The sequence below is a fragment of the Gigantopelta aegis genome, chromosome 4 (genome assembly GCF_016097555.1).
Source record: "Gigantopelta aegis isolate Gae_Host chromosome 4, Gae_host_genome, whole genome shotgun sequence".
Taxonomy (NCBI): Eukaryota; Metazoa; Mollusca; class Gastropoda; order Neomphalida; family Peltospiridae; genus Gigantopelta; species Gigantopelta aegis.
In genome coordinates, this window is record NC_054702.1 from 16,720,942 (window position 1) to 16,793,030 (window position 72,089).

General features: G+C 36.7%; 2 protein-coding genes across 3 annotated transcripts; one reads left to right on the forward strand and one right to left on the reverse strand.

Annotated features, from left to right (window-relative positions):
* The first annotated feature begins 322 nt into the window (after positions 1 to 322).
* On the forward strand, positions 323 to 7,221 carry LOC121371982 (cell division control protein 42 homolog). The gene is made up of 3 exons (XM_041498216.1): positions 323 to 690; positions 4,750 to 4,808; positions 5,618 to 7,221. The coding sequence occupies exons 1-3, from the start codon at positions 552 to 554 to the stop codon at positions 6,011 to 6,013; spliced, it is 594 nt and encodes a 197-aa protein (XP_041354150.1). The 5' UTR covers positions 323 to 551; the 3' UTR covers positions 6,014 to 7,221.
* Positions 7,222 to 13,276: 6,055 nt separating this feature from the next.
* On the reverse strand, positions 13,277 to 29,130 carry LOC121372735 (RNA-binding region-containing protein 3-like). Of its 2 annotated transcripts, none has more exons than XM_041499216.1 (2): positions 28,999 to 29,130; positions 13,277 to 15,474 (listed from the first exon to the last, which is right to left on the reverse strand). In XM_041499216.1, exon 2 carries the CDS (start codon positions 15,456 to 15,458, stop codon positions 14,022 to 14,024), a length of 1,437 nt encoding a protein of 478 aa, XP_041355150.1. In that variant the 5' UTR covers positions 15,459 to 15,474; positions 28,999 to 29,130; the 3' UTR covers positions 13,277 to 14,021. The 2 variants fall into 2 exon arrangements, with proteins under 2 accessions (XP_041355150.1, XP_041355151.1); XM_041499217.1 differs by having other exon boundaries at positions 13,277 to 15,404; positions 28,999 to 29,082.
* Positions 29,131 to 72,089: the final 42,959 nt, after the last annotated feature.

Sequence of the window (72,089 nt, forward strand, 5' to 3'; positions counted from 1 at the left end):
GAAGAAGAAGAAGAAGGAAGAAAGAAATCTGTTTTTATCTCATAGTTAGGCCTAAGCTGTGTAACAAATGTGTGTCGTCAGACGATCAATTTCTGCGTGGGCGAATAAAACACACCAAGCGGCCTAAGCACTTTTAAGTGTCATCTCTGTAAAATTTAATGCAGTTACTAGACCATAGTCAAGGAAGTTTATTGGGGCGACCCTGGACACCTTATTTTTACGGCAAACTGCACACTCCCAATATTTTTTCTTCTAATTTTCCGGTCAGACAATTCGCCCCCTTCCTTTTTTTGTTCCGGCCCTTCCTATGACAAAACCTGTATCCGCTCCTAATAGAAAACAGAAATTGTCACTAGCTGAACCAAGATGTTGAAATGTCAGTCTTAAGTCGCGTCAGACAGTAAAGGAATTCCCCCTGTTGAGATGTTCTCGTGATGACGTCACATGGATAACCCTATAAATACACCACGGTATATCGACACACGAATCTGCTTATTTGAAGCACGTCGTTAGTTGTCTAAAAGTTATGTTAGAATTACGGTGGATTAAAAATGGTGACGGAGAAACGAAGGAACATTAAATGTGTGGTTGTTGGGGATGATTCAGTGGGGAAAACTAGTATGTTGATGGGGTACGCCACGTGCAGGTACCCCACCCAACACGTCCCTTCGGTGTTCGATAACCATGCAGGTAAGACCACTCGTCATTATATGTAGGAAGGAAGTAATGTTTTATTTAACGACACTCTCCATACATTTTAAAAACTGTTATATGGCGTCGAACATATAGATAATGATCCCACATATACTGAGAGAGGAAACCCGATGCCGTCACTCAATGGGCTACTTTTTTTTCTATTAGCAGCAAGGGATCTTTTATGATGCAGCATCCCACAGACAGGATATTACATACCACGGCCTTTGTTACACTACTGGCTGGAACAAGAAATAGGCCAATGGGCCCACCGACGGGGATCGATCCTAAACCAACCACGCATCTAACGAGCGCTTAACCACTGGGCTACGCCCCGCTTCTAATAATTATATAATGTCATATATATACGCAATTATCTTAAAATACTAGTAGTTCCCACGGTAACCTCAGTGTTGTTTGTTGTTGTTGATGTTGTTGATACTTTATAATTATTAGATATGGATATTTTTTTTCTTTTATTGTGATAGAAAAAACCGCCCACGTCCCCCCCCCCCCCACCCGTTTGAGTAAGAACTAAAACAGAAAGAAAAAAGGAACAACAACCGACAACAAACAAAACACAAGACAACCCCCCCCCCCCCCCCCCCCCCCCCCCCCCCCCGACTGTTATCGTCTGTGGAATCAATCAGTCATGCTAGCACTGTAGTGTTGGTTGAAAACCTAAAACATTGAACAATATAGCGAAATAAAAACAATATTTATTACTATTGAACACTAAATAATAAATTTAATGACATTGATTGAATCCAAGAAATACACTTCTAGGTTTTCTTCTTATATATTCATTTCTTCTTTTTCCCCCCGTATCTTTCTTTCCTTTATTATTAATTTTTATTATTTAAAACTGACTTAATTTAATTACCCCTTTTCATAATCAAAATGTCAGCTTCAGATTTGAAAATTAGTTCTTATTTCACTCATTTATACAACAGTTTGATATAGGCCTACGATCTTGTTCCTGTGCTAAAATGTATGTTGACAAATAATTTACCATCGCCTAGTCTTGCATTTGTGTACGCAGAATGTAAGCATGTGTTTTTTTTTATTGTTGTTGTTATCTTGTTTGTGATTGGATATAGCTTCACATACTAGTACAGCGTAGATTTATTTAGGGAGTTGTTTTTATCTCCAGAGATGCTCGATAAACATAACATCTTACTCACAAACACGCTTCAGGTGTAATCTGAACTGGGCCAAGAAAAGTTATTTTTTATAAATACGCTACCGGCGCACATGTAAGCAGTGAGTTCTATGAATAGAAAGGAATCTTTTCCTGTTTATGTTTATTTATAGCGCTGAAGGTTATTTAATAATTTACAAATAGACCGTTAGCTGATAGCAGAAACACAAAAAAATGGCATTCGATTAAAGACGAATATTTTGAATATCTACTTATCTTTTCCTCATTTGTGCACTTTGTTTTGGGGAAGGTTTTCTTAATTCAACAAAAGTATTTTGATATCATGGTTCAGTTGTATGCAGATTTCTTAAAAACAAGTCAAACTTAAATAGACCGGTTTAATATAGGGTAGCCCGGTATGATTGGTATATCTAACGGTTAAGCCAATCTCTCTCTCTCTCTCTCTCTCTCTCTCTCTCTCTCTCTCTCTCTCTCTCTCTCTCTCTCTCTCTCTCTCTCTCCCTCTCTCTCTCTCTCTGTATGTGTGTGTGTGTGTTTTTTTCCCCTAATCTCTCTCAAATCTCTTTCCCAATCTTCTCCATAATCGTACGAGACAGGGGACAGGGGGGCAACTTCCCCCGAGTGCTGCCAGATTCGGGCAAAAACCAGCCTGCGCCCCTACAAAAAAGAGCCCGTACACCTATGGTCTTCTCCCTCCCTCCCTCCTGCCCCCCATCTCTATCTTTTAGTCTCTCTTCCCTCTTCCCTACCCCCCCCCCCTCTCTTTTTTAGTGTCGCTCGAATAGCTTTCCCAGTCTACTCTCTCCCTCATCTTTATTTCTTTCTCTCTTTCTCTTTCCTGGTTTCTCTCGAATCTCTCTCCCATTCTTTCTGTGTGTATGTGTGTCAGTCTGTCCGTCAGTCGCTCTGGATTGGCGGATTTATAGATATAAAATTATGTCTGTATTTAAATTAGATTTCATTCCACCTTTTTAGAACAAATATGTTTATTCTAGGTTCGTAGCATTAAAACACACAAGATTCTAGGCCACTAGACCTTTTAACTCGCCTGGTTTACCGAGTGTCAAGTATTCTTGTGTGCAGACGTCGTGTGTGAATAATCTCACATAAAACCGATATCAACTCGAATCAGGAGTCACCGCACGCTCTCGATAGACAAACCACACTGTTATGTTTGATTTTGTTACGACGCGAAGGTCTACTTCTAAATATCATGTCAACAGCGGACCGAGTAACCAGTTAAGTGAGGAATGCAATTAGCCAGCCACTCCCACAGTGACACACGTGTCCATGGGTGTGACACAAGTCATCGTTTGAACCATGTCTGCCCGTGTCAGCTAGCACGCATACATGGATCTTAAAGCAAAGATGAACATAATCATTTTAGCTGTACTAAATGCCGGTTTGTTTCAAAGTGTTGAAGAGTTCATGTTTGAAATGAGCTATCGTAATTGATTTTAATATTTAAAAAGATAAAATGAGATAAGATAAAAAACAATTTGATTAAAATTAGGTCTACTGGTCTCACCAGTAGATCTAACAGCATTGCGTATACTCCCATGTCCAGGTGACTTTTTATCTATAAATAACAATTTAAATATCGACCAATTACACTTCGCCTTTTATCGCGTTATTCGGGAGCATACAAATTCTAAAAATATAGGGCGAGACTATTTATGCAATAAGCGAACTTGTTGGTCCATTTCAACATTGAAAACAAAAACATGGGGGAAAATGCAGTAATAAACTCTGGATTTTATACTAGTATAAACAGATTGTATGGCTATACCATCACGGGTTTTTTTTTCGTCTTGAAACGAATTTTATATAAAATTTTATATTGAAATTAGTTTCCGGCATGCTTCGTAATTCACCCGAATCATTTCGTATACCCTCGGCATAATCCCGAATGTTTTCAAATTATTTTCCAATCACTTGTATGATTTTGCAAGTAAGGTTTTGATTGGTCGAATGAAAGGTCAACTGGACATAAGCTCCAACGGGCTGCTGTTAGATCCACATGTAATGGTGGAGCTAATTTCAATTAGATTGGATAAAACAGAAAATTAGAATGTAAAACCTCCAAGTTTTCACATCCGTTTATTTTTCAACACCGATTTCGTTTTATTTTAATTAATTAATTAATGTTTGACAAAGCAACCGAAAGTACAGAGCAGAATCTGATTTAAATTACTCTTCTGGTCCACACCACAGCAGGTAATAGTTATAACTAACTAACTACCAGTGTATAACATAGAGGAGATGATTTCAATGACATTGCTATATATAAAACTCTAGAAATGTATGTTATAATAAACTATGAAAAAAGCAACTCTCTCTCTCTCTCTCTCTCTCTCTCTCTCTCTCTCTCTCTCTCTCTCTCTCTCTCTCTCACACACACACACACACACACGCGCGCGCGCGCACACACACAAGCAAGCACACACACCAAACCCACACCACCACCAAACATTTCCTTTTCAAGATTACGTGATACAGTACACGTTAGGTTACTGTGTAATGTTTGCTGTATGTCAGGGTGTGGTACGGTGTGGATTCCATTGTGAAGTCGACACTCTATTGTGTACTCCACACCTGGATACCAATGTATTGTCTGTGCTGGGGTATCGTTAAATAATAATTAATAATGAATCAGTTAATCAATCAATTAAACAATCAAATTTATGCGTTTATTCAATCTTACACAGGATTAATTGAAAACATATTTTATTATGCAAAGAACAAAAAGAATCGGGCACAAGTTTAACAACTTGCGAGGCCCTCTTCGATATATTAGTACATACAACATACATAACGACTATATTACATATTATATTATATTTAAACTACATTTAAACAGTCAAAATTATTCCTTCACTTTTCGCATATTACAGGTACACTTATCGTGCGTGGGCGGAAATTACACCTGGAACTGATTGATACCGATGAACAGGTGAGCAATTGCTTGTACATAAAAGGGTTACACGCTCATTAATGTCGCAATTAAAAATCTTGAACTCCGAAAAAACTCCGGGAACGTTTGTTTATAGGTTATCAGACCACATCAATTCCCATTGCTGACATTTTTAACATTTTCGAATAAAACAGTTTAACTGATATAAAACAGCGTTTGGACACATGCAGATAGTACATACAAAGTGTGTGGCACACCTTAGCTACAAGAAAATGGTGTGCCACTTAATTTAGATTTAAAGAATGTTTCGGTTAGTAGTTTTCATTTTTCTAGAAAATCGCGATTCCATTTTAATTGTACTTTGTGCACATTTCAACCTGTAATGTTTACTGCATAATATCTGTAAAGTAAATAAAAGTGTATTAATTTACCAGAAATAGATAATAGTATTTACGCAAATAATGAGTGTGACAAGTGCTGTTATTGTATCTTCGTAAATATTTCAACATCGAAATTTGACATGGACTTCTCTTATTTGGTACAAAGTAATCTTGAAACGATTGAAGAAGTCCAGAATTTTATACATATATACATAAATCTACACACACACACACACACACACACATTATATATTATATATATATATATATATATATATATATATATATAGATATAGAGAGAGAGAGAGAGAGAGAGAGAGAGAGAGAGAGAGAGAGATGAGGGAGGGAGAGAGAAACATACGCGCGCGCACACACACACACACACACACACATACACACACACACACACACACCGAATAGTTATCGGCCATATTAACAAACCAGGTTTGATTGTTTTTCCTTTTGCAGGATAAATATGAAGAAAAGAGACAGTTTGTGTACACAGGGACCGACGTGTTCGTCGTTTGTTTTTCAGTGGTACAACCAGATTCTCTCAAACATGTGGAAGACGTATGGCTGCCGGAAATACGTCACATGGCGCCAAAGACTCCGTTCATTTTGGTCGGAACTCAAGCCGATCTTCGTGAAGCGGATGTGGTTTTGAACATGCTTCAATCAAACGGACAAATACCCGTTAGTCCCTCGGCAGGTTCCGAGTTTGCCCGGAAGGTTGGAGCGGCTTGTTACATTGAATGTTCGCCAGGGGTGGAGAAGAAGTTACGGAGAACTGTCAACAATGCGTTGGCCTCGGTGATTAAACTTCGAGAAGGCGGGGTGTATACCTCACCATGCACCATTCTGTGATACTGGAGATCTTTCTGTGGGTGAAACATTACAGCACAGGCTCCTGCAACCCCATGTTGAGCCAACAAACGTTTCGCTAAATATTTGACTGGTTCCCAACGTGGCCATTTGGTTTACCGTGAAGCGCATAAACCAGTCTAGCGGACGTTTTCCCGCTCGGTCTGGCTGAACGCAGCCCTGGTTTATGCGGCGGTAAAGTTCGCGAAACGATTGACTGGTTCCCCATTGTGATCATTCAGTTTGACATGAAGCACACAAAAAAAAAACCATTCTAGCGAGCGATGTTTTTTTCCCCAGCTCTGTCTTACTGAGCTTTGCAATATATTTAATAACTAGTCCATACTGTATATATTGACCTTCTGTCCCTGATCTGAAGCCTGGCGCCATCAGAGTTTTGACATAGGAGAGGTTTGCATGGACCATACAGCGTATCATTTTGCTACATGGAGTAAAATCGCGTTTTTTACCACGAATATAGTAAATTAATTAAAGACCAGTCTGGATAGCGTTTATCCAGCTCTGTTTTGCTGAACTTTACAATATATTTAATCACCAGACCGTGACGTCCCGTCCCTGGGCTGAAGCCCGGCGACATCGAACTTTTGGCATAGGAGAGGCTTTCTTGGACCATACTGGATATGGACATTTTCCATACTGTAGTATCCCTTCCCTATAGAAATTGGTGTGTGTTACTAACTATAGTAAATTAGTTTTGATCTTCAGCATTGCCGTCGTAACGGAAGACCACGTCAATCACCACTCGCTGCAATATGTTTTGTTATTTATTGATTAATATATATAAGCCATGGCCAGTTTTATTTCTTGAAGAATAGAATAGAATTTATGTTTTGTTTTTTATTTTTGTTGTTTTATTATTATTGTAGTCAACCCAAACTGACATGCTAGTAACATGCAAAACAAGAGTAAAATATCAGATTTTATATTTAAATGAAGCCACTGGCGGGGTCTAGATGGCGAATGCTCGCTAACAATTTGTTTTGTTTCAGTCTTTGGAAAAGTGCATATAAAAGATCCCTTGCTGCTAATGGAAAATTGTAAAGGGTTTTCTTTGAACAAAACGGGAATTACTATTATCCTGTTCAATTATTTAGACCCAAAGTTTTTTGCAAATGTTACGTTTATTTCCTATTCGATATTTGTTTTCTTTGCATTTACATAAAAACAAACCCAAACCCCGACAGGTTTTATATACAAATCATCATATGAAATGCACGAAGTTGACTTAATTCCACTTTTTAAAAATCTCTGTGTCTTTTGAATGCACGTTATTTCTCCTATAAATAACTAAGGTCATTTGCATATCAAAACATTGGGATCTGAGGCTACGTGAAGGCCATTATAGCTTGTTTCACTAAATCAAGGTTATTATTGTTTTGCAGTGTGTAACAGAATTGTCTAATCTTTCCGTTAAACATAGATGTAAACAAACAGAACATGTAACCCTTTCTTGTAGGTGCATTATATTTAATAAATTTAGCTAATGTATTATGTATTTTTATTTTATTATATCAATTATATATTAGCATACCATACTTAACCTAACACAACTGAGGTGTAGCACAGTAATAAACACAAATCACCTCACACACCGCAGGAATGTGCTTTCCAAATTTATAAATAAATTTAATGCAGGGCCGGACCCAGAAGACCAGGGGGGGGGGGGGGGGGATAAAATGTCAAAGGCCACCAACATCAAATAATAATTAAAATGTTATTTAAATTGCCTCTAAATTGGAACTCATACGTGTATATATTATAGAGAGGGCGAATTACCTACATTACATAAGATTAACGTGGCTTTAAGGGAGGAATGTGGAATCAACATATCCATATCAACTTTACGAAGAACACTCCATGACCTCGATTTTAAATACCAACATATGTCTACAATCGGGAAAAGTGATTTTTGAGGACGCCAATATATCAAACAGGAGACTGTCCTATCTCCATGAAATATCCAGTTTACGAGAACAGGGGTATTTAATAGTGTATCAAGATGAGACCTGGGTGAATGTCAACCACACAACATCCCACCACTGGACAGATATCCACCCGGGCACAAGTACCGCCAATCACCTGCCGAAATCAGACGCTGCTGATTGAGTTCCTAAACTCTGTTCGGTGACTGGGAAGGGAAAAAGACTTATTATTTGTCATGCTGGCTGTGATAAATATGGATTGATAGATGGCTGTGAATTGATCTTTGAGGCTAAAAAAACAGACGGAGACTATCATGGTGAGATGAATCATGAAAATTTCATCAAATGGTTTGAAGAACAACTTATGCCTTCTCTACAAGAACCTTCTGTTATCGTCATGGATAACGCAAGCTACCACAACAAATTAACTGAGATTACACGATGTCCTGCACTAAACACTGAAAAGGAAGAAATTCAGTCGTGGCTACGAAACAAAAATATACCTTTTGAGAGTAACATGACAAAGCCAGTTCTTTATGAACTTGTGAAAAGTAACAAATGTGCAAAGCAATTTGTTACTGATGATATTGCTGAACGCCATGGGCACTTGTGTCTAAGGCTGCCACCAAGACATTCTGAACTCAATCCGATAGAACTGATCTGGAGTCAAGTCAAAGGGCACATAGCTCGTCATAATGATGGTAAAATGACCACGGTGCGGAGAGAACTTGCACATGCATTGAACTCTGTCACACCTACACACTTCTCTGACGCAGTTAAACATGTAATAAAGATCGAAGAAGATTTTAGAAAACAAAATAGTTTTATAAGAAATAAAATACCCCCTGTGATAGTCCCCCTTAACGAAGATAGTGATGAAGAAATGAGTTCGTCGACTGATTAAGTTATTTCTCCATACCCATCAGGAGTATTACTTTAATGTATGCATGAACTCTTTAACACCAAAAACAATTTATTTCCATATCATTCACTATCAAACAACCTAACAACCTATAAACTAATCGACTAGAAATGCATATAGACTACACATACATACGAGAGAAATTTTTATTTAACGACACGCTCAACGCATTTGATATACGTTTATGTGGCGTCAGACAAAACGGTTAAGGAGCATTATGACAGTGAGAAAGAAACTCGCTACCGCCACATGGGCCACTGTTTCCGATAAGCAATTTTGATAAGCAATAAGGGACGTTTTATATGCACCATCCCATAGACAGGATAGCACATACCACAGCCTTTATACATCAGTTGTGGTGCACAGGCTGGATCTAGACACAACCCAATGGGTCCACCATGTGGGATCGATCAGTCGACCTACCATGAGCGAACGCTTTACCTCTGAGCTACGTCCCGCTCCATATACAAAAGAAGCCTTAAGTGGGGTTGGGGTTGTGCATAGGGTTACACCTCCACCAATCGCATGCATACCATATTCTTCTCTCTCTCTCTATAACCATAGATTAAAATATGTTGAGTGCGTCGTTACATAAATGACCTCTCTCTCTCTCTCTCTCTTCAGCGCGCGCGCTTGTGTATTCCACAATATAATTATAATATTTGATACATTTTTTTTTCTTCAAATTGAGGTTTTGTCACTTGAACTCCCCACCTGAATCCGCGCCTGCTTCATGTTTACAGATATTTTCTTAAATATAGGTCATACTACGATTTGTGCGGACAGGACGATAAAACCGAACATTAGTTTGAAACGCACTATAGAATGATGCTTTTGATATGCAAGTGGCCTTAGTTATTTATAGGAGAAATAACATGGATTCAAAAGACACAGAGATTTTAAAAAAGTGGAATTAAGTCAACTTCGTGCATTTTATATGATGATTTGTATATAAAACCTGTCGGGGTTTGGGTTTGTTTTCATGTAAATGCAAAGAAAACAAATATCGAATAGGAAATAAACGTAACATTTGCAAAAAACTTTGGGTCTAAATAATTGAACAGGATAATAGTACCAAATCGTTAAACAAAACAAACTTTAACGTATCATATCATATTCATTTTTTAAAAAACCCCAACCAAAACCAAAAACCACACACACGCCAAAACTAAAAAATCCCACCACCCAACAGTCAAAGCCTTCTGAAAATGTCTCATTGTACACATTGCATAAAGTGGAACATCATTCATGTTTTTCACAGTATCTCTGTGTTGTAATCCGCTAAAACTCGCGTCGGGTCATGCCAGTCAAGCAGATATCAAAGCAGTGAAAACACATTTTCATAAGCATGTCCACTTATAGGACATTTTTCATTACAACTTATTTTCGTGCTTATATCCCATTAAGGTTCAAGCACGCTGTTCTGGGCATACACCTAAGCTATCTGGGCTGTCTGTCCAGGATATGTTGTTAGTGGCTAATGAGATAGAAGTCGGTGTAATGGCCTTACACCTACCCATCGAGTCGTTCAAACATGCTCTGGGTGGGAGCCGGTACTGAGCTGCGAACCCAGTACATATCAGCCTTATTTCCGATGGCTTCACCACGACACCACAGAGGACAAGCACGCTGCTGTATATCTATGAGTTTTGTCACACACACACACACACACACACATTTTCACTGTCACTTAATTTGACAAACATTTTTGTTTTTCGGTTTGTATTTTTGTCTCGTCTTTACGATATAGTTTTTTTTTTTCCCTACAGCGTCAAAGTTTAGCGTTTTAATCCGTTTCTCACAAACTACAAGTCCTAGATCAATGAAACTTGGTTTATAGTTGCACCTATGGATGATCACCAGTGCATCGAAAAAGTACATGGTAGGCGAGACTGTCACGGGACGTTTCGTACCCGATTTGTTTCGTCGAACCGATGTTTCAGGATAACTAGCTGTTCCTTCTGTTCTAATTTTACCATTAAAACAGATTAGGCTTGTACCTGTACATGTCGTTACAGGTGTTGCAACTTTCATGTGAAAATAAATGGGCCAGTACTTTGTTTTAAGAAGTCCGTTTGTAGAACAACTTGAAAAGAAAACAGCACACTGTACCCTACATGTGAGACAAATTGTAGAGTGGACTTCAGTAAGATGATTCATACACTTTATTATCAACTTTTCATGATTTTTAAAAAGAAACTGTCCGCGACCTTTTACACGAATTTTTCTGAGATTATTATAATCTGAGAACACAATGTTCCGAGGCAAACTGCCGATGTGTTGTATTGTTTTAAATAGGGAAACAATTTAAAATGACAGACCCTAGTTTTTAAATATTACGGCGTATGTGTTCTAGTCTACTTTTTAAGGGTACATGTATTTCCCCGTTTTAACATCATAGATTCGTTTCACTTTGTTGTAACTTGATCCATATGTGTTATAAGTTTGAGAGAGAGAGAGAGAGAGAGAGAGAGAGAGAGAGAGAGAGAGAGCTCTAAAAAATTTCCCGGTAGAGGCTTAAACTGTGCTCAATGATCTCTGGTCGATCCCCGTCAGTTGACCCATTGGGCTATATCTCGTTCCAGCCAGTGCACCATATCAAAAGCCGTGCTATGTGCTATCTTTGAGATGGTGCATATAAAAGATCCCTTGCTAATATGGAAAAATGTAGCGAGTTTCCTCTCCGAGTCAGAATTATCAAATGTTAACCACAAAGATAACAAGGTTCACAAGAAGGGAATATTCAAACATAACACAAGATACGTATTAACATTTGAATTCATTTACTTAATCACCGTAATCCTATTGATTCTAAACACGATTATTTATTTACATGTAAACGGACTTTGAACAGTAGGACACCACTAGAACCCACTGATTTATTTATCATCAGTTATTCACATTTGACTTCATTAACTTGTAGCAACGTAGCTTTACTTATTCTAACCACTATATCACGGGCGTAGGAAGGTACCAAAACGTGTGTGTGGAGGGTTGGGGGTGTCACAAATGAGCATTTTCATAGAATTTAGAACTCCCCACCTCCAACGCAAAACCCTGTGATGTATATTATTTACTTTTTTGTCAAGTATAGTATCAAATGTGCAAATAAACCAAATGTTTAATTTTTAAAATTTTATTATAGTTTTGTTATTTGTGTGGTCTCAAAAATGTATTTAGGATCATGTTTAAATGTTCGCTTCAATAAATGACAATTAGTATTCCACGCTAGTGAATTTTAGTTCAAAAGTACCGATAATCAAGAGCGGATGCAGGATTTAAAAACAAAACAAATTGGGTGGGGGAATGGGGGTGGTACAACTTATAAATGGACACCTGCAGTATCATGTATTATACATGTATATCAAATAAGCAGACCTCTCGAAAAAACGTCAACCATTATTTGTATCCGGAAAACAATGGACTTTCGGGGTACATAAGTTGCAATCTAATTAAAATTAGCTCCACAATTACACGTGGATCTAACACCAGCCATTTGGAGCTCATGTCCACCAATCAAAACCTTACTTGCAGAATCCTGCCAGTGATTTAAAAATAATTTGAAAACATTCCGAATTATCCTGAGGGTATACGACATGTTTCGTGTGAATTACGAATGCCTTAAAACATGTTTTATTTTATAAAATAAATAATTTGTAATGTAAAACTGAAGACTGATTTAGTTTTTTTTTAAATATAAATAAATAAATAAATAATTTTTAATGTAAAATCGAAGACTGATAACCCACCCCGTACGTATTGGTATGGTTCGCTGTACTGCGGCCACTAAAATAGACTCGCCCGATATTTTTAGAATTTGTATGCTCCCAAATAACGTTATAAAAGGCGAAGTGTGATTGGTTAATATTTAAATTATTATTTACAGAGGAAATGTTACCTGGAGATTGGAGACTATGCAGTGTTGTTAGTTTTAAATCACTGGCAGGATTCTGCAAGTAAGGTTTTGATTGGTGGACATGAGCTCCAACTGGCTGGTGTTAGATCCACATGTAATTGTGGAGCTAATTTTAATTAGATTGCATAAGTTGGAGAGGGAGTGTGCACCCCTAGCTCCAACCAACTCAGTTGATCCATTCAGCTGATTGGGGTTTTCTCGTTCCAACCAGTGCACCACAACTGGAAAAAGGCCGTGGTATGTGCTTTCCTGTCTGTGGGAAAGTGCGTATAAAATATCCCTTGCCGCATTACGGAATATATATATATATATATATATATATATATATATATATATATATATATATATATATATATATATATACATACATACATACATACATACATACATACATATATACACATACACATACATACATATATACACATATATATGAGAGAGAGAGAGAGAGAGAGAGAGTAAATGATATTTGACCCAGTTACAAACGTAGTTACATTTTTTATTATTCAGTCTGTTCACACACCGGTTTAATCTGGTAAACAGACACTTGAGGTTAAAAAAAAAGACTGGATCTTTAATCTTCCATGGTATTCGGGTAAGTTTGTTACATGTCAACAAAAACAAAAACAAAAAACAAAAACAAAAAAGGAGAAAGAAAAAATAGAAACCAATACCCAATTAGTCATCAGCAGTAATCAAGACGTAGCCACCTTTTCAGTAACTTGTCAATCTTGTTTTAAGCAGTCACCCAGTAAAGTAGACGAAAGTCTTCACCGATCAGACGATGCCATTTTTCACCGAACATCTATTTTAAAATGCATTTTGTATTTTTACTGTCTGTACTGCTAATTAATAATGAATGTGTATTCTGCATCACAGCAAAACATTCAATTAACGTTCCCCACAGTTTGCATCACTCATGAATATAAAACAACTGGATACATACTTTTGATTGGTGGGAATTTATTTATGCACAGATTTGTTCATAGTGCAATACGATATATGTCGCATTAAATGAGGTACAAATGCCAAGCTTAATTTTTGTCTCATTTAATTAGATGCATCACCTAGTTGCAACCAAAAATGTAAACACGTTCAATAACGATCTCCCTCCCCCAAATCCATTATTTATAAGTAAGATGTTTATATTTTCACTTTGTAATTTAACTGTAACAAAACATCACTACATTATAAGTCTATTTACTTCTTCAATTTGGCAAGTCTAAGGATCTACTTTCCTGAACTTTCCTTCTCTTTAACTTTAGCAGATCGCGCAAATTGACAAACTATCGGCTTGCCCAACAATACAAATCCATTTGTGTCCTCAACAGCTTCTGTAGCTGCTTGCTCTGAAGGCAAAGTCACGAACGCTTGACCTTTCATTCTGCCTTCCTTCATCAGTCTCACATCGAAAATATTTCTGTGTTCTTCCAGCTCCAGATTAACATATCGCCCATAAATATACTTCAAGTCTTTCTCTCCGACATGTTTTGCCAAATTCTTAATGTACAGTCTGCAGCTTGCCTCCCCACGATTATAATTTCTAAAGACTGGCATTTCCTTCCGTTGCCTTTCCGACAGCCTTCCTTTCTTGAGCTCTCTCGACGAGACGTGTCCATCAGGATCCTCATCACTGTCCCCTTGATCCATCTCGTGTTCCTCCTGAGGTTTATCAACTGGTTCAAGTTTACCAAAGCCAGGTTTGTTTTCATCCATGCTAACACTGTCCTTTTCCAGTGAAGCTGCAGAATCTTCCATAGTAGTTTCCTTCAGCTCTATGTTTGATGGAAGCTTCATATGAATTTTTTTCGCCAAGGATCCTTGAGCATCAGTTTGTTCAAACACTTCATTCGGTTTCCATGTTGCCTGTTCCAAAGGAACTGTTAAACCTGCCTCAAAGGTATCGGGCATCAGCTTAATTTTCTTGTGAACCTTTTTATGTTTGTGGTTAACTGGTCTTTTGACACCAAGAGGTTCACTTGAAGCAGCTTTATGTTCTGTATCACTTGCACTCTCAATCTCAGACTCTGTAGAAGATGACCTGTTCATTTCTTCATTTCGTATTTCTGGTTCAGGTGGCCTTTCTGGGGGTAAATCCGATGGGATGGGTGGTGTTGGAGTTAAAGACCCAAACGGGGCAGGTATATTTAATTTGTTCATCAAATGTAGTACCTGAACATAAAACTTTGGGTGCGATGCCAAAGCATTTGTTATGTTTCCTAATATTGATACATTGGGAGGGGGATAAATGTAATGCAACTGCGGATTTCGTGGATAATTTATACCCCATTTTTCAAAAACATCATCCTTAAAAGAATTTAGAAATTCTTCCCGTTTCGTTTTCTTCGTTTCTGATACTACTGGCAAATCACTTCCTAAGATCTTATCTTTAGGTTTTATTTCTAATTCAGGCACAGATGAAAACGTAGCAGTATTTGCAAACTCTACAACAAGCCGACTGCCAGCAACTTCCAACTGATGAAGTCTGGACAGCGCATTAGATGCAGCTTCGTTGTCTTCGAACTCGGCAAATGCTGCATGTTTCAATGAACCCTTTACACCCATCACACGGACATCATTAGCTCCAAAATGGCACAGAAGATCTTTCTTATCCTGGAAAGACAATTCGGAGGGCAAATGCCGAATTAGTAACACGTTTTTGGTCATTGTCCTTCACAGGAATCTGCAAAAGAAACCATGAAACAAAATATATTAGGATAGACAGCAATTAATTCCATAAATCACAGATCATAAAATAATCTAACTAAATTGGTAAAAAAAAGAAGCAAATTTGATTTCTCTACAAAATTATGATTATGAAAAAGAATTTCCTTACACTGCATTTTGAAAAATTATAAAATTAAATATCAGAACTGGATTTAAACAAAAAACACCATCGGTATCATATAGAACAAAAACATGTCTATATACATGATAATATGTATGTTCACAATGGTTTTGAATGATTACCATTATGATTAAACTATGAGGAAATTACATTAATATAATAAGCTGTAACCAGATTAAAACAAAACCCAGACATTGACAAAAGCATGTATTATCTAGTTTGTGGTTATAAAGTACATGGGTTATTTATGTAACATTATGTAATAACAGGCCTTTGTGAATTGAAACTTTGAATAACACATTTATGGGTTACACCCCCCAAAAAACCCACACAACAACAACAAAAAAACCACATTTTCTTTTTGTATAGCACATTATGTCCACGTAAATTCTGTTCTAAGCAATGTGTGAACGATAAATAGGTTGTGCAAAATTATATTTGCGCGAGTGATGTACAAAATGATCACTCTTGCAATTTCCAAAGGCATATAATAGCAAAGTAAACGAAATTTACGGTACATCTCTTAAACAAAAGATAAAAAAGTACCCAAATAAAACATACTTAACTCATAGTTATGTTTTATTTGTAACACCACAAAATGCTCAAGTCAAATGAACATGGGCCAATTGCCTAATTAAAAAACACACTTTGTGCCAATCCGACATGTAAACTGCGTTGTCTGCCCAATATAGAAATCGGTATTATTTTGACAGGGGTAAAGGTAAGTAGACTGCTTTATATATGTTTAAGCATTGTACTAATATAGTTAATTCTGAATTTGAATGTCACTTTGCATCTCCTTACAAATTAGTGTTCGGTCCGAATATTCGCTCGCTAATTTGCTATTCGAAATATTCAAATAGTATTTATAAGTATTCGAATGTCTGGAGTTTTAGGTCGTATATAGGGAAAAATGACTTTAAGAGAGTATATAATGTGGTTTCTTTAAAGGGACATTTCTGAGTTTGCTGCATTGTACGATGTTTCCGACTAATAAAATATTTCAACGATTAAACTTACATATTAAATACATTTTCTTGTTTAGAATATCAGTGTCTGTACATTCAATGTGTTTCTGGTCATCTTAATATCAGAAAAAAACGTTTAATATACAGCCACTAATATTTCATGCAGAAAAATATATTTGATATGTAATTACAATCTGGATTTTGTTTTGAAATAATTTCGTACGTACGAAAAAATAATATTTTAGGAAATAAAATGAAATTTAACCTAGAAAAATATTAAAACGACCAGAAACACGTTTAATATACAGCCACTAATATTTTATGCAGCGAAATATATTTGATATGTAATTACAATCGTTAAAAAGTCTCTGTTAGTCGATAACATCTTTAAAATTGCAGCAAACTCGGTAATGTCGCTTTAATTATAAGATGTGTCCTGCATGCCGCTTGCCTCGAGCATTCAGTCGGAACAATAAAGCATGTCTCGAGGTTTAGAATACAGTATTCGTAGTGACGTCATGCGGGTGGCTGAAATTCCATAAAAAGTAGTTTGGATAACACGGGAATGGGGTTCATCTACACCAACCAATATGTCGATTTCAAATCCTATAAACACGAATTAAAACAAATCTCTACAATCAACAGTACAGCAATAGGTTTTTTTTTTTTTTTTTTTTTTAATATTATACTTTTTAGAGGCCAATTTTATACATTCAAAACGACATTTTACTTCGAAACCTATTTGATGAGATTATCGCAATCTAATTAAAATTAGCTCCACTATTACATGTGGATCTAACAGCAGCCAGTTGGAGCTCATGTCCACCAATCAAAACCTTACTTGCAGAATCATGCCAGTGATTTGAAAATATTCCGAATTATCCTGAGGGTATACGATACGTTTCATGTGAATTACGAATGCCTTATTTAGACCAGTAGAACTAATTTTAATCAGATTGCTAACAACACTGCGTAGTCTCCAATGTCCAGGTAGCATTTTGTCTGTAAATAATAATTTAAATATTGACCAATCACACTTCGCCTTTTATAACGTTATTTGGGAGCATACAAATTCTAAAAATATCGGGCGAGTCTATTTTAGTGGCCGCAGTACAGCGAACCATACCAATACGTACGGGATGGGTTATCAGTCTTCAATTTTACATTAAAAATTATTTATTTATTTATTAAAAAAAAGAAAGAAGCAAATCAGTCTTCAGGTTTACATTACAAATTATTTATTTTATAAAATAAAACATGTTTTAAGGCATTCGTAATTCTGAAGGATAATTCGGAATGTTTTCAAATTATTTTTAATTCACTTGCATGATTCTGCAAGTAAGGTTTTGATTGGTGGACATGAGCTCCAGCTGGCTGCTGTTAGAGCCACATGTAATAGTGGAGCTAATTTTAATTAGATTGAGATTATCGTACCAAGATATATACTGTATAACTAAATTGCCTACGTCAGATTTAACATTACCACTAGAAACAGGTAGACGGTTTAACATTACCACTAGAAACAGGTAGACGGTTTAACATTCTTAAGAAAACTTGCTATGTAAACGTAATCATGATACTGGAGATGAACACCGTTATTTATTCAATTGTAAAAATCCGAGTATTGACAACAGTGGAAGAAATATATATATATAAATATTATAGGACTGAAAGGTATGCTGTTTTTGCGCAGTGAACTATTATTGAAACACCTTTCTATAATTAAAAAAATAATAATAAACCTAGTTTTGTGAACTTGTGAAATGATTTCTCCTTCGTTCATTTTAGCTATTTTGATTACATGCCTAAAAGAGTACTGGTTACGAAATATGGATTTGAAGAGAAATTATGGTTAGATCATATATGTAATATTTATACACCGTAAGAAGCCAGAACAAGGGTGCAAATGGATCTTACTTGAATTTTTTTTAAAAACATAATATGGAAATAGGTAACCAGTGTTTCTGCCAAAAAATGTGTTTTGGGTATGGCGCTATGGAATTAAATATTTACAATGTGTGTGCTGCATGCACCTATTGTCCCCCAGAAAGGAAATGGGTTAGGTTTAGGGTTTAGGTTAAGAAAATCATACAGTAATGATAAGAGTCATTAATTTTGTCAAAAATTAATAATCTGCTAAAATATTTGGGTATGGTGCCATACTCGTTTTACTCTGGCAGAAACCCTGGTAACTAGTCGTTTCGCCCTTATCAGTTTGATCCAGTTGTTTCACCCCGAGTTGATTCGCACAGTAAACCGGGTCGTTTTGCAGTATGTAGGGTAATTTCGTCCTAATTTTAATTTTGTTAATAAACAATATTTATTAACATGTCATATATCCATTAATATTGACATTTCTGACAAGCCTTTCAATTTGCGTCACAGAGGTTGGTCTAATACACGGATTAAGCTTTTTTTTTAAATTGGCTCTCTTAGAAAGACTTCTGGTTACTACAGTAGTAATCATAATTCCAAATGTACATTTATGTCTCAAATTAATGTAGGTTTACAAATAAATAACATAAATACATCCACATAAATTACTTATACGAGACAGAAGTCCATACGGGGAAATAAAGAGGGGCGCACAAAATATAACGGTAAAACAGGAAAGCGCTTAAAGTCGCAAACCCTAGTTTCAGTCCGTAAAAATGGACACTACGTTTGGTTAATCTACAAACCTGCAACACATTTGATTAACAGTGAGGAGCTAAAATATGTGATATTTAAACGGGTAAATACAATAACCGAGAACTCGTTTCAATAACCATTACTTCTCAGACAAACCAATCTGATTAAACTTAGCTTTACTGGGTCTACCAGTAGATCTAATAGCATTGCGTGGACTCCCAAATCCAGGTGACATTTCATCTATAAATAACAATTTAAATATCGACCAATTACACTTCGCCGTATATAGCGTTATTTGGGAGCATACAAATTCAAAAAATATCGGGCGAGACTATTTATGCAATAGGCATATTTCTTGTTGGTCTATTTCAACATTGAAGAAACAGTGAGAAAAGTGCAGTAATAAACTCTGGATTGTATACTAGTATAAACAGATTTTAGGGCTATACCATCACGTTTTTTGTTTTGTTTTTTTTAAACGAATTTTATATTGCAATTAGTTTCCGGCATACTTCGTGATTCACCCGAATCATTTCGTATACCCTCGGCATAATCCCGAATATTTTCAAATTCTTTTCAAATCACTGGCATGATTTTGCAAGTAAGGTTTTGATTGGTCGAATGAAAGGTTAACTGGACATGAGTTCCACGGGCTGCTGTTAGATCCAAATGTAATAGTGGAGCTAATTTGAATTAGATTGCAGACGAACGTGCGTTTTTAGAATTATGATAAATGCATTTTGGTGTATGACTAGAACCACTTCAGTTGTACGAAAATATAAATAGTTCTAATTTAAATTATTAACAAGAGTACTAGTGAGGTACATGGTACACCCATCAGGAGTTTGATGGAAAACCATATCTATATTAATGAATATGTCACAGGTATGATTCAATTCTAATCATGTGAAATGTTTGCAATGGGATGGATGAAGTTTGTTTTGGACCAACCACCATCCCAAGTTGTTCATACATGTGAGGTTTGATGGTCCTATATGCATCTGTATGCAAGATATGGTCTGGACAAGGATTTACTGTTGTGTAGAAGACTGTGAAAAGTAGGTCACAGTGACCTAGTAATAGTACGTGACACACCACCATCCCAAGTTGTTCCTACATGTGAGGTTTGATGGTCCTGTATGCATCTGTAGGCAAGATATGGTCCGGACAAAGATTTACTGTTATGTGCAGTATACCGTGAAAAGTAGGTCATAGTGACCTACTAATAGTATTCGACAAATCACCATCCCAAGTTGTTCCTACATGTGAGGTTTGGTGGTCCTGTATGCATCTGTATGCAAGATATGGTCCAGACAAGATAAAGTTAACAGACGGAGGTACGGACGGACAATACAATACCAAAATACGACCTATACATTGGTATAAAAACGGTTTTACAAATGAAAAAACTTTGTAGAATTTAAAAACTAGGGTCTGTCACTTTAAATGGAACAGTGAGAACACAAAATGAGATTTAAGGCAACATGCATTACCAAAATTATGATAAAAGAACAAAGTCAGTGTAGCGTGCACTAATTGTCATTTAGACTGGTGACGGCTGCATGATGCTAATGTTGTATTACATGAGAGTAACAATAAATATACATATATATATAATGAATCAGGGTGCGAACTGGATTTATGGTGCAACAACACTTTACCTTGTTCAAGCCACATTAGTTTATTGTAAAAAACATTAATAATCTATGAAAGCCTAGTTTTCCTCGAAGTCGTACAAGTGTTTCAGCTATATTTTGACAAACGTCGTATGTTTTCGATAGTTTTATTGACTAAATTTTTGTCCTTGTTATGGTAGTGTAAGGTCTACACCCCGTGCACTAATTTACATCATATTCTTCTTTTGAAAATAAAATCATAAAACATTTGTCACTTGTACAAAATAGTGAATATTTTTCATAACAATAAACAGTTTCAAGTGAAAACATATTTACATTATGTCCTTGTCAACGTCATAGATTAACATCTATTCCACCTGTTCTATATGACAAGGGCATTACAATTAGATTGCCACCTTAAGTACTCTGACAGAGGAACAGATTTTTCTTTTAAATGTACATCAAATCACCCAATGGGCTAAACGTTGTTGTTGTTTTTTTGTTACTAAAAATGCTGATATTTCAAGTTTTAGCTTGAGCAGATAAAACGTTCCTGAGATATGACCCATTCATTTTTGACGATTATGGCCAAAATGGACTTCACCACCAATACTCAAATGATCATAGCTCAGCAACCATGTTGTCGACCTCAAAATTACGGTCTCTGGTTGCCATATTATAACATCGTTTACCAATGCGAAATACAAACACAAATACACTTTAAAAAAAAAACACGTTTGTGTTCACTATCAAAGGAGATCATCCAGACTCAAAAGATCAATTATTCGCCGCCTGTGCCGCCATTGCTCAGCAAAGCACTAACGACAGCCTGTTTGCGGATTTGAAATTGTAGGGTTCGTTCAGGGCTCTAGTTGCAGTCAGAACTGAATATAGGTATCCAAAAACAGCAATGAGGGATGCGGAAGTTAATATATTATTTTTTAGGGGGGGAAGGGGGATGTACCATCTTCAGACTTGGAGGCCAGTGAGCCCTGCAACCACCGAACCCCACTTCTATGGCATATGACATTAAATCAACAAATACAGGGCTACCTCTGGCACTCGCCAATTGCGAATTTTGAAAGTAGTTGGCGAATTTTATTTTAATTTGGCGAAATAATTTCATGTAATAACTGACATTTTTTAAAGAAAATAACTGTCGATTTCTGCAATTTTTAAAGTTTAATAAACAATTTGGCGAAATGTTTTGCTCATTCAGAGCTAGCTCTGAAATATAGAGAAATATGGGAGTGGTTGTATGTTTCTAGTGGTTGTATGTTTCTAGTGGTTGTATGTTTCTGGAAGGTGTTGTTTTCTTTCCTTTTTCCAAATAAAAATTTGAGAGTGGATACTTTTTTTCAAATAGAGCTCATTATAGAAATGGCTTAGCCAAAATCTTAGCCATTTGCACAGGCGAATGAAAATTGCGAGAACGATCGTTTCATTCGTACAAACTCTAATTTTGCATAACCTATTTTTTGTTCGCGCAAAATTTGGAACACCATTTACTTTGATATAACGAGTTATGCACACAAAAAATGGGTTACTTGGATTTATTTCTGCTTAACCGATAAATGGGTCACGCAAATATTCAATTCTCAGAGGCCTATTGCACATTTTATTAGCAGCCTTTTCTTTTGTAACAATTAACCAATGACTGTATGACGAATGTTCAGTTGAGGGTAGGGTACTAAGGTGTTTCATTAAAAACGCTTTCATCTTGAAAATGCATTGTAGACAAGTGTTAGTAGTCACAAAGTTTAGTTTGTATAAAATACTGATCACATATACATTTATAAAATATACTAAAATAGACATATTGCACATTTTCACGTAATAATTTTTTCGAGCGTTAAAATCAACAATTCAAATAAAATAGTTTGTTTAGTTTGACACCACTAGAGTTTAAGATCACATAGATTTGTTGGATGTCAACAATTTGGTAATTTTCAACATATAGTCTTAGTGAGAAAACGGGCACATAGGCTGGGGGACACAGTGTTTCTTTGGAGGGCGAAACCCTTCCCTGCCCAGGCAATTTTTTTGTAATATATTTTTTGCGGGAAGTATGAATGGACACCCTATAAACTTTGTTCTCCAGTTTCGAACCCATGCCAACATTCCTGCACATACGCATGGAAATCCCTCTACATTTTTTAATAAGGGATCCAGACAAGATAGCACATACCATAGCCTTTTATATACCAACCATGGTGCACTGGCTGGAATGGGTCCACCAATAAGGATTGATCCTAGACTGACTGTGCATCAAACGAGAGCTTTACCACTAGGATACATCCCGCCCTTGTAAAGGGGGGTGGTAGAGGTTGCATTCTCCTCATCTAACAATAAGAGGGGCAGATGTTGCTTAGTGAAAGGTAATAGCAGTTACGAATCTATGTAGTTAGGTACAGTACATAAATAAAGACTCAATCTTCACCTTGCTGAAAAGCACTAGATAAATTCTTTATATATATATATATATATATATATATATATATATATATATATATATATATATATATATATGTATGTATGTTACAGTCAATGTGTAAAACCAGGCAATCTGTAGAATGCCTGAACATTTCAGGCAATCTGTAAAGTAACTGATTCACTCAGGCAATCTGTATATTGCCTAAATATTTCAGGCAATATACACATTGCCTGACTTTTCAAGGTAATTTCTAGACACATTGCCTGAAATGAAAGATCCATCATTCACCGACAGCAATTGTTGTAAAGGTAAATAAAAATCTCCACAAACACATTCTCCAAAAACAAAACACTGACAAAAAGCTTGACATATATTGCTTTTAATCTCACACTGTCTTAATCTGTTAATTCTATACTTTGAAAGAATAATCGTAACGGTTAATTACCTTAAAATAATATTGTTTTTTTCAATGGATTAGAAGCCTGTTGAACATGCATGATGTCTGAAGAGGATCTCATTGCAGCATATGCTACAACAGACAGTTCATCAAACATGGATGCTGCAGAATCTGATGGATCTGAGCAGGACACAGTCAGCGTTACCAATGATGTTCCCGAATCCTTGTTAGGTATGTTCACACTGTTCGTCACTATATGGCACACTATGTATGTTATCACCGTATAGTATTACTTTTAAATGAACCACTTTAAAATTAATTTTACTCTGTACTTTGTGCATATTATTACTTTGTCATACACAACAAAAATAGTTCACCACTATGCCACAATGAGTACTATTAATAATATGTTAATATAACAGGTTTTTTGGTTAATGGATGACAAGATTTTTCTATCGGTGGTTTTTCATGTAATAAAAAGTAGTAAACTAATATATGTATTATCAATACTTAAAAAAATATTTAACGTTTTATTTTACATCTAGAACAACCAGCTCAACTCTCAGTGTAGCAAGAGAACATCTATATTCAAAGAAAGCTAGCAGCTTATGGTAACCCAGGAGACAACGTGATCATTCCTATCCCTTCGGTAGACCATGGTAAAGGGGATCCTCGTAACATCATGGGTGTGCTTGTTGATCGAGATCAAAATTGTACTGCATTGCAGTTCACGCAGGACTACTTAAAGGACGATACAGCAGGAACCAGTTTAATTTATGTAACCAAAAGTTATATACTTTAAGTGACATGTGTACCGACATTGAGGTGGGACTTAATTAAATAACGAATTAAATAATACTGCATTTTATCACTAGTTGTGTTTACCTTTATAACAATTGCTGTCAATGGATGATGGATCTTTCATTTCAGGCAATGTGTCTAGAAATTACCTTGAAAGGTCAGGCAATGTGTATATTGCCTGAAATATTTAGGCAATATACAGATTGCCTGAGTGAATCAGTTACTTTACAGATTGCCTGAAATGTTCAGGCATTCTACAGATTGCCTGGTTTTACACATTGACTGTAACACACACATATATACTGTTCGAGGCCAGTCCCTGCATATTATTGTACGCCCTCAGTAGACACCAGGTTTTTCATGTCCCATCTTCTGATATATAATATATATATAAAAAAATATATACAATGTATAAATGGGGAATGTACTGCTCTGAAAAGAGATGTGGTTTTAAACTGCATTGCTGCTTATGTTGAGCAGACAGTTTTTTTGTTTTGTAGACCAAGGAAAGGGATGGGTTTTGGTGTCTAACTTGAGAGAGAGAGAGAGAGAGAGAGAGAGAGAGAGAGAGAGAGAGAGAGAGAGAGAGAGAGAGAGAGAGAGAGAGACACTGGCTTAACCTTTAGATATACCAATCATAGAGGTAAGGCATTTGTTTTGATGAAAAAATAACTGATCATTCAGGACTAAAGAAAGAAAGAAAGAAATGTTTTATTTAACGATGCACTGAACACATTTTATTTACGGTTATATGGCGTCAGACATATGGTTAAGGACCACACAGATCTTGAGAGGAAACCCACTGTCGCCACTAGATGGGCTACTCTTCCGATTAGCAGCAACGGATCTTTTATTTGCGCTTCCCACAGGCAGGATAGCACAAACCATGGCCTTTGTTGAACCAGTTATGGATCACTGGTCGGTGCAAGTGGTTTACACCTACCCATTGAGCCTTGTGGAGCACTCACTCAGGGTTTGGAGTCGGTATCTGGATTAGAAATCACATGCCTCGACTGGGATCCGAACCCAGTACCTATCAGCCTGTAGACCGATGGCCTACCACAATGCCACCGAGGCCGGTCATTCAGGACTATGGCAGTCAATAGCTCAACGATTGAGATAAATTCCACCCCATATACATAGTGATTTACAGCAGTGCAAGATGGGGAGCATAGTGAGGGATTTCTACAGACATTAAATAATTTGTATTGTATTTCAGATTATGCACAGCTGACCCTTGCTTCACTGGTGAAAACACATTTTATTAAGTATTTCACAGTGTTCATAGAGAAAATGGTCTTTAAATGCTTAAAGTCTGAACCAAATTGTTAATAACTATGATAAATTACTCTGCTAGTCCTACCTTTAATTACCATTAGATTTCCCCAAAATTTTGTCCACCCATAAATGATGTAAAATTGTGAAACAAACATTGTGAAAAACTGTGAACTGGGCTACCCTATATTAAACAGGTCTATTTACGTTTGCAATCTGCATTCAATTGAATCATGATATCAAAATACTTTTGTTAAATTAAGAAAACCTTCCCAAAAACAAAGTGCACAAATGAGGAAAAGATAAGTAGATATTCAAAATATTTTTATACATAGGGAAATGAATATGTGACAGTATGCAGAGTTTGACAAATCCGCTAGCCCGACGCCCGCAGCTAGTGGTTTTTAAGTTTGGGCTAGTGAGAAACACAAAACCACTAGCCTGCATGGCTAGTAGTTTCACTACCCCCGTCCTTTTTTTCTTTCTTTTTCTCTCAGCTGAAATTTCGTTTAATAAATTTGATTGTGACATTTGTTATCAAATAATATCAACAACGCAATCAGTATATATAATAATAATCCACTTGAATTAGGTCTGCAAACTGCAGTAACATGCTATCTCTACATCGTCACAGTTACAGCATGCGTTGTTTACTTTTCCCTTTCAAGTTTCTGGTACAGGAAATAAGTCTTATGACATGCGTATTTTGATTGGTTGGACACGTCACTTGGTAGTTAATCTCGCACATCTGTTTTAGGCTAAGAACTTGGAAATCACCAATCACGACGACAGGTTAATCTCAATCAAGTAAACCCCAGTGTTGCTTTGAATTTCAGTGTTTGTTTTATTTACCTATTGTTTTCTAATTTAACACATCGCTTACATGTGGTTGTCGGCAACCAGGAAAACAATTTACTCTAGATAATGGTATTACGTGTAGCAGTTTGGATAATGCATCACAGCTGGATGCAGATGATTCGTCCTCTGGTTTCTGAAATTACCATTTTTACATTGCGATTGCTGTATTACTGTACACATTTCATCCACAGACGCGTATTTGTCCACACGCTCGTACATGATTCTATATAGTATGTCAGAATTATAGGTGTAATTGAAGAGCAATTTGAATAACAACATATCAAAAAACGTATTATAATGGACACAAACAGACACTAACAAGTTGATAGTGCTACTAACATTTAGTTTATTTCATATACTAGTAGTTTACCACAAAATGAAAACTAATTAACTATTTAGAAATTAGATTTATTGGTCTAAATGTTGTAATCGAGTGGACGAATTGTATGTGGACGAAATGTCCAGAGGACGAACTGTCTGGAAAGCGTCACAGCTGCCGATACAAGATAATACATTTTTTGTTCATCAATTAACAACGGATTAGATGTCGCCGTTATATTCTTTTGACTCAGAATTATATATCAGTCTGACACGGGATAATGCTCTGTATTTGAGCAATTGGCATCACTGTTCCTGGCAACATAAATAGTAGGGCCCTAAATGTATAACCCACTACCAAATACACTGAACCATCTATTACCGAACCATCTATTACTGTGTGTCACACTGTCGTACCCTCATTTAAATTTAATTATTTTGATAGTGAGTTTAGATACCAACCATGAGTTTGCTCAATTATTTTTCCCTGTAGGGAAGGCAAAAGTGAAAACAGGACAATGACCCTTGACAAAAGACCAAACGTATGACACGACAAAAAACTGAAAGTTACAGCATGATTTAAGTGTTTTGTTTTATTTTACTGTTATACTTGTAAACGTGTAATGTTACAAAAATTATATAAAAATCCAGTTATAATTGATCAGGAACTTGGGCTAGTGCTTTATCTTGGTGGGCTAGTGGTTTTCACAAACCCACTAGCCCTGTAGCTAGTGCCTTTTCAAAATATTTGTCATACTCTGCAGTATGCACTATATTAAATGGTCTGTAATATTAAACAAACCTAAATAAACCAAAGGTGTCATTGTCTCAGTCTTGTCTGCTTTACAGATTCACTGCATAAGAGTTTGGGTGACTTCACGTTACTCTTGAAAACAATAGCCCGGTTTACAGGAGTAGCTGAAGAATGTTAACATTAGACTATAACTTGCATTTAATCTCTTCACAACAGAAAATGGCATGGATATTAACATTTGTTGGTTGAGTTTGAACAAGGTAAAATATTATTTCATCAAATCAATCGTACATTAAATTTATAATATGCGTGTACAGAAATCATTTCCCGTTAATAAGTTGGTTCCCAGTTAATGGGTTACTCGAGCATACAATGACAAAGATTTCACATACAAGACAGACTGTAATGATATCGTTACTGTCTCGTATGTGGAATCTGTGACTCAGTCACTGTAATGTTTTTTTTCACGATTTATGGAAGGACCTTCCTTTTGGCACTGTCATTAACCCTGGTATAATATCCGCCCGGTCCCCTCCATTACTATTTTTTAGTTAGGGTTAGGGTTAGGTTTAGAGTTGGGGTTATGGCTGGGGTTAGGGTTAGGGGAAGGGGGGACCGGGCGGATATTTTTCCTTAACCCTAACCATAACTCTATTTATGATAAGTATTTATAATGTTCTTTATGCGTGACAGTGCCAAAGGAAAGTCCTACCTGATTTATGTTTGGACAAAACGCGGAGAAAATCTAACGATAATTATTTGACCGGCCTTGGTGGCGTCGTGGCAGGCCATCGGTCTACAGGCTGGTAGGTACTGGGTTCGGATCCCAGTCGAGGCATGGGATTTTTAATCCAGATACCGACTCCAAACCTTGAGTGAGTGCTCCGCAAGGCTCATTGGGTAGGTGTAAACCACTTACACCGACCAGTGTTCCATAACTGGTTCAACAAAGGCCATGGTTTGTGCTATCCTGCCTGTGGGAAGCGCAAATAAATGATTCCTTGCTGTTAATCGGAAGAGTAGCCCATGTAGTGGCAACAGTGGGTTTCCTCTCAAAATCTGTGTGGTCCTTAACCATATGTCTGACGCCATATAACCGTAAATAAAATGTGTTGAGTGCGTCGTTAAATAAAACACTTCTTTCTTTCTAACGATAATTAAAGGTAGGAGTAATTTATCGGACTTTAGGTGCGCCGATTCACCGGACAGCATGCTGCACTGTATCTAGAGTAGAGTGAAACAACTAAACAAGTCTTATTTAAACCACATTTAAATTTATAACTGATGTGAGAAACAACTGCACTAACCAAAAACTTTCTGAACGAGAACATGTAAATCACGTCACAAAAATGCAGAGAAAAGTCCTGAGAAAAAAACAAAAATAAAAACAACAAAACATCACAACTCTCATAAACTGCACCTTCTACATGCTACGCTTTAGTTACTTACTTGCTCGTAAATCCCGCCTCTGCCTGTCGGTCGTCCCATAAAAGAACGGCAATGTGAGAAAGAATCTGGATAGATTCCTGTACAGTGATTTAACAATAAAACATTTTTTAACACATAGATATTGTTTGTCGTATCTTGAAATAGAATATGCTGCTAACTGGCATTTGGCTATTAGCGGACACATTCTTTCTTATGAGGCAAATATTTGTAATATTTGCGATTGACATAAGACAATGAAACAAAAGCATCTGAAAACTTGACTTTAAAATCCCAACAACAACAAAACACACACACACACACACACACACACACACACACACACACACACACACACACACACACAGAGAGAGAGAGAGAGAGAGAGAGAGAGAGAGAGAGAGACACACACACACACACACACACACACACACAGCCACATACACAAGACACACGGACACACACACACACACACACACACACACGCACGCGCGCGCGCGCGTACACGCACATTTTTGTTCTCATTCTGGAAATGAATAGCAAAGTAAACTAAACGTGTAAAATGTTTGCCATAGTATCTCCCTGTTAACAAGTACCGAATCGATGTGGAGTAAGGGACGTTACTCCGGTGAACGTATTCTACTTAGTAGAATGAATAATAATAAATAATAAAAAAATAAAATGCGGACAATTGGGTGTCTAACGTATAAGACGGTTTTTAGGACACTTGGCCAAAATGGGCCTATTTATAATGGCGAATTAGGTAGCCGTCCCCTCAGTTTGGAATATTTCCATTAAAAGATAAATACGTACAAAATGGCATCGATGTATGAACTAGTCAAACCTGTTAAGCAGCCACTGACGTGAGTATCAAAAAGTGACCTTTTAAGACAGAGACTGCTTAATATAGGTCAGATTATATACTACATGTTTATTAGATGATTTGGGAGAATAAAAATGTGACGTCTGAACACGGGTAGCTGCCCATAGGTGACCGTTAGAGCAGGTTTGACTGTATCATAATCTCATATATATCTATTCTGAATAATTCCACAGACTACCGCGCAGTGATTGATGTAGTCGGTACAGAAGATGATGAATATCTTGTTAATGACATACCACTTGATTTAAACATTAAATTTTACATCACGCACTATTTGAACAATAAATATTTTTTAAAGTGAACTTTCTACTATGAATGGGCACATTTAATAAACTGGTTTTGTGCAAAAGTTCAATGTTCTATGTGGCACACTGTTTTCATTTAAAAAAGAGAGACTTTATTATTAATAATATTTGTTTAATGAATCGCCCGGTTATACACACACACACATGTATGTTTGTGTGTATGCATGTGTGTGTGTATGTATGTGTGTGTGTATGTGTGTGTGTATGTATGTGTGTATGTGTGTGTGTATGTGTGTGTGTATGTGTGTGTGAGTGTGTGTCAATCTAATTAAAATTAGCTCCACTATTACATGTGGATCTAACAGCAGCCAGTTGGAGCTCATGTCCACCAATCAAAACCTTACTTGCAGAATCATGCCAGTTATTTGAAAATAATTTGAAAATATTCCGAATTATCCTGAGGGTATACGATATGTTTCATGTGAATTACGAATGCCTTATTTAGACCAGCAGAACTAATTTTAATCAGCTAACAACAATGCGTAGTCTCCAATGTCCAGGGAACATTTCGTCTGTAAATACTAATTTAAATATTGACCAATCACACTTCGCTACAACTGGTTGCTGTTAGATCCACATGTAATAGTGGATATAATTTTAATTAATTAGATTGAGTGTGTGTGTGTGTGTGTGTGTGTGTGTGTGTGTGTGTGTTTAAATTGTGTCCACCTTGGACAAGCGGGAAGAAGCTCAGTGACAGAGTCCTCGCGTGCGATGTGGTCTATTAACTCGCTATTCTATCACATCCTAACCACTGCACTACGACTGGTAAATACGGTCCTGTCCTGTCTATGGGAAATTGCATATAAAATATCATCTGCTGCTTTATCGGTAGCGAGTAACCCGTGTGGCGACGACGGGTTTCCTCTCTTTCTCTCTCTGTCTCTAGAATAAGTGTCGAAATAACCATATGTAATGCTAGGGTCAGACTATCAACTGTCACGACAGAGTTGGCCAACTCGCCGATTTTTCGACTTCTTCAACTGTCCAGTTGCAAATCTGATCGCTCTTACAACTCGATTCTCGTCGTATATAACTACGGCAGATTAGTTGTTAATCTAAGCGCACCCATTGAAGGTCGGGAGTTTGGGAAATTACAACGCAAATTACGAGTTGGCCAACTCCGCCGTGACAGTTAATAGTCTGAGGCTAGTATTAGACATCAAATAATTGTAGTTAAAATGTGCTGAGACGTTGTTAAACAAAGAAATATTCTCTTTCTTTTCTTTATTTCTGGCATCTCTTACACACCCGTTGGTGATAACATCATTCAGTTGTTTGTTTTTGTTGATGTTGTTGTTGTTTTTTGTTTTTTAAAAATAGTTTATTGCCCCAGAAATATGTTATGGTTTTTGTCAGGGATGTCTCGAGTTCATTGCCTTACATGTTACATATAGCAAACAGACTTTACATAATCGTAATCTGAAAGTAATATAACATATTGATATCAGAATGAAATAGAGAAATTACAAAGTGGAAATAAAATATAGTCTAAATATAACATACTTGTTAACACATGTCTGTTAGTTAACAATTTCAAGACATACGACTGGCTGCTCCTAGATGATGACCAGGTCACCAATGCCATACATCCAATGAAAAAACAGCACGATCCAAATCGATTACACTGTGACGTTTGTCTGTGACGCATAAGTTACTTGCAGGCGCAAGGGCTGTAAATAACTTTTAGTCAACAAAGATGTTAAAGTTGTTTAAAACCTGGTTTTTGAGGATATGTAAGAAATAGAATACTACATTCGTGTCCGTTAGATACCATCTATCATACAACTCATTGTTTTAAAACGTATCAAACTCGTTTTCGCTCGTTAGATACGTTTTAAAACAACTCGTAAGATAAATGGTATCTAACAGCCACTCATGTAGTATTTTCTATATATATCAAGACTGAAGCACTATTGTATTAACTGTATGTTAGAACACATATAAATGTTTCCATATTTGTTTATCGGACAAAGACATAATCAGTTTATAAACCGTAACTTAATAACAATGGGAGGTTTTTCAGTTGAACTAATGGAATTATTACATGTCGACATGTAATGTGGTAATCCTCGACCTCAAATCCCATGGCGGTGTTAGGGTTATGGAATAGCGGGGGGGGGGGGGGGGGGGGGGGGGGGACATGCGATGTTCATAGGATTACAGGCTTGTAAATTGTTTTGTTTTGTTTTTTGTTTTTTGTTTTGTTTTGTTTTGTTGTTGTTTGTTTGTTCGTTAATGTGTGGGGTTGCTTTGTTTTGTTGTTTTGATTTTTTTCGGGGTGGGTTGGGTGGGGGTTGCAAAATGCTAGAACTCTGGATACGAAACTTTATTCATATTCTCATTACTGCCGAACAGCTATATGAGCTACATGTATATAGGGTTCCAAACGAATCACCAAGCATGCTCACATGCATTACAACTAATATTGTGAGTAGAATGATGGAAAAATACACGGTGAAAAGGTTTCAGGCCAGCTCATTTTGCCCGTTTTTGCCCGAATGCAAAAAATTATTACAGGATCGGAAGTGGGGGCAAATGACCCCCGATTCCTCCCTCCTGCGTCTCGTCTGCTTAACATTAAAATTACACACAGAACCCTCTGATCATGTTGTCTATGGCTGATAAAATTAACTCGTTGATACACAGCTTAGTTTTAATGATTGAATGAATGATTGAATGAATGTTTAACGACACCCCAGCACGAAAAATACATCGGCTATTGGGTGTCAAACTATGGTAATGCAAATAAATAAAGTGATGATCAACATCAATATAAAAATTCAAGGTTTAAACAAAAACAGTGTAAAGAACTGTGCCAAAAATACAAATACAAATATCACAGAATTTTACGGACACCGAATTTTACTCTAAACTTCAATTTGTGCTGTATTGGCCATTCTCAAAGAGAATGTTACACCCCTGCACCACGGTGAGGTTACAGCACGCGCAGGGGAGCTTAGTTTTAAATGCTGAATAATACAAAACGTAGTCTCGAACAATATTATACTATTGACTATTGAAAAGCTGCTAACAATCTACTGTACGTGCTACAAATAGCGGTAGGGGCGGGACGTAGCACAGTGGGCCCATTGGGCTATTTCTCGTCCCAGCCAGTGCACCGCAACTAGTATATCAAAAAAAGTTTGTTTTGTTTAACGAAACCACTTGAGCACATTGATTTATTAATCATCGGCTATTGGATGTCAAACATATGGTGATGGACTACTCTTTTCGATTAGCAGCAATGCATCTTTTATATGCACCATCCCACAGACAAGATAGTACATACATCACTTAAAGTAATAGTAATCATACATTAAAAAAAGTTTGTTTTGTTTAACGACACCACTAGAGCACGTTGATTTATTAATCATCGGCTATTAGATGTCAAACACATGGTAATTTTGAAATGAAACCTGCTACATTTTTCCATTAGTAGCAAGGAATCTTTTATATGCACCATCCCACAGACAGGATATCACATACCACGGCCTTTGATATATCAGTCCGCGCATCTGACGGACGCTTTACCACTAGGCTACGTCCCGCCCCTGGTAAATCAAAGGTCGTGGTATGTGCCTTGTCTGTGGGACGGTGCGTATAAAAGATGGACAAATTTAGCGTGTTTCCTCTCTAAAACTAAATGTAAAAAAATACCAGATGTTTCCCATCCAATAACCGATGGTCAATGTGATCTAGTGGTGTCGTTAAACAAAACAAACTTGTAACAAATAATGGTTGATTGGCCCACCAACGTCTTTTAACAGTCTGTAGTTGTCTTTTGCTGACGTTCCGGTAAGGTTGTAGTGCATCGATCGATGACGTTGTAGTGTTACGTTCCACTTGACGCAGAGCTATTACCATTTCGAGTGTTCGATTACTATTGTCTTAAAGGGAGAGTAAACTCAAACATGAGCCCTATGTGTTAGACAGATGCATACCCGCACCACCAACACATACTGACACTTTAAGAAATGAAAAACGCGTAATTTTAGAGTTAATAAAAAACCCCGTGATTATTCCTGCTAACTGGGGGCAGCCATTTCTTTTGTTTTCAGTGCGTTCGGAATTCTAGCTTGGGGCGAAGTGACGTCAGCTCCGACCAACTCCCGTATGCACAGTGTAAACAAAGGCAGTCATTTACAACAAGGCGCTTCGCTTTTATCAAATTGACTTGTAAAACAACATAAATGACTTGATAATATAATAAACTATTTTACTAAATATATTTCAGTTTGCATTAATAGAATGAAATGGGGTTATAGTATTTTTCTCTCTTAAAAAAATAAAAAGAAGAGAGTAGGGTACCTTGGAGCAAAAACGAACATTCACGATGCCCAAGTGATAATTTTCTTTTCTTTGGAACTACGTAATTGGTCAGTTTTGTGATTTTAGATGGGAAAGTCTACTTAATCAAGGGTTTTACAGAATTATTAACAGTAATAAGGCAGGACGGCTGATAATGTTTTTTAGGATTTTAGGGGTGGCTGCGCGATTATTTTGGACGGTCACCAGTCAATATATCTAGCCACACAACATAATACATGCCTGCACGGCCACGGAAAGAAAAGACCAATTAACTAAGAAAACACTCTGATTCCCATTTCAGCATGTGGGTTAATGTATGGACAAAACATAATACAGTTATTTCGACACTTTGACTGAACTGAACTGAACTTTATTTACACTCTGGCCGTAATTCAACAGCATATGAGGTACATTGTAAAAATATAATTAAATAAATAAATGACAAGATGGCACATTCGTCATAATAATGTACATCAGATAAAACAAGTATATATCTATGGATTCATACTTGCATTTGAAGACATACACTGCATATATAAATAAAATGAAATTGTAAAAACAGATTTCAGCCATGGGACTTAAAGGTAGGGTCAACTCAAACCACATTGGATATTTCAGATGGTTTCCCACTGCAGTTTTCTTTTTAGATATCGATGCTAAATGTTAAAATACTATGAAATTTAAAATGTTATTGTTTACATTTCTGGCATTTTGTTTAAATTTGCATTTTAAGTTATTTAATTAATTTATCTCTTTCCCTGATTAATCTACCAACAAATGTCACTGATTTTTAGCAAAAAATCAAAACATTTATTTAAGGTATAACATTTCATACGATATATAATGTAAATAAAAGGTTAATGAATGAAAACAAATTTATTATTGATCGTAGGAACAATTTGATTCATCAGTTGAACTCATTTCACTTATTTCCGAATCCGAACATGAGCTGCAATCGTCATCTTCAAGATGGCTGATACTTTGAATAAGTAACAATACCATTCGACGTCGACGCTCAGCTCCACCGGAAAGAACATTTTGGGCATTGTATCCAACAATGTTTACAAGGCGAAGTTTTCGTGACATCTTTAAACTGCTTTGTAGCAGATTCACTGTAAGCTTCATCTTTCCGATGCTTTCTCTCTTTGGCTTGGATGGCTTGACTGTTGTGCCAGATGATGATTGAAGCAACTCTTCTTGGACTGATGATCTTGAACTTTTATTGTCAACCCAGTTTGGAGCAGAACTTGTCCGTCGTTTGCTGATAGTGACTTTTTCTCCAGTCTTGGAAACCGTGTAAGCTTTTTGAAAGTCCAAGTAGTCATAATAAATAGCTTCAAAAGGCTGCCCTGAAACACGAAGTACGGAGAAATCATGTTTTTGTATCCAGTACTTTATTTCATATGTGATGGACTAAATCATTGGAGACAAAAGCTCTCTGTCAGCCTGTGTTGGATAAAGCCTGACATAGGCTTCCGAGAATGATTTGTATGCTGAATCAAACTCCTCGATTGAAATGCACCACTGTGCATGAAGATTCAGCCCCATTGTGTGGGAAATGACATTACTATATGCAGAAAGTGATGCAATAAGTCGCCAAATAATTTCATAACGATATTCTTCCGATTTTACTTTCGACAGCTGATTTGCTTGAAATCAGGACAGGTCACACATTTGCGCATTCGACATTTGTCAATTTGTGATGTTTCACTATCATAGAAAGCATCGGGGAATGGTTTCATGCTGGTTGGGCCTGGATTAAGCTCAACGCATCCACAAACAGTCAAATTGTTTCCACCACGCCCAACTGCACTGCTTAAATGTGACTGACATATTATTTTAGGCGAGGGGGGGGGGGGGGGTGTTCCATAATTTTTTGCTGCTAACATCTGAAGTGTATCTGGAAAAACATATATCTCGCAAGGTTCCAATGAATTGTTTGTAGCTTGTTTGAAAAGGAAAAAGGTGCCCAGCTAATTTATAACATCACTGCATCGGTAAAAATAGCACATTCATTGCAAAAAAATAAAAAAAATAATAATAAAAAAAACTCTTGCCGGAAGAATAAAGGTTAAACTTTTAAATTTCACGGTCTTTTCATATATAAAATCGATTTCTAAAACAAAAATTGCAGGGGGAGACCGTGCAAAATATTCAATGTGAAACAAGAGCCTTATGTGTTGGAAAGATGCATACCCGGACCACCAACACATACCGACACTTTAGCAAATGAAAAACGCGTAATTTTAGAGTTAATAAAAAACCATGATTATTCCTATTAACTGGGGGCAGCCATTTTGTTTCGATTTTGTGACGTCCGGTGGGATAGCTTGGGGCGAAGTGACTTTAGCTCCTGACCATCTCCTGTATGTACAGTGTAAACAAAAGCAGTAATTTTCGACAAGGCGCTTCTCTTTGATCAATCTGACTTGTAAAACAGCATAAATGACGTAATAATATAATAAACTATTAAACTAAATATATTTCAAGTTGCATTAACGGAACAAAATGGGGTTATAGTATTTTTCTCTGTTAAATAATCCAAAGGAAAAATGTACACTATTAGGCCTATTGATATGCTACATTTGGAGCAAAAACGACAACCCACGATACCCAAGTGATAATTTTCTTTTCTTTGAGACTACGTAATTGGTCAGTTCTGTGGTTTTAGATAGAAAATCTACTTAATCAATAGTTTTACAGAACTATTTACAGTAATAAACCATGTTCATTACCATTTTAGGGGCGACAGGTAATATTCCACAATACCGGTATGTATTTTTGTGTCTAGACGGCGTCAATTAATTGGCTCGTCTGGTTACCAATCAAATACACACCTGCCAATCAAGAATCACAGGTAGAAGCAACTAACAGCATAGACCAATTAACTAAGAAAACACTCCGTGTATCATTTCAGTACGTAGGTTAATGCATGGACAAAACATTGTTAATTATTTCGACTTGTTGTGTAGCCACTTTGACAATGGTATTCTATTTTGTATTGAAAAATAATATATGTAGAGCTGGATGTACTTACTGCTGGCTTACTGGGATGTGTATTATTACAGAACATTGCAATGTATGACTATTTATCATCCCGCAAAAACCAGGTAGATTGTGTGTTCTCTAGTTCTAAGGCTCATTCCTGACGTTACGCGTAAAGTATTACGTAACCACCAGCTCGCCAGAGGGCGTACTCACTGAGATGGTACAAAATGGCTGCGCCTGTTATATATAATAGCCGTCACATTTAACCGTTTTATTAATTAACTATACGATTATACTTGTTGATATTAAGCAATAATGTGCATTATATATCGTTGAATATGCATACCAGGCCAAATGTCTTAATTGTCCCTTCCTTTAAGAATATACATAATTTGTTTACAGAAAACTGCTAGCTTTCTGAGAACACCAGTTTGTTTACTGTCAAATAGCATTCTAAATTTATAAACATTTGGTCTAGACTGGCAACACTTTGGCAGAAGTCTTGTTCTTTCATCTTTAAAAAAAAGGACAACACATTATATAATGAAATTCATCACCAATTTCGTTATTTGTACACAGAAAGCATATTCTATTTGTTAAAGTTATTTTTTTCCATCTGCCTTTTTCAATGGGAAGATAATGCTTTTTTCTCCGGCTGTCTTTCGATGAAGGTGGACGTGTCTACCTGCGCTCCCGAGCTACCCCCCCCCCCCCCCCCACCTGGGGGGACTGATTGCCAGCTTCGGCTCCATGTTGGAGTTTCGCGTCACGTACACAAGGTCACGGGCGACCGTGACTTTGGTGTACGGGACCCGCCTCCACAGAAGAGGAAAGGGGGGACCGGAAGAGGAAGAAGAAGGAAGAAACCTGTGCTAGGGACGGCCCAGGGGGGGGGACAAAACTGGCGGCTCAACCGCCAGTGGCGCTCCCTTCTGTCACCCCGCCCCCACCGAGTCCTCCGGAGAGGATGCAACCGCATGCGGGACCCTGCAAACCCCGGAACGGGCCGTACACCACCCAGGTACATAAGATGTTCCAAAGAACGACGGTTACCGACATTCGACCTCCACCCCCAAGACGACCCTCCGGTGCAGCGGTCAATAACGAATCCCGGAGTCGCCACATGGACTTGTTGCTCCGGCGGTGAAAAAGGAAGCGACTTCACCGGCCACCCAACCAGCCAAGACCAAGCCGCCGCCGGAAGCCGTCCCTCTACAAGAGGACGAGGACGAGGGACGAGGACGAGGACGAATGCCTGGCCCTGGGTGGACTTCGACATCAGCTCCACCCATACATTGCAAGGGGACACCACTCAACCAACAAAACTGCGGGGAGGATACGCCAACATAGACTGGAAGCCAATGGAGGACGGCAGCAGCTACGAAATCCATCACAAGACCTTTGGAAGTACGCCGGGAGTAGTCGTGGACCCATCGGCGGAGGGGAGCAGATCTACAGACAGTGCGTCTTGTTTTGGAAGATTGACAACAGGTCTCTTCACAAGATGCTCAGTGCAGTCTGCGGCCCCGGTTACTCCACGGTTGTACAGGCTCTACGCCAGCGAAAAGACCTGCTGCAGTCTCTCCGAGCAACTCCAGGATCCCCGAGAAACCACCTTAACTAGGACAGGTATCCTCCTTTTTGGGCTTAGTTGGACTTTAAACGTTTTCGATCGAGTTTCAAAATCTCTATGTTTATTTTTTTTAAATAGTCCAACGCAATTTACTTTGGCGCCCGTCAATTGCTCAAATCACCTTAAAAACCTTTTTGGCCGAGCAGTCAAACTTATTTTTGGGTTTAAATTCTTAGTCCGGACATGATGTTAGGTGCAGTTAGTCTCAGTATACTTTAGCTTTTTCTAGTTAGACCCGAAGGAATCGAAATTCAGCCAGTCAGAACACGGCCCATTTTCGGTGTCTACTAGTCGGTCCGCGCAGTCGCTGGACACAACTAAATTCTTATTCCAAAATCTGCCCACCTCAAACTTATCCCCCACCCTTTTCTGTCCTGGACTTAGTCACTGGCAAAGGCCAGAGATTATGCCCAGGACAGACATGCTTGAAACCTTCGTGGTATATGAGCATGTAAATAAATATTGGAATGGAATGGGAAGATAATGATTTGAGAGTCGAAAATGTAATAGTGGTAACCAATATTTTTTCTCTAAATTGGTTACATATGTCTCGAACACAATATTTGATTTAAACAGTCTGTAACAAGATGCTTTAGATGAGTTAACAATTTCATTGTTCCATGTTTGTAAGAACCGATTCTGTAATCTTAAAAGAATTCTTTGTTTTAATAGATTTACATCTGGTAGCTGGTTACACTGTGCAGTCCATACATTACTACATCCAACGTCATCCAAAACAGATTTGATAAACTTTAACCACTTATGATCACATATTCCATTTTTATAATCATTCAGCGACAATTCATATATCAAGAATGATAACTTTGTGTGTTTTCCAGTTATTAGTTTAAACCAAAAAGTGATCATTCTTAATTTGACATCAAGGGAGACTGGGTAACGCCCCAGTTCTCCATATAACATATTCACAGGCGTTGACTTCTTAACTGACAACAGAAACTTCATGAATTTATTTTGTAACGTTTTTAAATAAGACAAGTTTTCAAAACCCCAAATCTCGTGCAATTGACAGTTAATTTCCATGTACTACAATACACATCAAAGACATCTAATAAATGTTGCATATAATCATAATTGTCTGCGAGGAGTACCATGTCATCAGCATATAATAAAACAAATAAAACAGTACACAAATTTTAAGTGTTAAAATCGACAAATTCAAATAAATATTATTTCGTTTGGAAAGGATAAATTTAGTGGGGGGGGGGGGGGGTTGTTTAACGACATCAAAGTTAGAGCATATTGATTTAATAATCATCCGACGCCATACAACCGTAAATAAAATGTGTTGAGTGCGTCGTTAAATAAAACATATCCTATCCTTCCTTCCATCTGCTGTTGGATGTCTAACATTTGGTAATTTTGACATATAATCTTCGAGAGGAATCGGGTGCATGTGCAGGGGGAGGGTATTGGAGGTCGAAACCCTTACTTGCCCAAGCTTAAACAAAATTGAAATGTATTTTCTGGGGGAGCATAGCCCCATATAAACTTCGCTCAACACAATCTATAACCCGAACCCCGCTGAAATCCCTGCACACGCACCTTGGAAACCCGCTACATTTTGTTTTTAGCAAGGGATCGTTTATATGTACCATCCCACGTTTCTAAATAAGACACGTTTTCAAAACCCCAAATCTCGCAATCAAACAATTTCAAAAGTACTTGTACAGAAAGGTCATACCGCCTTCCTTGTTTTAAGATAAAATACATAGCTTTTTCGGCTTGTGAAAACAAAGCTTTTCTAGTATTAGTAAACTTATTAGACTTATAAAAAATGATCCCAAGGTACTTGTAGATCTCTACATTCTCTAAAATTATGTTTCCTAAATTAAATAGTTTTTTTTATAGTCCTTCTTTCTACCACCAAAAATTAAAACCTTAGTCTTCGTGCAATTGACAGTTAATTTCCATGTACTACAGTACACATCAAAGACATCTAATAAATGTTGCATATGATCATAATTGTCTGCGAGGAGTACCATGTCATCAGCATATAATAAAACAAATAAAACAGTACACAAATCTAGCATATCGTCAGATATGTTTTTTTTCAAGACTAAGTCCATTGCAGCCATGCGCTTTGAAAGTATCTTCAATGTCATTAAGAAATAATGAAAACAGAAGAGGTGATAAGTTTTCACCTTGTCTCACGCCTATACAACATGGAAAATAATCTGTATAAACACCTTGAACATGATTTAATATGTTGATACATACTGTGGATAACATTAAAACATGTACCTGTTATTACCATTTTTCACTACTTTATCCCATAGTCCAACTCTCCACACAGAATCAAAAGCTTTTTTAAAGTCGATAAAAGTACAGTATAAATTTTTCTTTTTAGTTTTTAGCAGTTCAGTAAGGCCATATAATGTAAAAATGTGGTCAGCTGTGGAATAGTCTTTTCTAAACCCGGCTTGAGCTTCAGATAATAGCTCATTTGTTTCTAGAAATAAAGTAATACGTTTATTTATAACAGCAGTAAACAACTTTCCAAGTCAACTAAGTAGGGTTATAGGTCTCTAATTTTTTGGGTTATCTCCATCTCCATTTGTATAGATAGGTCTAATAATACCAACTAACCAGGACTCTGGAAAAATACCCTTATCAAAAACGATATTAAAAAGTTTAACATATATATCAATCATAATATTAATTGTTTCTTTAATATATTTATTTATTATTCCATCTAGTCCAGGTGCTTTATTCGTTTTTAAGAATTTTAACTATGATCAATATTTCTTCTGTTGTTACCGGTGTATTTAAAGTTACATTATCTGGTTACCATATTATAACATCATGTACAAATATGAAATACAAGCTCAAATGCACTTTTAAAAAACTCGTGTGTGTTCGCTATGAACGGAGATCATCAAAAGTATACGCTCGATTCGTCGCCTGTGCCGCCATAGCTCGGCAAAGCATAAACGACACCCTGCTGTCAATTTCAGTTAACACGTGCGTTTGCCGATTTCAAATTGTAGGGTTCGTCTCAAACAATTAAAAGAGAAATCTTGCGCTGTACGAAGAACGTTCGGTTGAGGATACGGTACTAGAGTCTTTCGTTAAAGCCGGTTTGATCTTGACAACGTATTATCGACAATCGTACCTTCCTATTTCAGAATTAATATTTTATAAAGTGTTAGTACAACTTTCAAGGTTTAGTTTGTATAGCACATTGATCATGTATATATTTTAAAAATAAAATATACTAAAGTAGACAGCTGGCCACTGTGAAAATTTCAAGGCAAATCCCCCACCTACCGACCCCTGGAAAGGCGTTATACCATACGTCTATGGATATAAATATGTTTTGAAGATATGAGACGACCCCTCAATCAAGACAGTTAAATTTGTTCAAAAATTGCGAAATCTCACGTGATCTTTTGTTGGGGGAATTCCACACTTGTGATAAGCCAATGAAAACCGAGATCGGTAGGAGCCCGTCAAAAGTGTCCCACTTTCAAAATACTGGCTTTGTTTTTGACCTGGATAAGCCAGCGTAGTGAAACCAATGCGGAGTGCGGCGTCATATATGCACCAAACGTAATTGGATTTTCTGTTCTATATGCTTAAATAATAAAACATATTCCGGATATAGCCGCTTTAACAACGGATCAGTTCCTTCGTTATCATTATTCGATGGTCCACCGTGTTCCTCCGTATCGTTATTTGTGCTGTTGATATCTTTATAATATTCAAAAAGTTTATCCAGTGAGGGTGTTTTTCCGTCAGTCGAGTTTGTCCGCAGAAGTTTCCAGAATGATCGAGAATCATGTTTATGTAATTCTGTCAACTTTTTTTCCTTTCTCCATTTATAGTCCAGTTAGTTATGTAAATTTGCTGCCTTTTTTGCTCAAGTTGGATTTTTTCATTTAGTTACCTCCGTAAGGGTGTCATGACATAAAAATCCATTGGTAACATTTTTTTTTAGGTCATCCGATCATGGCAGCCATCTTGAAATTCAAAATGGCGACTCTTTTAATATAACTGTCATATATTTCAGTTTCTGTTTATCACAGACACATAATTTTTTTTTTAAAGTGTTCATTTATGAGGTGAGAATATTCAAATATATGTTTCGTAGTAGTCATGTCAAGGCAGTATCTTGAAATTCAAAATGGCGGAAATTTTAATATAATTGTTACATATCTCAGCTCCTGATTATCATAGAAACATTTATTTATATTTTTATTTTACATTTTTGAGGTTAGATAACTGTAATAAATGTACTGCATTATTGATGGTCTTGAAATTATTAATGATGGTCTTGAAATTCAAAATGGCGGCAATTTTAATATAATTGTTACATATCTCAGCTCCTGATTATCATAGAAACATTTTTTTTTTTTTGATTTTACATTTTTGAGGTTAGATAACTGTAATAAATGTACTGCATTATTGATGGTTTGGCAACCATCTTGAAATTCAAAATGGCGGCAATTTTAAATATAATTGTCTTATATCTCAGCTTCAGGTTATCATAAAAAGAAATAGTTTTTCTAGATATATATTTTTCAGGTCACAGAATTCAAATATTGCATTATTGATGTCTTTCCTCCTCTAAATTTTAAACTATTAATTATGAACCAATACATTTTTTTGAATACCTGATTAATGATATTTTATATATTACAATTTTTTTTTAGATACAATTTTAATTCATAATAATGTTGTATGTGGCATATACGACCAAAGAGCAAGCATAATCACACTGATTTTGGATGTACGTGTATTTAATTATATGTTACGGTGATCAAGTTCCGCCTTTCAGCTGCCTTGGAAGATCTACAGGATTGCTCTAATGTAGGCATTATGGATTAACAATATTGCACTTACAAACGCCATTATAAGTTATCCAGGACAAAGTCCAGTAACAAAAGACAGTGTAATCAGATGTAAGGTTAAAAGGCGAATAAAGTGAATGTGGCCTCAACATAAACGATGTACTGTGATTAACTTTACAGTTAACAAATATTTGCAACAGATTATCCCTGTCTTGAGTCAGACACCCGATCCTATCGGAGGCCGGACTCTGGATACACACACCAAAACATTAGCACAACATAGCACGCACAACAAGACCTGAACATAACATAGCAAAAAACATGAGAAAATAATCACCATAGAAAATGAACGTGACATAGCACTTGCGACAGTTTATTTGTTTGTTTTGTTTAACAACACCACTAGAGCACATTGATTAATTAATCATCGGCTATTGGATGTCTAACATTTGGTAATTATGACTCATAGTCATCAGAGGAAACCCGCTAGTTTTCCTAATGCAGCAAGGTAACTTTTATATGCACTTCCCCACAGACAGAACAACACATACCACGGCCTTTATCCAGTCACTTGCGACAGAACCTGAACATGACACAGCACCCACAACAGAACCTGAACATAATAGAGAACTCACAACAAAACCTGAACATGACGTGGCACACACAACAGAAACTGAACGTGACATAGTACACACAACAGAACCTGAACGTGACATAGTACACACAACAGAACCTGAACGTGACATAGTACACACAACAGAACCTGAAGAAGAACATGACAGAACACACATACAACATACCATGATTATGACATAGCACACACAAGAGAACGTGAACATGACATATCACTCACAGCAGACGCAGAAAATATTTGATATTTGATAACTACTATAGATCAGTACCAATCAAAGATGACATAAGATATTCCAGTCAACTTGGTCGTGGGGATGACTTGTATATTGATGACACCACTCCAATTAATGACATCAAAAGATTCTTGGCTAGCAAAACCACAAAGGATCGTTTGACAATATATCTTGCAGATAAACTCATTCTCTTGTGTAAGAAGCCAGTGGTCACAGTCACAAGGAAAGATGTTCTAACAAATGTACCATATTACCATCCCATCACTGGTGTTAGTACACAAGAAGAAGCAGACACGCTCATGATTCTCCATGCACATGAAGTTATCAATGAGATACCTGGCAATGAGATTGATTTCTACACCAAAGACACTGATTGTTGGGTACTTATATTGAGAAGGTTGCACATGCTCGGACCCAATACACAAATTATTACAGGCACAGGTATAAATCACAAGCAGGTGAAATTGCAACCAATTCATGATGAGTTAGGTCCTGAAAGAGCCTCAGCCTTACCAGGGTTCCATGCAGTAACTGGAAGTGACACTACAGGACAAATCAGTGGTGTGGGGAAAAAGCGAGGATTGAACTTTTTTTTATGAAAGCTCCACCTCCTATCATTGATGCTCTTAGCCAGCTTGGAATTGGTAATGAACCATCCAGAGAGGTCATTGAAAAGTGTGAAGAGTTTTACTGTATGTTACTCAGCTCGAAAGTCATTTCGGCAACTGATGCATCTACTCTAAGATGGAAAAAATTCAAAAGACTATCCCCTAGCCAAGGTGTGGAAAAACTACCACCTACATCTGGTGCATGGAAACAGCATACACGGAGGGCACATCTTCAAGCAAATATCTGGGCTCAAAACTTGGTTCTAAACCCTGAAATTCCAGATCCATGCAAACTAGGCTGGACCAAGGAGGGTGGTGTATTTGTGCCTGTACTGTCAGAGATTCAGGCTGCACCAGAAGCTGTAATAGAACTATTTCGATGCAACTGTGGTGTGAGCAAATGTGCCGGTAGATGTACCTGTAAGGGACACAATCTTGAATGCATAGAGTTGTGTAAGTGTGAAGCTGACGAGGACTGTTGTAATACACATACTGTTACTGATGAAGTTGATGGCTAATGTACAATTGAAACACATGTGATTTTGTTCGTTTATTCACACACAAAAACTTTCCTAATGTTATGAACAGTTCAACATTAATGAAAAGTCACACCAATTTGTACAGGTATGTGCCTTTATTTCACAAATAGCTCAAAATCTAAAGTAGCAAAGTCATTAATTATACACTATTTGAATTCCTTGACATCAAAAAGGTACTTGTAGAGACTAAACGTTTGTTTTTATGTTTTCTAGAAGCAAAGATATATGACAAATTGATAAAAATAGCAGCCATTTTGAATTTCAAGACGGATGTCTAAATAAGTGTTTGAATTTCAAGATGGATGTAGAAGAAATGTTATCAATGGATATATTTGATTTAGGTTGTTCTTCATTCCTAACACAAACTTGTGTAAAACAGATATGCAAACACCAAGAACAATTTACATAACTATGTTTTGGCGGCCATTTTGTTTTGTATTTTAGAAGGTCTAAAATTCAAAATTGACATTGGAAACTGATATATTTGGAATCAGCATATCTAAATTAAGTTAAAAAGTTTGATTCCTCAAAATGACCCAATGATGTTCTATTGCTTATGGAATTGGGAGTGTGAAAGGTCATGATAGCCCCACCCCTACCCCCACCCACCCCCCTTTTTAATATTTTGTATAGAAGGTACATTCCTTCACTTTGGGTGGGTAATTTATCAAGTTCAAATAATGAGCATTTTAAAAGGTTTTATTCTTAGTGACAGATGTGTTGTTAAAAAAGGACTGATTTCGCAGTGTGACAAAAAGGGGGTACATATTGGTACCCCCAGTACTAACTCCCTAATTAATCTATCATACTCAAAATTTCTCAAAAACTACCTGTCTATGTCTCTAAAGTAACCAATGCTTAAAACAGGCCACAAATGAAAAAATTAATGTGATACAGGGGTTATTTTGAAACAAGGCCTTATTTTGGGGGTAAAGGGACCATTGAAACATTTGAACCCCCTGGTAGGTCATATATTCAGATTTTGTAAATACTTCATATTTGATCATGTAGAAGACTTCAAATGCTTTAATTTGAGTGGTAAATAATCATTCTAGCATGACAATTGACCATGTTATAACCAATTACCTATAAGTTATCGATTTTTTGACAAATAGTCGCCATTTTGAATTTCAAGATGGTTGCCGTGATTCGATGACCGAAAAAAATGTTACCAATGGATTTTTTATTCAGGCTGGTCATGGGAACATACTGCCAAAATTTCATCAATTTGAGCAAAAAGGACAGCAAGCATCAAAAATTGAACATAACTAACTGTACTATTATATAAATTCGAATATTTTAAAATAGTGTTTTTATAACATTTGCTTGCATTTATAAGCCTCTCTTTATTTTCTATTTCTATATGTTTTTCTTGCTTCAGCATATTTTTCTTCTGAACAGTTTACACGGACTACCAAACCAGGGCTTATGTTTTCCGCAGTTATCTTCATTACTGCTGTGTTGCGTTGTGTATCCAAACGTTTCCGCAGCAGTTTCAACCAGTAGCTTGCTTATTTTATTCACAGTGTTGTTAAGAAGTTCTGTGGAGAATGTTTCACTGAGTGAGTCAAGTTCGGAAACAATGGCCGTTATTGTCTGTCTGTTCAGTGCATCGCTGTAATCGGTGGCTTGGCTTTTGTTCCTTCGACGCGCTTTAGGCTCGTGCTGTTTGTTGTTGCTGCAGTCTCGCTGAACGCTGGCTTCTGTGTTAATTTTCAGAGAAATAGTTAGTGAGCTATGTACTCACTATGTATGTTTTAGTATATCGGAGAACAGTGGTTAGAAATTGTGTACTTCAAAATCGCTAGTAATTTCTAAAACACCACCAGAAGCAATTGCATAATCTATGACGCTTGTTCCTTTACACGTAATTCTACCTATGTCTCTGTCCTTCCCCATTCTACCATTTATAATATAAAAATTATTATTTTTACAAAATTGTATACGTTTGGATCCGTGATTATTGGGTCTACCTGTATCTTCACTTACTCGTTTTAAAAATAGACCAGCTTGCAACAAACGATTAGGTTCATTTATAAAATCTACTAAATTGTCTGGCAAGACGGTGGTGCTTGCTATTTCCTGTTCAACAGTTATATAATCAAGAAGCACATTTGTCCTGGAATTAAAATCTCCAATAAGTAATACATCATTTGCATTAGGTATAATGTCGCTCTATTCATTTTGTATAGATTCCAAAAATCATTACTAAAATACGGAGAACCTTCGGGGGTATATAAACAATGCCTATAACAAAACCGGATAATATAGCACCACGCAAATTTAGATTTTTAACACTAAACCAGTGTACATATTCTGAGGTATTTTTGTGAACATGAACTTGATATTTTAGTCTGTTTAATATTATCACAAATAGTGAAATAGTTTTTGGCTGCAGCCAGATCACTGTCGGTATTGTTATGTACATTGGTATGTTTACCACTAGTGTTTGTCCCTTGGCATCCCTATGCATGACGGTCACGGGATTCCCTCGGTGGCTGTTCATGATGTCTCGACCTCTTGCTTGGGTTGTCTACTGCCGGGCTTCTTGTCTTATTTGATGATGGAGATCGTTCAGAGTCCGGATACCAGCGTCTCCCTTCAATAAAAAGCTTATCAACCACAAGTGAAGCCCTAACACCTCTTCGTTTCGCCTCTTTGAATTTTGGCCACAGTTGTTTACGGCGTTCAACAATCACGGGTGGGAATTGTTCACTGATTCCGTAATGTGTATCTTTCAACACTCGCGAGCTTCTCCTAACTGTTTCTCTGTCTTTAAAACATTCAAATTTTGCGACAATTGGGCGTACCCGGTCAGTTCTTGTGTCTCTTTTCCCAAGTCTGTGAACACGCGCAAACGTCATGCACTTTTCTATTTTCATTTGATTTTTAAAAAAGTATTTCAAAACATTTTCCGTGTCCTCGTCCTCTGTCTCGGGGATACCATTAAAAAGAAGACTGTTTCTCATAGATCGAACTTGTAAATCTAAAACTTGCTCATGGAGTTCGTCGTTATCAAAATATAAGCGTTTCGTTTCTTCTAAACAATCGCTTACCTGTGAGACTATAGCAGTGGAGTCTTTTTTTTCAGATTTTCAACATTTTCCGCCATTTTTTTCTTTCAGCTCGAGCTTCATCAAAGCTTGCATTAACAAAATTAATACATTTTTCCATTTTTGCAAATTTTTTTGTCACTTTCACAAAGCTGCCGTTTAAAACTCGCCAACACTGAGTTCAATAGTTTCTAAACGTTTTTCGATACCTTCAATTTTTTTCTGTCTTTAGTGAAATATAAACAAGAGTGTTTGAGATCTCCGCCAGTTTATCAAACACTTTATTTGCCCAAGCAGGAATAAACTGTTGTTGACCGTTTGAATCAGGAAGTACCTGTTGTAACTGGTATGCAGGATTCCCATATTCAGGTGATCGGATCAAACCAGATGTAAATGTGGGTTGCGGTGGTTGTTGAATGTACATACCAGCTGATGGTGTTGATGTGGGTGCCGCCATTTTCACAGTCTCTTCAGAACGCTGTCGCGAATGTTTATTTTCCCCACTCTTTTTCCACCTGTCAGTCGCTTTTTCTCCATAGACTCATGTTTTTACAACAGGGTAGCATTTTCCGTAACAGATAAACATCATTCAACTACAGTTTAAAAAATAATGCACAATAATTCGGGAGCTGTATTTTCCACTTGTGTCCGACAATGGTGGTTTATTTTGTATTGAAAATAATATATACTTATTGCTGGTTTACTGGGATAGACCTTATTACAGAACATTGCGATGCATCAGCATAAATCAGATATGTTTTGCTTCTTCAGTTCTAAGACTAATTCCTGACGTGACACGTTAAGTATTACGTAACCACCGGCTCGCCAGAGAGCGTATTCACTGGGATGGTACAAAGTGACTGCGCCCGTTATATATAATAGCCGTCACATTTAACCGTTTTATTATTAAATATAAGATTATACTTGTTGATATTAAGCAATAATGAGCCTTATATATCGTTGAATATACATACCAGTCCAAAAGCCTTGCTTAAGCATTCTTTTAAAGTCGCAGACCCTAGTTTCAACCCCTTAAATATGGACACTAAGTTTAGTTAATATACAAACCTGCAACACATCTGGATAGAGTTACAATAGAGTGAAACAGAAGTCTGTGACATTCAAACGGTGAAATACCACAAAAAATATACCAAAACTCGACTCAATAACCGTTACTTCTCAGACGCACGTGCGCTTTTAAAAATATGACAAATGCATTTTGTGGTATTAAAAACACCAGGATGACCAAAAACAGTTTGGATTAAACAATAACATCCGAGTAGTCTGATTTCAATGACCTAAAACGGCTCTAATAGTAAACACTATGTCTTAGTGTTTAAAAACTAGGGTCTGTCCCTTTAATGTACGGTGGGCGGGACGTAGCCCAGTGGTAAAGCGCACGTCTGATACGCGATCGATCTAGGATCGATCCCCGTCAGTGGGCCCAGTGGGCTCTTTCTCCTTCCAGCCAGTGCACAACGACTGGTATATCAAAGGCCGTGGTATGTGCTATCCTGCCTGTGGAATGGTGCATATAAAAGATTCTTTGCTGCAAATCGAAAAGAGTAGTCCATGAGTTGGAGGCCGCAAGTTACCTCTATCGCTATAGACGTGGTCCTTAACCAAATAATCGTAATTAAAATTCAAATTCTTTATTACATTTGACTTTTACAACTAGCTAATACCAAACAAACAAATACAATATATAGTTGTACAATATGCACACATGCAAAACAATGGTGGGTGTAATATATTCAATGGCATAAATATAAACCGGACCTGAACGAATGGGAATCCTGTCCAAGCCGACCAAGTTTCATGGTCCCGAATTTTCTAAATTATAAAACGCGAACCTCTGAATACGTCAACCAGCAAACGTAACAAAAATACCAAAACTTGCGAAATATTCAAAACAAGACACAGCCTCAAGAGTTACAAAATGTAAAGACACACGGTGTTTAAAGAAATGCATTTCATTAAGCTGTTTAAGCTCCATTGAATCGAAAGTTAGCTTAGGCTAATGTCAATTGCATACCTCTCACATTGTTTATTTGAAATAATTTTCCATGTTACAATGTTTATTTGTTTGTGTCTCCACAGTTCTATAGCTAAACATTTGTACACGGATTTATAAATACTGTTATAAAGCTGAACTATTTATGCCTGTTGATGACACCGAATACTGTAGAAATGGAATACCATCAAGGCAAATGAATTATACAAACATAGGCCACATCTAAATTTTGAGACAGTTGTATTTTTATTTTATGTTTTCATTTTTGACGTTGAAGAATCCCAGGAATCCTTTTGGGGACGTTTATGGCCTTCGGCCACATGTCATTGAGGCCCCCAAAATGGAGTTTCTGGATCCGCCACCGACAATATACCATTTTTTGATAAATTCTTTTTAGAATACAAAGAGTAGTGTTACGCAATTTTATCCAACATTTAAATATTTTCAGTTTTCTTGTCACTTCGTTATATACAAATTATTTTACAAAATATATAAGTATATGTACTTTTTTTTAACGTCATGACCCGAGTGAAAGCTTCAAAGTAAGGATAGAATTAATAGAATTGGTATGTGTCGAAAACAGCAAACATTGTTTCAATATTTTAAAATTTAGTATCGAAAACAATGCTTTGCGTCCTTGTTCAGCAAATCCTTTTTGCGCACCCCTGCGTGTGCTGTAACCTCATCGTGGTGCAGGGGTGTAACATTCTCTTTGAGAATGGCCAATACAGCACAAAATTGAAGTTTTGAGTAAAATTCAGTATCCGTACAATTCTGTGATGTTTGTGTTTCTGCACAGTTCTTTACACTGTTTTTGTTTAAGTCTTGAATTTTTATATTGATGTTGATCATCACTTTATTTATTTGCATTACCATAGTTTGACACCCAATAGCCGATGTATTTTTCGTGTTGGGGTGTCGTTAAACATTCATTCCTTTTTGCGCACGTGCGACTTTACCGTTATATAGTGTGTTGGGTGCGTCGTTAAATAAAACATTTCTTGCTTCCTTCTGTTAGCCGTAAAATTAATGGTTTCACAAATGCACCACTAACTCACTATCCAGCTCTTCGGCGCTATCAAATTGTTTGATCGTCTAGTTGCGATCCCTCTTGTAAAGCACGAGTGACCAATCGCAAATAATGATCACAAGCCACTTGTTTTCAAAAATACTCAGATCGAGGATACATAGATTCTTTGAATTTTCAAGATGCACATCTCCCCAGAGCGTTCCATTAGACCAGAGTACTGTGATGGATGCTAATTCATTTATGAAAATAAATCCATCGTCGTCCACGTCAATGCTTCTTGAATGTATCGCATGTCTGCGGCTCCAAAGCACTGTCCCATGTGTATCTAGACTCACTAACCTGTGGACGTCCGTAGATAAACACAGGATCTGTCCCTTTACGCTTGCTAGGTCAAGGACTGTTCCACGTATCTCAAGCTTGAGGTATTGCCTGGTGGAGGTAACAGAGTCCAAAAGATATGTTTTCTTTGGTCCCGAAACAACAAACGAGAAGTTGTTCTTTGAAGCATGTGGTAGGATCGCCAGCGTTTGGCAGCCGTCAGACAGACTGACCTTCCTTTCTAGTCTGGCAGAATAAATCTTTACTTGATATAGACGTAGAGCAAAATAGTCACAGATCGCTATCTCGGTGCCAGCAACTCGTACCATATCGTTAGGACTGCGTTCAAAGTTCAAAATTTTCCTAAATGAGGGCGGTGTTTGCATTAGAACTGATAAGAGATGTTTACTTGTTATGTTTAAGATCAGCACATTTAGATGATTTGACGCCGTCGCTGGCTTTAAAGTCGTCATCTTGAACAAAAAATCTCTCGGTAGAGCGAACATATTGACAAAGCTGAAGTTCTTAGATGCTGTCTTGTTATGTATAAAGGTGTCCGTCTTAACTGAAAATATAATTTAAAAAAATTAAATAAAATTATAAAATGGTGTCTTTAAAATAAATACAATTGTAAGCCTCAGGCTTACCAAATATTATTCGTAGTATATTTTAGGGCAGAAATGCATTTTACTTGTAGAATGCAGGAAATTGCATTTTAGGACATCTAGTTTTCTAACTTTTACGGGGAGCATACTTTCCAAACTTTGCTTTGCCCCCCCCCCCCCTTCCAATGTCTAATTGCTTCCGCCGTGCCTGAGCCCCTCATTAAAAGTGATGCACCAAAATTGCACAACGACCATGGAATATTGTTTACCAAATTTTGTTTTGAAATTTATAGATTATACATTATACACTATACACCAAAATATTTCATATATATACAAAATATTTCATATATACACAAAATATTTCATATATACACAAACTATTTTATACAAACACAAAATAAATAATTTACTAGCTTTGTAGCAATTTATCACGAGTGAAATAAATATAAACTTAGCGAAATATGGCACTTGCAACTATGAATGTTACGGAAAATTAGGTATGACCCGGAATAGTATGACATTAAAACAACAACAACAACAATAACAAAACCAAAAAACCAAAACAAAACACACAAAAACCTGCCAAAAAAACAACCTCCCCCCACAAAACAATAGCAAATGAACAAACAAAACCCTACTCAACTCCAAATAAACAACAAATACCTTCTTATATTATTGAATCTAGGACATTGGAGAATAAAGTGATACTCGTCTTCTATTTAATTTTTATCACAAAGTGTGCATATTTTTTGAGATCTTTCAATGTTTTTGTATCTTTTGTATTTTTATTTTAAGCACTATTCAAATAATAATCAGTTTTAAGATATACCTTTGTTGTTGATTTTGATGTGTTTGTTACAATAATTATGATGTATTGAGATATCAATGACTCAAGTTTCTTAACAAATTGATTTAAATATTATTTAAATACTCTTAATATGTGCTATTGTTTCTCATGCTATACATATTAAATGTTTGTTGATGTGGGGTTTTTTTATTGTATGTATGTATAATATCATGTATAGATTAGAGAGGGCCTCATGGAAGACCAGTCACCTTGTACTGAATGTATTTACCCTCTGAAAATAAAGAATTTTATTATTATTATTATTATTATTATTATTATTACTATTATTTAACTTATGGGAACACATTCTAAGTTTAGTTATTTCTTTTAAATGACAGATGTCTGCTGTCTGCTGTTTTTCTAAAAATAAGTCTGTAAGCTAAATTCATTTACCCAATATTGATATAAATTTCCTTTCGACGTTGCCATTATTCTGCTATAACATTGCTCCTTTCTTTAAGTACATTGTAAATACTGTCATCAGATCAGCATGTGTTAAGTTGCATATATATGTTAGACCAAGTACATTAAGTTCTTTTTTAACGTTTATTAACCAATTATCTCCATATTGCTCTATTTCATCATATATAGCTTTTAATATACAGTTATTAGTATGATGTAGTTTTATCCAATATTTAAAGATTCTTAGTTTTCTTATAATACACATTGGAAATCGTCCTAATTCATTATAAACAAAATCGTTACATGTGCCTTTTCTTAACCCTAGTAAATGTTTTTACAAAATTGTAAATGGATCTTTTCAACATATGGGTCAAATACAGATAACATTGTTTCAATATTAAAATAATTCTTATTACACACACCAAGTATTGATAATAATGCTTTACGACCTTGCTCTGCGGCTCTTTTCTGAGTACGGTTAAATTTGCCATTATAAAAAAAAAAATATGCCAAGATAATTAAATTCATTTACAATCTCAAACTGGTAACCATTATAAAACCATTTTTCATTATTTCGAACTTTGCCACCATTTCTAAAAATAACAACCTTAGTCTTATTTGTATTTATTCGAATATCAGTGTTTTTAGTTCGAAGGGTTAATGACTCTAATTGAGATGGACAATGCTGTTTCTTTGAATTCTAAGATCGGTCCTGTATGCAGCTGGCCACATGCATTCAATCGGAAACAAGGGGGCGAGACGTAGCCCAGTGATAAAGCGATCGCTTGATGCGCGGTCGGTTTGGGATCGATCCCCGTCAGTGGGCTATTTCTCGCTCCAGCCAGTGCACCAGTGTCTATGGAATGGTGCATATAAAAGATCCCTTGCTGCTAATCGAAAACAGTAGCACATGAAGTGGCGACAGCGGGTTTCCTCCCTCAATATCTGTGTGGTCCTTAACCATATGTCCGACGCCGTATAACCGTAAATAAAATGTGCTGAGTGCTTCGTTAAATAAACCATTTCCTTCCTTCCTTCAATCGGAAACATATCGCATGTTTTGAGCTTCAGAATAAAATATTAGTAGAGACATCACGCGGGTGGATGCAATGTGTTAAAAACTAAAATTTCGATAACAGGGAATGGGGTACATCTACTCTAATTAATATATCGATCTCAAATCCTATAAACAAAAATTAAAACAAAAACTTTGCGATCAGTCTATACATCAGTGGGCTTTTTATCTGATATTACAAACTCTTCTTGTGGTCAATTTTATGTACATTATTTCAAAACGAAATTGTACTTCAAAACCTACTTGCAGAGCTGTCAAACCTGTGGCAATTCTTAGGCGTGAGAAAATTAGAAATCAGGGTCCAGGGACTGCAGTTTTTTGTTGTTTGTTTGTTTAAGTGCAAAATGGAAATCTCTAAAAAAAAAAAATATCGAGCGAGTGTAAGTTTTACTAATTAATACGGTTAATGTTAAACCATACAAGTTGGTTATCGGTAGCACCCGCGAGTGATTGTTGGTATTGAGGATAGGTTCAATATGCTGAGTTATTTTTAATAGGTAACGAATTCAGAGACCTGCATAATCAGCAAATAATTTCATTCAGCTCTAAAATATAAACCACGATTATAAAATATTTTTTATTTTTAGAAAAAGTGTGAGAGTATAGTAACGTTGAGTGAGAGCTTAATGTTTGTTACAAATGCGTGAGACTCACGCCAAATGCGTGAGAGTTGATAGGTATGTACTAGACGAAAATATTGTAACAAAATAAATACTGGATAACTAAATTACTGTTACCGCCCGAAACAGGTACAGGGCTTAACAATCCTAAAAATAAATCATGTTATAAAAAAATTTTAATACTGATATTGGAGTTGTAAAAACTAAATATTAAAAACATAAGAAGGAAATATATATTAAAATATATTATAGAACTAATCCTAACGTTTTTCAAATGTAAGGTATGCGGTCTTTGTGTAAAGCAATACTATTAAAAAACCTTGCTTTATTTATCTCAAAACAATTTCTAGTTTGTGAATTTGTGAAAAGATGTTTCTCCTTAAGACTGTTTAGCTATGTTGATTACATACTCTGTTCATTCATTTCAACATATTTTCTTTCTTAAATATCAAATTAAGGTTCAGGCACGTTGTCCTGGGCACATACCTCAGCTTTCTGAGCTCTGTCCAGGGCAGTGGGTTAGTGGTTATTTGTTAGTGGTTAGTAAGAGAGGAGTCGGTGTATTGATCTTACACCTACCCAGAGAGTCGTTAAAAGTATCTCCGGGTGGGGCCAGGTACCGAGCTGCGAACCCAGTACCTCCCATGGTTTAATCACGACACAACCGTACCGAGCTGCGAACCCAGTACCTACCATGGTTTAATCACGACACCACCGTACCGAGCTGCGAACCCAGTACCTCCCATGGTTTAATCACGACACAACCGTACCGAGCTGCGAACCCAGTACCTCCCATGGTTTAATCACGACACAACCGTACCGAGCTGCGAACCCAGTACCTACCATGGTTTAATCACGACACCACCGTACCGAGCTGCGAACCCAGTACCTACCATGGTTTAATCACGACACAACCGTACCGAGCTGCGAACCCAGTACCTACCATGGTTTAATCACGACACAACCGTACCGAGCTGCGAACCCAGTACCTACCATGGTTTAATCACGACACCACCGTACCGAGCTGCGAACCCAGTACCTACCATGGTTTAATCACGACACCACCGTACCGAGCTGCGAACCCAGTACCTACCATGGTTTAATCACGACACAACCGTACCGAGCTGCGAACCCAGTACCTCCCATGGTTTAATCACGACACCACCGTAATGTGTTTGAGTGTCGTTACATAAATCCATCCGTTCTGTCAGCAGTTCAAATATTCGAATACCATTTTCAGACCGAATACCGAACACAAAAGAACAGCAACAATAAAATAAAATAAAACACACCAAACGACAAAACATTACCAGGTATGCACGTGTAGGATTTCGATTGGTTTCCCTTGTCACAGCGACTATTCATAGAACAATTGTGGTTAGCGCAAACTCCAACCAGTTCCTTAGTGAAAAAAAGAAAAACAATAGGAATCAATGGCGTGTTCAAAAGAACGAACGCTCGAGAACAATTTGACTGGTTTCCATCGTATATTATCCTATTTCATTTAACGCTAGACATAAAAACACTTCGTCTTCTACTACATTCATATTGCACAGACTATAAATTCTATTATTCCTGTCAATAGTGTGGTATTTGCCCGTTTCTATAAAGAGATTATGGGAAGATAATCTATATTTACTCAAAATATGTTTGTACGGTTGTAAGCAATAATTATTAACAACGAATTTATAGGCCAATAATAGACATTTTGGAGAATTGTTGAATACAGCATATATAGATTGGATAAATTGATCAGTCATTCTCTGTTTGAATAGTGATATAATCGTATTGCAATTTTCTACATTTTGATTATACCATATGTGACCAAAACCATTAGTTGCCAACTATTTGACTGGTAATTCGGTTTAACGCGAAACTACTAAATCAATCTAGAGAACGTTTTGCTACTCTGTTTGGCTGAACGCAACCAATGCATCCAAGGTCTACGTACAGCTACAGCAAGCTTCAATGATGTTTGTGAATTATTTCATTGGTTCCCGATTCCGTTATTCTATTCGGTTTAACGTGAAACACAATAAACCAGTCTTGAAAACGTTTTCCTGCTCTGTCTTGCTGAACGCAACCCATGCCTCCTAGGTCTACCAATTCGTGACAAATTTTACTGAATGGAATGTAAATAAATATTATATTTAAATTTACAACGTATATCATGTTACACTTTAGTAAGAATTATATCAGTAAATAATGTATCCATATTAAATCTGTGATATTTTATTTTACGAAGCCGTAACTTGGGAATACAGTTAATTAGTCTTAATCGTTGTGTATTATTAAATTCTCGTTGTAATTATTTCAAATGTTTAAGTTCACTATATTTACTATCAATCTGATTAAAATTAACTCCATTGTCCTGTAGACTGGTAATTAAAGGGACATTCCCGAGTTTGCTGCATTGTAAGATTTTTCCGACTATTAAAATATTTTTACGATTAAACTTACGTATTAAATATATTTTCTTGTTTAGAATATCAGTGTCTGTATATTCAATGTCTTTCTGGTCGTCTTAATATTTGTAAGAAGCCCAAACTTGATTTTGTCTTAGAATAATTTTGTACGTACGAAAAATAACTTTTTTTTAGAAATCAAATGAAATTTAACCAAGTACCAATATTAGAACGATCAGAATCACGTTTAATATACAGCCACTAATAGTATATGCAGACAAAAATATATTTGATATGTAATTACAGTCGTTTAAAAGTATCTGTTAATCGATAACATCTTTAAAATTGCAGCAAACTCAGGAATGTCCCTTTAAAGGGACTATTCTGAGTTTGCAATCATTGTAACATATTTCCAAACAATAGACAATTTAAGTTATATCTTGAATACAGTTTATTGTTAAGAAAATCAGTTTCTGTATATCAAATGTTTGAGTAGCTAAAATTTCATTTTACTTCCTAATATATATTTCTTTGTACGTACGAAATTATTTGGATGTACAATACAGTTTTGGTTACTACAGACATTAGGATAACAAGAAAGACACTGTATATCACAATGTGCCGAAATGTCGTTAAACAAACATTCCTTTCTTTGTTTAACTGAAGGAAATGTCTTCTATTTGAAGAGCGGGATATGAAACAAAAGGAAAGGTTTCATAATGGTACCACGACTCGACATTTAATCAGCCTCTGTTATGTGCACAAATTATAGAATTTATTTGCAGTAGACATGGCGTAGCGTGGGTTGCCAGCGCCCGGGGCAAGGCAAGTATTGCGCCTCCTAACCAGTGGTCCGTTAGCACTCCCCAAGTTCCTTCCACCCAGTCCAGAATTTTGCGCCCAGGGCAACCGCCCCAGTGGCCCCGCTCACACTACGCCACTGGCAGTAGACATGGGCGGTAGATGTTTAGGAGCGGAACTAAATTTGAAGCCATTAAATTGAACAGGTCCCTTGCTACTAACGGAAAAATAGAGCGAGTTTTCTCTCCAAGATAATATGTCAAAATTATGTTTGACATCCAATAGTCGATGATTAATAAATCAATGTGCTCTAGTGATGTCGTTAAACAGAACTGTTTGTTTTGTTTGTTTATTTTGTTTAACAACACCATTAGAGCACATTCATTAGTTAATCATTGGCTAGTAGATGTCAAACATATGGTAATTAGGTGATAACTGAACTGAACTGAACTGAACATTTATTTCTCTCAGGCCGTAATCTACGGCATATGAGGAACAATATATAATACAACAATTCACACTTTTTAACAAGATGACAGAGTAAAACTATTCACATAAGTATTTCTACATAAAACGAACATGGGAATATAATTATAAATAATTGGTTTGGGTTTGCATACACAATAATAATACAATAAAGCTATGAGCCGGAGGGCTTGAAAGTATTCATAATATGTTTACACCAGTTTTTTTACAATTAAATAATTCGTGAAATTTATATGTGTTTGGTTTGGATCGATAATATTTCGGTATATATTGAAGTCTGAATTGGTTAAAATATGGGCATGTAAAAATATAATGGAATTCATCTCCGATGTCGTTAGTGTTGCATAAAAAACACAATCTATCATGTAATGGTTTACGTATCCATCTACCTGTCTCTATTGGAAGATTGTGGTTTGATACTCTAAAACGTAACAATGGGCACCAATGTTTTTTTTCTAATAAATTTAAATAATTTTCGAATGCTATACTGCTTTTAAATATTTTGTAACAAGATGCTTTCGATGAAGTGTCAATATGACTGTACCATGTTTGCAAAAATTGATCTATGAGTTTTGTTGAAATAAACATTTTCAACAATGAAGCACTATTAATAAGCTCACAATGTGACCACCATATGTATGTGCAACCAATATTATCTAAAATTGATTTTATAAAAGCTATCCATTTGTGATCATAAAAATGTGTATTATAATCATTCAATAACATTCTGTACACTAATAATGATAGCTTGGGCTGCTTCCCAGTAATCATCCTAAACCAAAATCCTATCATTCTTATTTTTACTGTTATATCTACCGGGAAGCATCCAAGTTCTCCATACAACATATATAATGGGGTGGATTTTCTAACAGGCAATAATAACTTTAAATATTTGCTATACAATTTTTCTATGCAGGACAGACTTTCAAAACCCCAAATTTCACATCCGTATAAAGCAATAGGTAAAACCATACAATCAAATAATTTAAGTTGGCATTGAATGGAAAGATGGCAACGTTTTCCTTGTCTAAGTGTAAAATACATAGCTTTTTGAGCTTGATCATATTGATGTTTTCGAGCATTAGTGAATTTATTGGATTTATGAAATATAATTCCAAGATATTTGTATATTTCTACATTATCTAGATTTGTGTTTCCTAAATGGAACCTTTTGGAATAATTTTTTTATTACCACTGAAAATTAGCACTTTAGTTTTTTTTACAATTTACATTTAGTTTTCATTTTGTACAATAAGAGTCGAAAATATTTAATAAATTCTGCATGTCGTCATAATTTTCGGCAAAGTGCACTGTGTCATCAGCATATAGTAACACAAAAAGAACAATATTTGTATACAAAGTGGAATCTCTGAATAAGTTATCTATGCGGATGCCATTACAATCATTAGTTTTAAACGTATCCTCTAAATCATTGAGAAACATGGAGAATAATAGGGGCGATAAATTTTCTCCCTGTCTAACACCCATGGAACATTGAAAATAATCCGACATTGTGTTATGTGCACTAATGCATGACTTAATGTTCTGATACATGCTATATATTACTTTAAAACATTTACCATTAATACCATTTTGTATTAGTTTACCCCAAAGTCCTGTTCTCCATACTGAGTCGAATGCCTTGCTAAAATCTATAAAAGTACAATACAGTTTTTTCTTCCGTGCTTTTAGCAATTCGATGAGTCCATATAATGTAAAAATATGATCGTTCGTCGAGTACTCCTTCCTGAATCCGGCTTGAACTTCAGATAACAAATCATTAGTTTCTAAATATAATTTCAGTCTATTATTTAAAACAGCTGTAAACAGTTTTCCCGAGACAACTAAGTAAAGTAATAGGTCTATAATTTTCTGGAACAGTTCTATCGCCACATTTATAGATCGGTTTGATTATGCCAACTAGCCACGAATCAGGAAAGATGCCATGTTCAAACACTAAATTAAAGAGCTTAACATACACAGGGACCATACAGCCGATAGTTTGCTTAATATACTCGTTGATTATTTGGTCTATTCCGCAGGCTTTATTGTTTTTTAGATTTTTAACAACGGCGAGTATTTCTTCTTGTAATATTGATTCATTTAGCATGGTAGTGTCCTCAAAATCTATATTAAAACTTGGATCTTTTTCTTCTGTTGTGTTGTCATCACTGCTGTTTATATTTTTAAAGTAATCGTACAGAGTGTCTAAAGGGGGGAGAGTAGGGTCTTGTTTTTCTTTTAACAGTTTCCAAAAGGCGTGGGTATCATGTTGACTAAGTTCTGTGAGTCTTTGTTCTGTCTTCCAATTGTGTTTGTTAACATATTTCCGTATTACATTTCTGTAGCTTTTACTGGCATTCAAAAGTCGTTGCTTATTATCAGGTGTTTTTCGTTGTTTGTATGCTGATCTCGCTTCTGTATACTTTCTTCTTAGTGTTCTGCAATGATTGCCAAACCATGCTTTGTTACGGGTATTTTCACGCTTGTGTCTGGCTCTGACGCGGGCTTGCGTGTAACCGAAAGTGTCGGCTGCGGTGTCAACAAATAGGGTCCCAATACGCTCCACTGCACCATTCAGCTTTTCTTTCGAGAAGTGTTCACACAGTTCATTTAATATTACGTTTATGTCGATGACTGTTACTTTGTTTATATTTTCACTATAGTGTTTAGCCTCTTTAGTATTCCATTTCCTTGGGGTGAGTTCATTATTAATGACGGCGTGGTGTTTACCACTAGCTGTATGGATATTCAGTCGCATTGTTAATGGATTGTGAATGTCCGAGAATAGTGGTTCGAATTCGTTGACCTTGAATTTAAGAATTCTTTCCAAAACTGTGAATGAGGCTATGGCATAATCTATTACACTCGATCCTTTGCAAGTAGGTTGTCCTATACCCCGATCTTCGCCGACTCTTCCGTTCACTAAATACAAATTACTATTTTTACAAAGATCAATTAGTTTATATCCGTGACCGTTAGGTCTACTGGTATCTTGACTCGCTCTTTGTAATGGAATGCCAATATTTAATAAGTTGTTAGGTTCATTCATAAAATCTGAGATATCAGAAATGAGTGTGTTATTAGTATGTTCACCATCACAACTCACATAATCTACAAGCAAACTCGTTTTAGCATTAAAATCGCCGATCAAAAGAACATTATTTCCACTTAAGTGTTTCTCGTTCACTTCGTCTTGTATTGTGTTAAACGTATCATGGTTAAAATAGGGCGAGCCTACTGGGGGTATATATACAATTCCAATAACAGTGCTTAATACATCTCCCTGTGAAATAGCGTTAGAAAGAGTAAACCATAACCCTACTGTGTTTTCCGATTTGCGGACGTATATCGGTGGTTTTACTGTCGCAAATTTAGTTTTATTGGCTAAAACTCAACACCATAACTGTTTCTTCTCAGACGCAAGTAGGTTTTTAAAAATATGAGAATTCATTTTCTGATATTAAAACCACCATGATGACCAAAAACACTTCGAATGTACGGAAATTGATGATCTAAACCATAAAATAAGTAAAGTAAAGTATGATTTCAGTTATCAAAAAACGGCTATAATAGTCAAAAATATACCTTAGTGTTTAAAAACTAGGGTATGTCCCTTTAATATGTAATGTTATTTGTTTAACATGCTCTGTTTAACGAAACTATTTCACAATGGCTGTAAACTCAGGAATATCCTTTCAACACTGACCTGTGGCCACCCTTGTATTGGACTGTAGACCACAGAGTGCCTGGCTGTACGTTCTGGCGAAGTTCTGTTATTTAAGCCACACACTCCCTTATCCATGTCGTAGTTGAACGAACGACAACGTCGCCGAAGCAGACACTGTTTGACGCACCCCAGCAACCCTTTGTCGGTGAATGAGACGAACTCGTAACCTTGCAGTTCAGTGTCTTTCTGTAGTAGAGGAAAATACTTGATATCCGTACACACCCGACATGGCGTGTACGCCTGTAGATAATTTACACTTAACAAGAACGGCACAATGACTCGAAGATTCCAATTCATTTTCAAATAGTTGTTCCACTAATACAATACAGATCAGTCCGTGGATTTAATTTTTAAAAACCACCTCACAATTAACAGACAGACAAGAAACGACAAAAGCAAATGCAATGAATACAGGACTAAAACAGTTGACTAATAAGATACTGACTGTATTGGGTTATGTACCTAATTATAATAAAATATCTTCTCTTTCGTCAAACGTATATATTGCAGCCATGTAATTTGTCGAGCCAAAGCGAGATGTTTTCGTTCAGAATTTCTCATTATTATAATGTCTAGATAACCACGCCCACATAGTTACTATAAGACAGTTTTAATATTTATTGTTGACCTTTATATCCGACTAGTAATACAATACCAATAGTAATACAAATAAGTGTTTTCATTCCAGCTGCTTTCAAATAATATTGCCAACGGACTCATTGGTTTTCTGTTTTCGCATTCCAACTAATGTTCTACGACTGGAATATCAAAGGCTGTATATTGTATTTTCCTGTGTGCGGTAGAGTTTAAAAAGACACTTAATCACCTAGGAGCAGCCCGTCGTATGTCTTGAAATTGTTAACACACGTACGTGTGTAAACAACTATGTGTTATCAAAAATAATGTATGGTGTTCTCACCAACGGGTGTGTAAGAAGTGTAATTATTAAGAAATATAATTTTGTCAACCAAAACGAGTTAAAATAACTGTAAACTCAAGATAACCCCTTTCACATTAGCATCAGACCCCACTTGAGGACGAAAATATACATTTTAAAACATATATACATGTATAAAGATAAAAGTGTGGATTGTGTGCCCCCCCCCCCCCCCCCCCGTTAAAGACTGCCTTCCCCCTGCCCTTCCCCGACTAGTGATATCGTTCCAACGGATCCTACGACCCAGTTACCAAGCGCTCTACCGACTGAGCCAAATGCCGCCCGAGCACATCAAAGACTTCTGCATGTCATTTATGAAGAAGAAATAGGGAGATGAACTACTAAAGTGGGTCCACCGAAGGTAAGGATGAGGAGCCTGTGTTACTCCCTATAAGACCTTAACCAGTCAACCCCCTCCCCCAGCACTCTTCTTCTTCTTCTTCTTCTGCGTTCCCAAGGCCATGCTCAGACTTCCAGTCCTGTTCTCGCCAGGAAGTCCGCTGTCCGTCGAAGGGACGACGTCGGTCCCCAAAGTTTCTCTTTTAGGTCCACCGGATACGGCCAGGTTTCTTGTCTCAGGGTGCTATATGATGGACAGGACTGAAGAATGTGTTCGATGAGTGGAGCATCTGGAGTTTTGGACTTTGGTTGACTATAGTCACTTTTGCTCCCTGTTCCATCATTTGTAGAGTTTTTTTCCACCAGTAGCTGTAGGTGGGCCCCTTCGAGGCTTGGGGCCCGGCACCGTCCCTGTCTGGCGGAGAGCAGGGTGAGCACCATATCTTCTGATATCTGTTTGCATGGCCATAATGGGTAAGTGCGTATGTGCTCGGTTTTCTTCAAGGAGGTCCCCTTACTGTATACTACAGTCAGCACATTCCGTCTTCGAAGGAGTTCTTGACATGTTGTTTGTTGTTAGCTGAACGGGTCTGTCTCCCCGGGTGTTACATCTGAGTTTTCCTACCGGCCTCGGTGGCGTCGTGGTAGGCCATCGGTCTACAGGCTGGTAGGTACTGGGTTCGGATCCCAGTCGAGGCATGTGATTTTTAATCCAGATACCGACTCCAAACCCTGAGTGAGTGCTCCGCAAGGCTCAATGGGTAGGTGTAAACCACTTGCACCGACCACTTGCACTGGTTCAACAAAGGCCATGGTTTGTGCTATCCTGCCTGTGGGAAGCGCAAATAAAAGATCTCTTGCTGCTAATCGGAAGAGTAGCCCATGTAGTGGCGACAGCGGGTTTCCTCTCAAAATCTGTGTGGTCCTTAACCATATGTCTGACGCCATATAACCGTAAATAAAATGTGTTGAGTGCGTCGTTAAATAAAACATTTCTTTCTTTCTTTTTCCTTCTCATAGACAGCTTGTCAACCAAGACTATCGAATGCTGTCTGTCCGGGTTTATTTTCAGAGTTTTCCTTCTCCTAGACAAATTGTCTTTCGTGACTTACATCCTCTGTCCGAACGTGCTAGTTTCCCATAGCTGGGGCTGGATTGGTGAGTGCCAGAGCGTATTCATACACCGATGGGTCATGCACACTGCACATTTGGGGCTCCACTGCTCCGAGACACCCCCTCCCCCCCCCCCCCCCCAGTCTGGTCTGGGTCTGCAAAGGCCCAGTTTCCGTGGTGTGCCAAGCTGTGTGTGCAGGGGGCACTGGGGGAGTCTTGTCTGTGGAGAGGTTATGTACCGAAAGGGTGGGACTTACGTACATCTGCCCACTTTTTCACCATGGCAGGTTATCCGGTGGCTACAGCTGAAAGCAAGAGGTATATAAGCCAGTTGCTCTTTACTATAGCACTAGACACATCACACAAACCTGTGGCTAAAAGCCACCACACCACCCCCAGCACTCAATCCCTCCGTAATGAATGCTGTAGGAGTTTAGGAAGGTCAAACCATTTTCGTGTTTACAAATTATAAATGGGTTCATTGACCGAAGACCACACCCACTTAGAAGGTTGGACAGATTGCATCAGTTTAAGAATTATTCATGGGGTGTAGCTTTTGTGACGTCACCTATTTCATCATATTACAGCATCCCCTGCTGCGCAGTTTGGTGGCCATCTTGGATAATACAATAGTGTAATCGATATTCCCTATAGTGTGGCATTACTACTTTCACATATAGACAGATGTTAAATATTCAAGCCAAGGCAAATGAAAAGGACAATGTTCAGTTAAGTTAAATGTCAGTTGTTAATTATTAAAATAAAACTATTCATTCCACCTATTGTCTTAATAATTGATATTTTGAACTACACTGTTATATTTATAAACTATGTCTTGTTTGGCATGCAATCACTCAGTACCTAATGATTTATTTAGACCTCTGTTTTTTAATAGATATTTTAAAGGGGCAGTCTCAAAATTGCATATTGACTAAAATTATGTATAGATTTTTATTGTAAAATGAAAAGATTATACCTTGAATTACATGTCTTCAACAAACAAAAATCACATCGACATAATTTCACTTACTACTATTATTAAAAGTAATATATTATTATTGAACAAATAAAGCCAATAAGGGTGACTGGCATGTATTAAACGTGACGTCACAGTCTCCATCTCCATATTGACAAACAACTATCTGCTATTTTAATGGATACGCGATGAATGTTTTTCATTGTACTTCATATGTTTCACTAATAATTCTCGAGGAAACCACTGTTTACGTTGAGTGACAACCCATTACGATTTTGATATTTTAGTTAATTTTATTTTAATTTTTATTATTATTATTTTATTTTTTATTTTATTCGCAGCCCCTTGTTTACATTTAAAACAACACATGCCAAGGGCAAAACATGGGTTGTGTACATAAAACCCCCACAATATAAAAATGTATGGTACTGGCTTCCACCCCTACCCCTACCCCCCCCCCCCCCCCCCTCTCTCTCTCTAACTATCTCTAATTCTCTCTCTCTCTCTCTCTCTCTCTCTCTCTCTCTCTCTCTCTCTCTCTCTCTCTACCTATCTAATCAATATACAATATATATCTCTGTCGCACACAAAATACACACATTTCATCCTTCTTTTCCATTCTATTAAAAAGTAAAGTTTGTTTTATTTAACGACGCCACTAGAGCACACTGATTTTTTTTATCTTATCATCGGCTATTGGACGTCAAACATATGGTCATTCTGACACTGTTTTTTAAAGGAAACCCGCTGTCGCCACATAGGCTACTCTTTTACGACAGGCAGCAAGGGATTTTTTATTTGCGCTTCCCACAGGCAGGATAGCACAAACCATGGCCTTTGTTGAACCAGTTACGGATCACTGGTCGGTGCAAGTGGTTTACACCTACCCATTGAGCCTTGCGGCCATTCTATTAACGACGTACATAAGTATTTAAAATACACACATGATATAGATTTTTCACTCGCCTTTGTTTTTCAAAAGGCAAGGACTACTACATACATACATACATACATAAATAATAAGTGGACCGCTGGGAACAGGAAGATGCACAAAGAAAGTTACAAAATTTGGTCTGTTCAAAGAGAGAATGATACACTGACCACTTAGTGAAGAATTTATTAAGATTGTTCTTGCTAAAATAAATAAATTTTTCTACCTAAAGGGACATTCCTGAGTTTGCTGCAATTTTTAAGATGTTATCAACAGAGACTTTTTAACGATTGTAATTACACATCAAATATATTTTCCTGCATAATTGGAAATGGATCATATTTAATTGGACCCTTTTCACTTTACATTTAAATATAAAGTATTTAGCTAATAATAATAACAGGTCATAAATATTATCTGTTTTAATATTATCTATACATCCAAACATCACAAGCTCAAGAGAAAGCTTTAAATTACAAATATGCTTACACGCTTTTGATAACCAATTTAAATAATCATTCCAAAAGTTCTGAACAATTTTACATTCCCAAAATAAATGTACTATAGATTATTTTCCTTCATGACAAAACGTACACGTTTCACTGTCAATTAATTTTAATTTATATGCAAAACGTTTAGTATTTAATATTCTATGAAGTATCCTATATTGGAACCATCTAAGTTTTATTTCTTGTGTGGTTACAAATGGTTTTAAATAGATAGTGTGCCAATTAAGGTCTTAAATAAAATAATTTTTCATTTTGATATTGCAGAATTTGGTTTTTCAGAAATTACAAGTGTATAATAATATAGTTTCGAACCATTTCTGATAAAAGAAAGTTTTCGTTAAACGGGAGAGTCATCTATAGGAATATTTGTATCTATTTTATTTAGTTTCGTTTTCCTAAGGTAAGAATTAAGTGAGTTAATAACTCCATGATACTCTAAAAAAGATGTATTTAATTCGTATAAATTATTAAATGCGGTGAAACGTTGCCGTATTCATCAACAAGATCACAGATTTGAGAAATACTTTTCTCAAACCACTTCTTTTTTAAAAACGATTTGCTGTTAATTTTTATATTGGAATTATTTTAAAAAAATGGTTCTGATAAGAAGTCTTCAAAAGATGAAACTTTAATTAATGACGAGAAGTCACGGAATGCAATAATACAGTCTTTCTAAAATACTTTTTTTTTTTAAAGCACAATTGGGGGAAATCATTACTGAATAGAGATATGTTACGGAGTTGTGGAAAGCATGCAAAAAGAATAGGTTTTCATTTTGGATATTTGGTTTTCAGTTTACGTAACCAAGTAATTTTCAAAGCTTTAACATAATTAAATATCTGTATCATTCCGAGACCTCCCTCATTAACAGGTTTACACAAAGTTATTATTTTTTATCCTGTGTGGCTTTTGATTCCATACAAATTTAAACAATATTTTGTGCAATTCTTTCTGAAATGTTTTCAATGGATTTGATAATGTAGAAGTAGATAACTAAGCTTCAAGTGGCGTTAACAACCTTCTCATCCATATATTTATAATTTGTTTAATTTCAAATAGTTTAGAATTATAATTAAGTTTGGTCATTTCATTTAAGTCGGTACTAAAAATAATTCTAAGTGCTTTAAAGTTACATTCTCTGGTTACCATATTATAACATCATGTACAAATGTGAAATACAAGCTCAAATGCACTTTTAAAAAAGTCGTGTGTGTTCGCTATGAACGGATATCGTCAAACGTATATGCTTGATTCGTCGCCTGTGCCGTCATAGCTCTGCAAAGCACAAACGACAGCCTGTTGTCAGTTTCAGTTAATACGTGCGTTTGCCGATTTCAAATTGTAGGGTTCGTCTCAAAAAATTAAAAGAGAAATCTTGCGCTGTACGAAGAACGTTCGGTTGAGGATACGGTACTAGAGTCTTTAGTTAAAACCGGTTTGATCTTGACAACGTATTATCGACAGTCGTACCTTCCTATTTCAGAATTGATATTTTATAAAGTGTTAGTAGAACTTTCAAAGTTTAGTTTGTATACTAGTAACACATTAATCATGTATATATTTTTAAAAATAAAATATACTAAAGTAGACAATGAACGTTTTCACTTCTTAATTTTACGTGTTAAAATCGACAAATTCAAATAAATATTATTTCGTTTGGAATGGGTAAAGTTGGGGCGGGGGGTTGTTTAACGACATCAGAGATAAAGCATATTGATTTAATAATCATCCGACCCCATACAACCGTAAATAAAATGTGTTGAGTACGTCGTTAAATAAAACATATCCTATCCTTCCTTCCATCTGCTGTTGGATGTCTAACATTTGGTAATTTTGACATATAATCTTAGAGAGGAATCGGGTGCATGTGCAGGGGAAGGGTATTGGAGGTCGAAACCCTTACTTGCCCAAGCTTAAAAAAAGTGAAATGTATTTTTTGAGGGAGCATGGCCCCATATAAACTTCGCTCAACACAGTCTATAACCCCAACCCCGCTGAAATCCCTGCACACGCGCCTTAGAAACCCGCTACATTTTTTTTTTTTTTAGCAAGGGATCGTTTATATGTACCATTCCACAGACAGGATATCACATACCATGGTCTTTTTGTATACCCGCCGATGGGGATCGATCCTAGACTGACCGCGCATTTCCAAAAACCACCTTTTTAGGTCTAAGTAATGAATAAAAATAACATATAGTCTTGAAACATGTTACGTAAATCGAACACAGTACCCTCTTCCTCTACCCCTAGAGCGTGACGTAATTAGTAACACCCCCTTACATGTAACGCGTATGCCAACAGCTGGCCACTGTCAAAATTTCAAGGCAAATCCCCCACTCACCGACCCCTGGAAAGGCGTTGTACCATACCTCTATGGATATAAATATGTTTTGAAGATATGAGACGACCCCTCAATCAAGACAGTTAAATTTGTTCAAAAATTGCGAAATCTCACGTGATCTCTTGTTGGAGAATTCCACACTTGTGATAAGCCAGTACACTGACAGTGCGCACACTGAGGTGGAGGATCCTTCTTCAGAATAAAGGAATGGGTCAAGTATGTATGACCGATGTGAGCACGACACAAGACTATTTCATCCTTCCTGCGCTGCCTATAGGAGGACCGCCACTCTCTCAGGACTGGCGTGACAGCATAAAGCTTGTTCGCAAACGCACCGTTCTGTGAAAATAATAAATGTGTATGCAATAGAACCCTTTATTTCTTCTAAGGCTTTAATGACTGCTCAAACTTCAGCACTAAAGATTGATGCTGAATCTGGCAGTCGCTTGAAAATGACTGTGTCTGATGGAAAAACTGTAGCACAAATCACATTTTAGTAAATTATACAAATATTACATGTATAACAAATACATGTAAGACTATGGCACTTGTAACTTTTAAAATACACCTTCAAAACACAAATTATTATCTCGCCAGAATGTTTAGATCTAAGCAAACGGAAATGTAATGATATTTATAGAATGGCAGCGAGCCTATCTATACATTTACCAGTTTCGGATCTCAATAATTTAAAGGGTGATACAAAGAAAAGTTAAACTTTGTTTTGTTTAACGACACAGCTAGAATACATCGATTAATTAATCATGGGGTATTTGACGTCAAACATTTTGTTATTCTTACACGAAATTTTAAGAGGAAACCCGCTACAGTTTTCCATTAGTAGCGCTCAAAAATAAATTTAAAGTATGGACAAATTACTATCTCAGGCGAAAAATACCACTCATTATTATAAGATGACCAACCACTTTCCATTGTACTGGTAATACTGACTAACTATTTAATTCAACATATGTGGCAACAGTGTGTTTCTTCTCGCATTATCTACACCAAGTGTCGAATTGACTAAATGTTGGGGACCTAGCTAGCCACTGAATAAACAATGTGCTGAGGTGATGTTAAACAAACAAACCTTACTTTCTCTGTTTTTTGCTTTGTTGGTGGCGTTTACAGTTACAGTCCAAGTGGGTTTCTTCTCCCATTATCTACACCAAGTATCGTACTTACCATGCATATGTAAAAACCGGCCTCGGTGGCGCCGTAGTTAAGCTATCGGACTAGAGGCTGGTAGGTACAGGGTTCGCAGCCCGGTACCGGCTCCAACCCAGAGTGAGTTCTTCAGGACTCATTGGGTAGGTGTAAGGCCACTACACCCTCTTCTCTCTCACTAACCGCTAACTCACTGTCCAGATAGCTGAGATGTGTGCCCAGGACAGCGTGTTTGAACCTTAATTGGATATAAGCACGAAAATAAGTTAAAATGTAAATGACTTAGCTGCCACTGAATAAACAATGTGCTGAGGTGACGCTACG

Coding starts and splice junctions, on each gene's coding strand:
- LOC121371982 (XM_041498216.1), top strand. CDS start 552: ATGGTGACGGAGAAACGAAGGAACATTAAATGTGTGGTTGTTGGGGAT. Junction 691..4,749: donor GGTGTTCGATAACCATGCAG/GTAAGACCACTC, acceptor CGCATATTACAG/GTACACTTATCGTGCGTGGG. Junction 4,809..5,617: donor TGATTGATACCGATGAACAG/GTGAGCAATTGC, acceptor TTCCTTTTGCAG/GATAAATATGAAGAAAAGAG.
- LOC121372735 (XM_041499216.1), bottom strand. CDS start 15,458: ATGACCAAAAACGTGTTACTAATTCGGCATTTGCCCTCCGAATTGTCT.